At 43.6% G+C, this 72,089-nt stretch overlaps 1 protein-coding gene across 1 annotated transcript; it reads right to left on the reverse strand.

Annotated features, from left to right (window-relative positions):
* Positions 1 to 21,975: 21,975 nt before the first annotated feature.
* Positions 21,976 to 38,170, reverse strand: SLC34A2 (solute carrier family 34 member 2). Its single transcript, XM_060011777.1, has 12 exons — positions 38,059 to 38,170; positions 37,821 to 37,955; positions 36,646 to 36,774; positions 35,033 to 35,176; positions 33,497 to 33,608; positions 30,578 to 30,773; positions 29,695 to 29,790; positions 29,139 to 29,259; positions 27,809 to 27,976; positions 26,274 to 26,390; positions 26,046 to 26,170; positions 21,976 to 24,474 (listed from the first exon to the last, which is right to left on the reverse strand). The coding sequence occupies exons 1-12, from the start codon at positions 38,168 to 38,170 to the stop codon at positions 23,797 to 23,799; spliced, it is 2,133 nt and encodes a 710-aa protein (XP_059867760.1). The 3' UTR covers positions 21,976 to 23,796.
* Positions 38,171 to 72,089: the final 33,919 nt, after the last annotated feature.

Raw genomic sequence — 72,089 nt, forward strand, 5'->3', positions numbered from 1 at the left:
TTTTTTTATTACAATTGAACTAAACTTTGTTCCCAATGATTTTTCAGTCTTTAAAAGAGAGTGGGTGGACGTTGAGACCATGTGATCTGAGCTAAAATCCTGGCTTTTACGCTTCTCAGAGATCTGCCTGGGGCAAGAGAATTAACTTCTTTGTGTCTCAGTTTTTACATCTGTAAAATGAGAATCAGAATATCTGCTTCTCAGGCTGTGGCAAGGATTAAATGAGAAAACAAAGATTGTGCATCTGTCTGAGTATCTAACATATAGTAAAAACTTAGAAGACGTTAATCCTCTTTTCCCGTTCTCTTAGTTCAACAGCAAGTCTGTTGTGGTTTCTGTATTATAAATGTGGAGTCCTTCCTAAGTGTTTTATTTACAATTTCAAGTTCACTGACTCTCTCAGATTACAGTGAGATCTTATTTCAGTTAATAATTCACTGCAATAGAATATGAATACATTTTGAAAGCTGTAAAATACTGTACTGTAATTACCAGCTTTTATCCTGAACATTACCAGGATAATGTTCTTCACATTCAGGAGTATGAGAAAAGTGAGCGGAGGAGGTAAATTACTCAAGTGATGGAAATCACATGGCCTCCCCGTACAAAGGTTAGCCTGGCGTGTTGGTATGTCAGCTGCACTGAGTTCTGAATTGGGGATTTGGATGTAACCTCAATGGTTTGCATCATTTTTTCTTTCCATTGCATTGGATAAATCAAATCAATTTGAAAAGTCAGTCAACTCATATTTGATGAAATCATAAACAGCGAGAAGTCCCCCCACTTACAGGCAGGGCTATAGTTCTAGAAATGTTCTTCCCAATCCTTTGTTTGATATGCTAAGCAACCTGTTCCGATAGCTCCCCTTGTTCCCAGACCAGGGCTTGAGATGCCTGCTCTTCTTTAACTGTCTTCATGCCTGTTCCACAGAGATTAAAATCACAAGGGGAAAACCATTCGATGGGGAAAGAATAGTCTCTTCAACAGTTGGTACTGGAGCAACTGAATTTCCACACGCAGAGGAATTAAGCTCAACTCCTACCTCACATTATATGGAAAATCTAACTCGAAATGGATACATGACCTAAATGTAACAGCTAAAACTGTAAAACTCTGAGTAGAAAACTGGAGTAAATCTTCATAAATTTAGATTTGGCAATAGATTTTTAGATGTGATACCAGGCCAAGAGCAAAAACAACAACGAAAACAGATAAATTGGATTTTATCAAAATTAAAAACTTTTGTGCATCCAAGGCCATCGTCAGGAAAGTGAAAAGACAGGCTATGAATGGGAGAAAATATTTGCAAATCATACATCTGATAAGATTTTGTATCCAGATTATATAAAGAACCCTTACAACTCAACAAAAAGACAAACAGCTCAATTTTTAAAATGGGCAAAAATAAATAAATAAATAAAAATAAAAAATGGGCAAAGGACTTGAACAGACATTTTTCCAAAGAAGATATACAAAGAGCCCACAAAGCACATGAAAAGATGTGCTTGGTCGTTAGGGAAATGCAAATTGAAGCCACAATGAGCTACCACTTTACACCCACTAGAATTTAAAAAAAAATGGAAAATAACACATGTAGATGAGGATGTGGGAAGAATTGGAACCCTCACACATTGTTGGTGGGAATGTAAAATAGTTCAGCTGCTGTAGAGAGCAGTTTCATAATTCCTCAAAATTTAAACATAGAATCAACGTATGATCCCACAATTCCACCCATTAGTATATATCCTGAAAAATTGAAAGCAGGGACTCAAATGAGTAAATGTACAAGCATGTTCGTAGCAGCAGGACTTAACAATAATCAATAGGTGGAACCAGTCCAAATGTACATCAAGAAATGAGTGGAGGGGGCTTCCCTGGTGGCGCAGTGGTTGGGAGTCTGCCTGCCGATGCAGGGGACTTGGGTTCGTGCCCCGGTCCTGGAGGATCCCACATGCCGCGGAGCGGCTGGGCCCGTGAGCCACAACTACTGAGCCTGCGAGTCCGGAGCCTGTGCTCTGCTACGGGAGAGGCCACGACAGTGAGAGGCCCGTGCACCGCGATGACGAGTGACCCCCGCTCGCCGCAACTGGAGAAAGCCCGCGCGCAGAAACGAAGACCCAACACAGCCAAAAATAAATAAATTAATTAATTAATTTATATATATATAAAAAAGAAATGAGTGGATAAGCAAATTGTGGTATATAAAATGTGGCATATAAAATGGAGAATTATTCAGCCATTAAAAGGTACTGATACATGCTACAATGAGGATGAACTATGAAAGCATTATGCTTTGTGAAAAAAAGTCAGAAACAACAAAGTCCCATATTATATGATCCATTTATATGAAATAATCCAGAATAGATAAATCGACAGAGGCAGAACATAGATGGGTGGTAGCCAGGGACTGGGGGAGGGATAAGGCGTTTTACTTTGGAGTGATGGAAATGTTTTGGAACTAGACAGAGGTGGTGGGTGCACAACATTCTGAATGTGCTAAATGCTACTGATTTGTTCATCTTAAAATGGTTAATTTTGTGTTATAGGAATTTTGCCTCAATAAATTATTATTTTTTAAAATCATGAGAGGTCCAAAGCCATTCTTCAACAAACAAACAATCCAGCAGGAGTAGATAGGTGAGCCCACTCTCTAGGGGACGAGGGTATTTCTCTTGGTCTATAAAAATAAGGATGACAGTAGTTCCTGCTTCACAGAGCTGGTGGGGGAATGAATGAGTTAGTCCTTGTAAAGTACTGAGGACAGAACCGTGAGCATGGGAAATACTCCATACATGTTTTCTATCATCATTATTAATAATTCTTGCTTAAGGAACCCACTAGAAAGCTTCCTCAAAAGTCCTAACACAAAAATTTCTTCCTGTTAAGATTATAAAAAATCAACAACTCTGCATTTGAAGAAAAGGTGGGAGAGAACTAACCTGAGTGTTAACTAGCATCAGTGGAAACTACTGTCAGGTACTTTGCAGACACTACCACATTCATCCTTCCATCTTCTGGGTGGGTATACAGCAGCTGGGGAAACTGAGGCTCAAAGAGATTAAACAACTTGACCAATACCTCACCGATGGTCAGTGGTAGATCCAGAATTCAAACCCAGTCTGGCATTTACCCAAATGTATAAGCTTCCTTCTGAGCCAAGCCGGTTGGAGGGGGACCCGGGTGAAGGAGGAAGAGGAAGAAAGAACCACGGGGCAAAGGGAAAACCCTCTTGGGGTGTGGGGCGGGGGGAGGGGCAGTGGGCTGCACACCCTGCCGACTGGTATTCCCAGCACCGCTGACTTTCTAATTGGCCTTGGCAACATCCTCGATTCCTTTCACGATGCATTAATTTGCAAGCACCAGACTGGGACCAGCGTGATGTTGTCTCACTTCGCTACGTTCACTTGCTGATTTGAAAGGAGTTCTAAAATATTGGGCAGGACAGATGCATGGGAAATCTGAGACCTCTCCCTGTCCTCTACTTCCACCTCGCCCCTGCCCCACGCCCACCGCAACACCTGGCGGCTTCTGCTCGTGCTGAGTGTGCGGAGTCAAGACAGATGTGTCTGCCCGGATCACCTCTTCATAGGATGATGTCTCGTTCCTGCCCTCAGCCCCGCCCTCCTCCTCCTCCGCACCAACACCCCAATGGATCCAGAGTTGCCTGGATAATCGGCAATATAAAGCTGACCTCAGCTAATCAGCACCCGCTTTAGTTGCTTAGGACCAGGACCAACCAAGAGGGAGGCAGGGGCATTGCTCCCTCGCTGAGCTGGGGGTGGGAGAAACTACAGATCACACTTTAATAATGAAACGTACCAGCCTGCTAGGCAGCCTGTGGCTGCTCAGGGTTGATGGCAAATCCCTATCCCTGGGCAGTCCGGGTGCCTGGGACACAGACACTCATCTCCTCCTGGCACTGCCCTCACCGATGTCACTGTAGCCCTAAGCCTCCCCTGGGCTCTCCCTCTTCCTTCTACCCCCTCGGGTCTCAGAGTACCTGGAAGGCTGCACTGGAGCTTGCTTGCGTAGTACCCATGGCTGGAGAGTGTGGTTCTCTGTAGAGGATCACTCAACTAGAGGAAAACAAAGCAAGTTGTAAACCCCCCTTTGGAACTAGGGCACAGAATTTAAGGGAGCACTTGTACGACCCTGAGAGTTAGCGCCTCCTTCAATTTGCACCCCACGTGCTTCTCTCGCCTCACCCCAGCCTCGTCCCAGTTGATCCCTGCAGGGCTTGGTCATCTCACACAGAGAGCAGCTATGAGTCTCAGGGACTCCATGAACCCTGTCCAGGAGGCTGGTGACTAACACCAGAAGGCCAATTTATTCATGTATAGAGTTTGGGTTTTTTTTTTTTTTTTTTTTTTGCGGTACGCGGGCCTTTCCCTGCTGTGGCCTCTCCCGCTGCGGAGCACAGGCTCCGGACGCACAGGCTCAGCGGCCATGGCTCACGGGCCCAGCCGCTCCGCGGCATGTGGGATCTTCCCGGAACGGGGCACGAACCCGTGTCCCCTGCATCGGCAGGCAGACTCTCAACCACTGTGCCACCAGGGAGGCCCTAGAGTTTGGGTTTTTAAGGTAGCCATAGATTACAGAATGGGAGAGGGATATAAGAATAATGCCAAATCCTTATTGAACTTCTAGGTACCATGCAGTATAGGAAATGCTTGACACTCGGTAGCTTACATAATCCTCACAGCAACCCTGTGAGACAGATCGGTATATGAATACATCATCCCCATGTGACAGATGAAGAAACAGAGACCTATAAGATTAAGGAATTTGCTTAGGATCTTGACGCTACCTACATGGAGGAACCCAGATGTAACCAGCAGTGAGATGGTTTGGAGACCATTACAAAGCACTGAAGTGAGAGATGAAGAAGGTATGAACTTCAGGGGCAGTGGAAGGCAGAGGGGGCACAGGATTTGATCCGTATCGCAAAGGGGAAATTGTCAGGCTACTGAGCCTGGCTGTGGAAGGCGAAGCAGAGGAGGGAACTGAAGACAGCTCCCAGGTTTGTGGCTTTCACGACTAGGTGGGTGCATGACAATTCTAACAGCCACAGCTTTTGGGGACAGTAGAAGCTGACCTCAGAAACAAAGTGCTCATTTCTGCTGAAATAAATAGTTCCATGTGATTTATGTGAAAGCCCCAGTTAGCGAATGAAGGGATGAGAAACGGGAGGTGTGAGAGGTGTTTCTACAGATTTAACAGGCAGCCTCTTGGACCTTCCATCTTGAGCTACTCTAAATAATTCTGAGATCTTCTTAGGCTGTAAATGGAAACATGTGACTCCTCAGGGTTTCACCCTATCTCAAGTCCAAATTCCTCAGAGCACGCATGCCCTTCTTTATCTTTATCTGAGCCAGCTTATCTACGCTTCCAAGCTCATCTCTCACACGCTTCCACTTATAGCCCAACCTGCTACCCTGCAGGCAATTCCTCGAAAATGTTCTAATGTCCTGTTCTGCTCCTAGCCTTTGTCTCCCTTTTCTAAGAAAGCACCTCTTTTAGCTCCTCCTCCCTTCCTCAAGTCCTTTCAACTGTCTGATGACAGGTAGCTCCAGCTTCCTTGCAGTGTTCAGATGTCACCCCTCTGGGGAGCCTTCCGCCTCCCCCTGCCCCAGCCCTAAGGCATCGGGTCCTCTCACCTACTCTATGCTTCTCCAAATCAACAAAATTGCGTGTATTTAAGCCTCTCGAGAAGCAACATAATTAAGAATATCCAAGAATATCTGTATTTCCCTACCTAAGTGTGGTATTTATGCCCCAGCAGGCACATGAAAATTTGTTAGGTGGACTTGGATTTTTACAGCTATGCATTTGTTTTAATGTTCATAAGAAGAAAAAATAGGACTCACACATCAAAACCATGATTTCACAAATATTGATGCTTAGGAAGAAAAAGTGGGTGGCAACGTTAATGAAATCAATGTAGAAGTTGCAGGGAGATGGAGCAAGTGTTCTAAAGGAGAGATGCTAATTCCTGAGGCTTGCAGCGATCCATCGCATTTTAATCCTTAGAACCACCCTGTGAAACAGATGTCTTCAAATTTCTGAGATAGCAGCCCACGGAGGCCAAATAACTTGCCTCGGGTCACAGGTCTTAAGGAAGGTTAGAATTTGCTCTGAGATTGGCTTGATTCCTCCTGTCCTAGCAAAACTCACATGCTGGCTTTGTCTAAGTGTCAGTTTCTCTCCCTGGGCAGCTGAAGTGCCTTGAAAGCAGGAATGTGCCTTCACTGTGTGTAAGGCCCACGTCCAGGGCATCCCGATGCACAGCAGAAGTTACTAAGGTTCTGTGGAAAGCACCGAGGGCTGCAGGAGTGACTGCTGGGCACCATGCGCAAAGCATTTTCACAAGCATTTGCATTTAATTCTCCCAACCCTCTCGCAAAGAAAAGGTGATTGCTCCCTTTGCTGGCTTCACAGGAGAGAGTACTGATGATCAGAGTCTTGCCTTCAAGCTAAGAGAGGGGCAGAGTGGGATCAAACTCACCAAGCTGCCTCAGAGCTGCAGGGGACAGTCTCATGAGGCGGGAGGGTGGGAGGTGGAGAGGGGTAGTACCCTGCAGACCTGAGGCAGGTGATATTTAACCCCCAGTACATTTTTCCTTTCCAGGCTTAGAGGTCAGCAGGCCCAAGCCACAGGAACTTCCTGCCCTGGCAGTACACACAGTCACTTGGGAGGTTTCTTTGGAGTCCCAGGAACAACCCCCTGGTTACTTAGATATTAGGAGATGAAGACTTGTTCTTGAGCAAGGAGAGACTCCAGGGTCAAATCCAGTTTCCCAGTTGACACACTTCCTAAGAGTCATTCAAGTTTTTCTTTTCTTTATTATATATTTTTCCTAGTGACCAAATAAGTTCAAAAAATTGGGAAAAGGCCAAAAAATATAAATACAAGCATTTCTGTTTTCTTATATATTCATATATAATGAATATATATAACTATAAATAAATATATAATACATATAATTTTCTTTATAAATGTCTCTTACAACCCAGAAATGACTGTTAGCGTTTCTGTGAGTGTAGGAAAAAGGAGAAGGAGGAAGGAAGGAAGGAAGGAAGGAAGGAAAAGAAGGAAGGAAGGGAGGGAGGAAGGGAGGAAGGAAGGAAGGAAGGAAGGAAGGGAGGGAGGGAGGGAGGGAGGAAGGAAGGGAGGAAGGAAGGAAAAGAAGGAAGGAAGGGAGGGAGGGAGGAAGGAAGGAAGGAAGGAAGAAGGGAGGGAGGGAGACAGGGAGAGAAAAAGAGAAAGCTTGACAAACTGTATGAAAAAGCATCTTGGGACTTCCCTGGCAGCCCAGTGGTTAAGAATCCATGCTTCCACTGCAGGGGTCATGGGTTTGATCCCTGGTCTGGGAACTAAGATCACTCATGCCACATACCCAAAAAGGAAAAAGCATCTTAATTTTTGCCCTTTGCTGAGGGCAGAGTCTCTCCAAGTATGATTTGAGAATTACCAGCATCAGAATCACTTGGGATATTTTCTCGAAATGCAGACTCCTGGCCCTCCATCTCCTGAGCTGCAGTGTCTGGGATGGGGCCTGGGGTTCTGCATTTTAACAGGTTCTGTGAAGTTGCAAGCCCTCCAGGAACAAGTGGCCCACAGAAGTCATCCTGGAGACGGCACGATGGGGGGGCTGCTTTAGGTGGAGGAGAACCTCTCCAGGGCTCACGCCACGGCCTGGCCTGGACATCTGCATTTTTGAAGGAAGAGCCCCACCGTCCTGCAGAGCCCAGGGTCACTGTGCCTGCCTTGGCTTTCCTGGGTGCTCACTGATTTGGGGCTTCCTCTGTGGACACCCGAGATGCAGGGAGTTTGGAGGTCCCTGGGCCTGGACAGAGGAGGGGACATTGAAAGGAGGCTGCGATCTGAGAGGAAAGAGCTTGAAGAGCACCAGGGAGCTAGGCCAGGGAACAAGCCAGACAGGTGACCAAATGAGGCTCACAGACTGAGTTGAGATGAAAGTTTTCCTTTTTGCGTTGTGCGCACTGTGACATTTTCAAGGTTTTAGGAAAGCCTGTGACTTTAACAGTCTTGGTGCTTTGCGAGTGGGAAGGAAAGGGTAAAGTTGACAGCAAGTAAGGAAGTAGTAGCATGACCTGGAGCTATGGGCAGGAGACAGAAGGTGCAATTTGGCAGGAAAGGTGACCAGTCACAACCAAAGATGTAAGCACTGCTGGCGATCCATAGAACTTAACAGGAATGAACCAGAATTCCTGTTATCCTGGACTGAGGGTGAATTTTAAAGGAAATGTCTGGAGAATATAGTGACACCTGTGTATCAACACACACACCCCCAAAACACACACACACACACACACACACACACATACACCTTACTTCTCCCTCTCTCCAGGTGGGCCCTTGGAAAGAGGAGGTGAAAAGTAAAGTTGGCCAGCAAAGACTCATTCCTGCCCTAGGCTGGGGCCAGGCACTCATTGAGAATAGTTGGGCCATTAGAAGCCCTAGGGCCCCAGAAGCCCAGTCTGCACACTATCTGGGATTAGAGAACTTTAACCAGGTGGAAAAATTTTATCACACAGCCTGCTTGCCCTCTGGTGTCTTTTACAGCCATCTAATTGCCAGCAAGTTTCAGCTTGACTCACAGGAATTTGAACCCCAATCATGCAGCTCTGAATGTCACACTCAGGTCTGGATGAACAGAGACATATTCCAGGAAGTAGTATTTCCTAAAGAGTCTTGGGGACAGGAGGGTATGCACCTTGGTTCCCACTCTATCCCTTTCCCAACTTGCCTCTCTCTCCTGACATTGCAAACTCATCATATTTTCAACTCCAATTCTAGGGATTTTTTAATTTTCTTGCTGCGGTTTATCTTTTTATGACCATACAGTTTATGCTAAATGGAAAGTTTAGGAAGGTATAATAAAAAAGTTGCCTGTTATCTATGCACTTTTTCTTTAATAAAGGTTACATTGCATATAATTTTGATTTCCCCCTTTTTCCACATATCTTTCTAGGCTTATTTCTGGGTAGCTAATGGCATTGTTGCTATTGTGAATGATATTTCTTTGCACTTTATTCAGAAATGGCTAAAACTTTTGGAATCATGGTAACTAATTGCGGTGGTAACCTGAATCTTTGTCTTGTTTCTGATTTTGATGGGAATGCTTTTGGTGTTTAACTTTTAAGCATGATATTAATTCTTATTTATACCTGTTAGATGTTGGATGTTGAGACAGATGTTCTATATCATGAAAAGAAAGTATGTTTTCTAAATCAAACTTTATATTTAAATAAATCAGAAATGGACATTAGAGTTTATTAAATTTTTTCAAAACTGTCGAGAGGACAGATATTGATGTGAATTTTATGAGAAGTTTTATATTAAACCTTCCTTACATTTCTGACATAACATCATTTGGCATTTTATATACTGCTTGGCTTATTTACTGAAGTTTTGTTTAAAATTTTTGTCTCTATATAAGAAAACATTATCTATTTTTTTTTAACTTTTTGTCTGAATTGCTTTAAAACTGAATTATGACACAACCCATAGTTTCCTCTGTTCCTTGTCCTAGAACGATTTCTTTATCACGGGAATTATTTATTCCTCAAATGTCTTTTTTAAAAAAATGTTCTTTTATAATTATTTAGCCCAGCATTTTTTTGTGGAGGCAATCAACTTTTCTTTCATGGTTATTGCTTTGTTTAGGTTATCTATTTCTTGAGTCAAGTTTGGTAATTTACATTTTACTCAGGAATCATACCCTTCATAAGGATTTTCAAATGTATTAACACTGAGTTGCATCCAGAATATAAAATTGTCTGTATCTGAAATTTTATCCACTACTCAGTACCATGTAGAGATTTAAAATGGCAGGACCTAAGGTTTAGAGGTCCTGGTTTTAAGTGTCCATTCTATTTCTTATTCCTATGATGAGCTTAGTTAGATAAGTTACTTTGACTTCTCTGATCCTGGCTCTTGAAATGTAGAAAATGAAAAATAGAGCTATTAGTATTCTGTCTTTCATAAGGATGCTGGGAGGTGAGCTGGAGAAGGTAAAGTGCTTAGCTAGTGCCTGGTACATGGGAAATAGTTGGTAAATGTGGGCTATTTTATGCATCTAATATTGGGTATTTGAGTTTTCACTTTTTATTATAAGACCTTTTTAATAAGCCTTATATGGAATGTTATCTATTTTATTGTTGTTTTTTAAAATCTAAGACTATTTACTTATCCTTTCTTTTTTCTAATTCAATTTCTTTCTGTTTTACCTTTGTATTTCCTTTCTCTGGGTTTCCTTCAAGCTACTTTGCTTTCTAACTTTTTGAATTTACTGCTTCATTCTGTTACTGTCATTCTTGCCTGTTTAATAATGAAAGCATTTGCTACTTTGAATTTGCTTCTAATTACAGCTTTGTCAGGTCCTATAGGGTTGCTGCATACTATGCTCATTCCTGCTGGTTTCTAAATATCTTACAGTTGCATTTTGGTTTCATATTTGACAAAAGAATTACTTAGGAGAGAATTCGTATATTTTTGTAAGGTTGGGTTTTTCTGTTGATTCTAGTTGTGCTACTAATATTGGTTAGAGAGTGCTCTGAATAATTTGTGCTTTGGGGAATTTATTAAAATTTTTTTTGTTGAACATATATGATTAATTTCAAAATAATCTGTGAGTAATAGAAGAGCTAATGTTTGCAGAAAAAGGAAGCCCAATATTTATCTATTAAATTGATCTTATTGATCATACCATTCAGACTTTTTATATCAGCACTGTCCAATAGGAATATACTGTGAGCAACATATGTGATTTAAATTTTCTAGTAGCTATGATAAAAAAGTTAAGAAAAATAGGATAAATTAATATTAATTAGCATATTTTATTTAGCTTACTACATCTAAAATATTTTAACATGTAGTCAGTATAAAATATATTGAGATATTTTACATTTTTTTTCATACTAGGTCTTTAAAATCCAAGGTGTGTTTTACATTTACAGCATGTCTCAATTCAGATGCTAAACTGTCATCAGTAATTGCTCTGTATTTAGATTCCATAAAATTTACAGTTGAAAAAGTAGATTCACACATTCAAGTTGATCTAAACATTCTTTAAAAATCAGCAATACTGAATCAAGTATCATTTTTAAAATTATATGTAAATTAATTAAAATTAAATAAAATTTAAAAAATTAGTTTCCCAGTTACTGTAAGCACAAATTCCCAATACTTGTGGCTGCTACTTGCTGTACTGGCCAGTGCAGGACTATATCCTTTATTTTATTTATTTTTGACTGCTAGATCTATTAAACAGAGGTGTATTAAAATGTTCAACTACTTTTAAGAAATTTTTGTTAATTTTTTTAGATGTGCTAATGGTATGTATTTTTAAAAATTTTTTATTGAGATACAATTGATATATAACATTCTATTAGTTTCATGTACAATATAATGATTCATTATATGTATATATGACAAAATGATCACCACAATGTCTAGTTAACATCCATCATTGTGTATATTTTTTAAGCATTCTTATCTTTTAGAAATGCATGTTGAAATGTTTATGAATGAAATTATATGATCTTCGAGCTTGGTTTCGAAACAATGTGGGAAGGGAAGAAGTGGGTTGGGGTATAGGTGAAAAAATACTGGCTCTGAGCTGATAATTGTTTAAGCATAGTGAAAGGCATGTTGGAATTCATTATAATTTTCTGTTTACTTATTTTTGTGTGTGTGATATGCGGGCCTCTCACTGTTGTGGCCTCTCCCGTTGCGGAGCACAGGCTCTGGATGTGCAGGCTCAGTGGCCATGGCTCACGGGCCCAGCTGCTCCGAGGCATGTGGGATCTTCCCGGACCGGGGCACAAACCTGTGTCCCTTGCATCGGCAAGCGGACTCTCAACCACTGCGCCACCAGGGAAGCCCCTTCTGTTTACTTTTTTAAGTGATTGAAAATTTTCATTATAAAATAAATTTTTAAAAACAATTTGGATTAAATATTTCCCCTTTATGAATTTTTTCTATCAAAAGTTTCCTGTATTTTGCTTTATGTATTTCAGTGCTATATTATTTTCTGTTTAATTTTATGATCATAACTGAGAAATTAAATAAATATAATGAGTAATATACAGAATGTAACTTTACTTTTTTCCTCCCACTGATCTTTAAAACTTGTTCAATGGAAAGTTCTTTCTTTGCTTCCTCCTAAAACCCCACAATTTTTCTAGTCCTTAATAAAAAGTCTTAACATGAAAACAACCTAAATGTCCATTGAGAGATGAATGGAGAAACATGTGGTATATATATACAATGGAATATTACTCAGCCATATAAAAGAATGAAATAATGCCATTGGCAGCTACATGGATGGACCTAGAGATTACCATACTAAGTGAAGTAAGTCAGACAGAGAAAGACAAATACCATATGATATCACTTATATGTGGAATCTAAAATACGGCACAAATGAACTTATCTACTTTATCTATGAAACAGAAACAGACTCACAGACATAGAGTACAGACTTATGCTTGCCAAGTGGGAGGGAGGTCCACGGAGGGATTGACTGAGAGTTTGGGACTAGCGGATGCAAACTATTATATATAGAATGGATAAGCAACAAGGTCCTACAGTATAGCACAGGGAACTATATTCAATATCTTGTGATAAACCATAATGGAAAAGAATATGAAAAAGAATATATATAACTGAAATCACTTTGCTGTACACCAGACACTAACACAACATTGTAAATCAACAGTACTTCAACTTTTTAAAAAAAAGTCTTAGCTTAGAGAATGAACTTATGGTTACCTGGGGGGAAGGATAGATTGGGAGTTTGGGATTGATATGTACACACTGCTATATTTAAAATAGATAACCAACAAGGACTGTATTATATATAGTAATATAAAAAATTAATTAATTAAAAAAGAGGAAAAAAATAAATTAACCATTAAATGATAAAAAAAGGAAACAAAAGCAAAACTATATGTGAATAAACATGTTTTGATATGTTTGAGCATCAAAAAAAAAGTATACTTCAAAGTGTTGGCACCAGTTATCTAGGAAGGGGCAGGAATGAGTTATTTTCTTCGGTTTTTCCTTTAATGTCTCTGTGTTGTTTGCTTGGGGCACTGACTCTATATTGCTTTTGTAGATAAATGGAAAATTCAATAAGATATTTCTTATCAAAAGCACTCAAAAGAGGAAGGCCTCAAAGTGTTCCAAAAATTTTTGTTAGAAAAAACTATGGGTCATTTCCTCCCCTTTTAAGTGAGCCGTGGTGACCTGTCAACCGTGAAACAAATGAGAACTTGTGAAGTTCTTGAGCTCACTTGCTTTGTCCTCAGGTACTGAACGTTCTTCCCTGTGATGTTGTTGAAATGATTAACCTGTATTAAGAAGGAGGGACTTTCAAACAAAGGTGAACTTCACTGCTGCCTAAACTATACCTAAAAATTTGCTTGAAGTGTTCTGAATATTGAGATTAGAAACGTCCAATCAAAAGATCCCCTATTAGTGCAATTTCATCATGTAACCGATCCACTAGTTAGCATTCCTCTCAGTCCCAGGAGGAACTCAAAGCAGTGCCTCGAATATTGTCCTTGGTCTCTAGGGGTTTATCATGGAGATGAAAAGTCTAAATACGCGTAAAAAACTAGAGAATGCAATGAGACAAAAAATAATCTTTCTGCGCAGTGCCCACTTTCAGTGCTGTAGACATTCAAAGAATGAACAAATGAATAAAGGTTGCCAGATTTGGATAAATGCTACAATGAAAATGTTTGCATAACTAGAAATAAAATACAAAATAAAATTAGAATAAATAAACAAATAAAAAAGTCTTAGGACCACTTAAGTCACAAAACTAACATGGTGGATTAAAGATGGCTGCAAATTCTTTGCAATTCTTCCTATGGAATGGTGGAGTCTATTCCTCTCCCCTTGAATTGGGACTGGCATTGCTTTGAGCAATAGAATGTGGCAGAAGTGATGCTATATAACTTCTGAAGCAAGGCCCTATGTAAGAGATCCAGAGCTGCTTCTTCCCCAGTCTTGGCACATTCCCCTTTTGAACCAGTCATCATGTTTTGCGAAGCCCAAGCCACATGGAGAGGTCACATGAAAGAGAACTATGGCACTCGTTGACAGTCCCAGCTAGACTGGCAGCCAGCAGCTATGTGAGTGAGCCATCTTGGACATCATTCAACTGTCTGTCAGAGGGGACTGCAGTTATTTCTCAGACGCAGCCTTTTTCTCTGCTGCCACCAGCTACTTTTTCTGACATAAGACGCGTCCCCAACTGCGGGACACTCCTCGCTCACTCTCTGAGGGTTCCATCAAAGCCACCTCACCAGACCTGAGTGAGAGAGGAAGCAAGCCAGTCTGGACCAGCGTTCAGACAGAAGCATGTGAGGGGTGTGGAGAGCAGGAGTTAATGGTCACAGCCAACACTCCTCAGCTTCCACCTGGGCCACCAACTACTAGACCTGCTTCTACTCTAACTTCCTGCTCTATCTAAAAAAAGTCCCCTGATAATATTTTCCCTCTACCACACCTAGATTCTTAATACCTTCCTTCCTCAAGGAAGTTATCTGGAGGAGCAAAAATGAGAGTCATAAGAACAAAGAAGGAATAAGATTCCTTTACTGTTTTCAGACAGAATGAGGAGAGCCAGGGGTAGGATCAAGGCAAGGAATGTACACATTCCCTGAGCAAAGCTTCCCTCTTGGTTAATTGGGACTAAAACTCCAGGGGGAAGAAACACGCTTTCCTTTTCACCTCAGCCCTGGGTGTTTGGGGAGCGACTTGCTGCCTTGACTCATGATGTGTCCCACAGATACTTCACTTGAGGACCAGGGCACCTGTGAGGACTAGGGAGCTGGCCTTGGGGGTTTGATAACGCCCCATGGGGGACACCTGTGGCATTTATATCTGCCTGTAGCTGGGTTAATAAATTGGTTTAATTCCAGAGTGGAATGTTAGCAAGATTTTTCCCCCTTTGCAGAGCTAAAAGTCACGCCTTACAATCAGCTTCCTTAGTAATAAAATGGATATTTTCATCTCCATAATTCTATCTTCTGTCTTATTTTTCAATTGATTTCAAATTCTGTAAGGGACAAAAGGGACATTATTTACTGACTCCTAAGACTCCAGTGAAGAATGTAAAACTAAAACCTCAGCACTAACAGGCAGATCTCAGAACCCCTTTGGATCCTATGTAATGAACTTGGACCAAATAAGGAAGCATAATTTTATTTTATTTATTTTTTTGGCTGTGCCAAGTGGCTTGCAGGATCTTAGCTCCCTGACCAGGGATCGAACCTGGGCCCCAGCACTGAGTCCTAACCACTGCACCACCAGGGGGTTTCCTGGGGAAGCATAATTTTATGTCATGGCAGCATAATTTATCCTCTATTCAGAGCCAATAAGTTAGCCTGTACCTGAGGAGGATGATTTATTCTAATATGACACACCAATAACACTGAGCTGAAGCGAATGATTAAATAATGCACCATTGGTGGAACTGTAGGTCTGCCCTACCACTCCAGGCCGGACATAGGAGACATTCTCTGAAGGGATTAAACCAAAACAGACATAGTAAGAAGCGGTGCTTGAAAATGAAGTTCAGGAAAAGCACTGGACTTAAGGAAAAGTCTCCGCTTTGGACAGTTGGGTTCTGTATCAGTTATCTAATGCTGTGTAACAAACAACTCCGAAACTTAGTGCCTTAAAAACAATCATGGGACTTCCCTTGTGCTCCAGTGGGTAAGACTCCATGGTCCCAGTGCAGGGGGCCCAGGTTCGATCCCTGGTTGGGGAACTAGATCCCACATGCTGCATCTAGGAAGTCTGCATGCCGCAACTAAGGCCCGTTGCAGCCTAAATAAATAATAAAATAAATAGTTTTTTTAAAAAAATGAAGGAAATCTTAAAAAAGTAAAAAAAATCATGATTTTATTTGCCCACATTATAGGTCAGCAATTTGGGATGGGCTTTTTGGGCTGCGAAGACAAAATAAATTCTCATGTAAGTACGGACTCAAACTTTTTCTTTCTTTTGTATGCTGTCTTGGGTAATCCAAGCAAACTAGAGGGTAAAAAAATCAAATATGAACTCGAGAAAACAGGGTAGCCATCCTAGGAGAGTGGCAAAGCCCAAGGTGACAGCTGTTTGAAAGGCAGACACAATCACTATTCCAGACTGAGTCAAGAGGATAAGAGTTTTTAAAAAAGAAAAGAAAAGAAACCAAAATGTAATCAGAAACTTTGGAACAATAAAGAAAAAATATTTACAGATAAGACAGCACTGATGTGTTATTGAATTATTTTCAATTCAAGAAAGAAAATAATGTTAGTTCACTATTTAGTTCTATAATTTATCATAATCATATAATCACAATACTATAAATATTGATTATTGGTTTGGAAAATGAGCAGCAGTGAAGGGATGGTGTGAAAGCTAAATCTCATATACCAAAAAACAGGAATAGATGCATTAAGAAAAAGCCCTTATAATCATATGATGGTTATGGAGCAATATTCCAGAAGAAAGCACTATAAGAATTGGAAAGGGTAGCCTCTGGGGAACCAAACAGGAATATGTGGAGGGATGGGGCAAATGACAATGTCGACAGTTATAAATTCTCTCCAACTATTGGATTTTTAACAAAAATAATGTAAAAATCCTTGTAAAACAATGCCCACTACCATGTCCTTGATTGGGATTAGAAAGTGAGTCAGTCAGAGGACAATACAACAGTTTCCTAAAGGCTAAGTGTTCTTTGCATCCTGTCTCCCCCCTCCCCCACCTGCTTATAGCCCTGTCCCTCAACTGACCCAGGTCCATTTGGAGACTCATCACATGACACTAGTCTAGCTCATCCTAATAATGAATCCAAGGCCAGTTCTGGCCTCTGTGGCTTGGGTTTGATAGTAACTTTCTTAACTTGGTATGACACTTTGGAAATACTCAAGAAAAATGCAAACAAGTGTGGGAAGTGTGTCTTGTACAACTGCCATGCGTGTTAGTCCAGTACACTTTTGAGGCATAACTATATGCCAAGCACTTGGAGTAAACCAACCCCAGGGCTAAAAGTTTATATACATTGCCTCATTTTAATAACCATAGGAAGCCAAGGGTTTCTGTCCCATATTCCAGAAGAAGAAACTGACATTGAGAAAGTCTAGCAGGTTTACTAGTAAATGACACAACCAGAGATGGAACACAACTCTTCAAATGATCCCAACCTCCAATTCAGCATCACTCTGTGGTGCTGACCCAGCCCTCTGCACATGCTTCAGCTGCCCTAGAGAGTTCCTATCAATTTATAGTCTTCTTGCTCACATTCCTTAATTTAAGTCAACTTTTCCTTAACACTTTGATTGGCATGGGGTGGTGGGCAGGGCCAGCTTCTTGAGCATGCAGTCACACAGCAGGGCCTCATTCCTGGCTGAAATGCTCTGTTGTTGGGGTCCTGAAATTCTTGACAATTTTATCTTTTAAGTTAGTTTTGCAAGTTAAGTCCAATAGGGCAATGGAACATGCGTGTGAGCAGAGGCAAACGGGCATGGTGTGTGCCCACAGTTCTTTGCCACCCCACTCATTTGCATAGAGCATTTGCAATGCCTCATGAGTACAGAACTCCAGTAGACCCACAACAAGTGGGAGTACAGCAAGACTCAAACTACAGGTGTGTTACATCTACAACTGATCAAGCAGGGGCCCCCAAGAGATCATGCTTTCCATTCAAACCAGAATTTTGTCCAAATACAACAAAAGAAATAACTGACAAGCCCTATCACATCCTTCCTCACTCATGTTACTTTCCTGCATTAGCAATCCACTCAAGGCTGAAAATGTTGATGCAGAAGGAAAGGACATCCAGGAGTTCTTCTCCCTTCCATTGCTTCCTTACTCATCAGTAAGGTAAGGAATGTCAGTAGAATATGCACAAACAAGAAAAGAAATTTTAAAAATTGAGTGAGTTTTGTGCAGTGTCCCTGCTGGTGGGAGCAAAATATGTGAATGAGCCACAACATATGAGTTGTGTACTTCCAGCAATACTGCATTTGAATTAAAAAGTTCTTGCTTGGGGCTTCCCTGGTGGCGGAGTGGTTGAGAGTCCGCCTGCCAATGCAGGGGACACGGGTTCGTGCCCCGGTCCGGGAAAATCCCACATGCCACGGAGCGGTTGGGCCCGTGAGCCATGGCCACTGAGCCTGCGCATCTGGAGCCTGTGCTCCACAACGGGAGAGGCCACAACAGTGAGAGGCCCACGTACCGCAAAAAAAAAAGTTCTTGCTTGTATTTAAATCTGGCACCACACAATATAAAGAGGAACCAGAAAAATTCATGCTACGATCAGAAATAAATGAAAAAGAAATGAAGGAAACAATAGCAGAGATCAATAAAACTAAAAGCTGGTTCTTTGAGAAGATAAACAAAATTGATAAACCATTAGCCAGACTCATCAAGAAAAAAAGGGAGAAGACTCAAATCAACAGAATTAGAAATGAAAAAGGAGAAGTAACAACTGACACTACAGAAGTACAAAGAATCATGAGGGATTACTACAAGCAACTATATGCCGATAAAATGGACAATCTGGAAGAAATGGACAAATTCTTAGAAAAGCACAACCTTCCGAGACGGAACCAGGAAGAAACAGAAAATATAAACAGACCAATCACAAGCACTGAAATTGAAACTGTGATTAAAAATCTTCCAACAAACAAGAGCCCAGGACCAGATGGCTTCACAGGCAAATTCTATCAAACATTTAGAGAAGAGCTAACACCTATACTTCACAAACTCTTCCAAAATATAGCAGAGGGAGGAACACTCCCAAATTCATTCTATGAGGCCACATTCACCCTGATACCAAAACCAGACAAAGATGTCACAAAAAAAGAAAAGTACAGACCAATATCACTGATGAACATAGATGCAAAAATCCTCATCAAAATACTAGCAAACAGAATCCAATAGCACATTAGAAAGATCATACACCATGATCAAGTGGGGTTTATCCAAGGAATGCAAGGATTCTTCAATATACGCAATTCAATCAATGTGATACACCATATTAACAAATGCAGGATAAAAACCATATGATAATCTCCATAGATGCAGAAAAAGCTGTCTACAAAATTCAACACTCATTTATTAAAATAACTCTCCAGAAAGTAGGCATAGAGGGAACTTTCCTCAACATAATAAAGACCATATATGACAAACCCACAGCCAACATCATTCTCAAGGGTGAAAAACTGAAATCATTTCCTCTAAAATCAGGAACAAGACAAGGATCCCCACTCTCACCACTATTATTCAACATAGTTTCAGAAGTTTTAGCCACAGCAATCAGAGATGAAAAAGAAATAAGAGGAATCCAAATTGGAAAAGAAGAAGTAAAGCTGTCACTGTTTGCAAATGACATGATACTATATAAAGAGAATCCTAAAGATGCTACCAGAAAACTACTAGAGCTAATCAATGAATCTGGTAAAGTAGCAGGATACAAAATTAATGCACAGAAATCTCTTGCATTCCTAAACACTAATGATGAAAAATCTGAAAGAGAAATTAAGGAAACACTCCCATTTACCACTGCAACAAAAAGAATAAAATACCTAGGAATAAACTACCTAAGGAGACAAAAGACCTGTATGCAGAACACTATAACACACTGATGAAAGAAATGAAAGATGATACAAACAGATGGAGAGATATACCATGTTCTTGGATTGGAAGAATCAACATTGTGAAAATGACTGTAGTACCCAAAGCAATCTACAGACTCAACGCAATCCTTATCAAACTACCAATGGCATTTTTCACAGAACTAGAACAAAAAATTTCACAATTTGTATGGAAACACAAAAGACCCCGAATAGCCAAAGCAATCTTGAGAAAGAAAAACAGAGCTGGAGGAATCAGGTTCCCTGACTTCATACCATACTACAAAGCTACAGTAATCAAGACAGTATGATACTGGCACAAAAACAGAAATAGAAATATAGATAAATGGAACAGGATAGAAAGCCCAGCAATAAACCCATGTACATATGGTCACCTTATCTTTGATAAGGGAGGCAAGAATGTACAGTGGAGAAAAGACAGCCTCTTCAATAAGTGGTGCTGGGAAAACTGGACAGCTACATGTAAAAGAATGAAATTAGAACACTTCCTAACACCATACACAAAAATAAACTCAGATTAAAGACCTAAATGTAAGGCCAGACACTATAAAACTCTTAGAGGATAACATAGGCAGAACACTCTATGACATAAATCACAGTAAGACCCTTTTTGACCCACCGCCTAGAGAAATGGAAATAAATATAAACAAATGGGACCTAACGAAACTTAAAGCTTTTGCACAGCAAAGGAAACCATAAACATGATGAAAACACAACCTTCAGAATGGAAGAAAATATTTGTATGAAGCAACTGACAAAGGATTAATCTCCAAAATATAAAAGCAGCTCATGCGGCTCAATACCAAAAAAACAAACAACCCAATCCAAAAATGGGTGGACGATCTAAATAGACATTTCTCCAAAGAAGATATACAGATTGCCAACAAACACATGAAAGAATGCTCAACATCATTAATCATTAGAGAAATGCAAATCAAAACTACAATGAGGGGCTTCCCTGGTGGCGCAGTGATTGAGACTCCGCCTGCCAATGCAGGGGACACGAGTTTGTGCCCCGGTCCGGGAATATCCCACATGCCGCGGAGCGGCTGGGCCCGTGAGCCATGGCCGCTGAGCCTGTGCTCCGCAACGGGAGAGGCCACAACAGTGAGAGGCCCACGTACCGCAAAAAACAAAAACAAAACAAACGAACAAACAAAACTACAATGAGGTATCACTTCACACCAGTCAGAATGGCCATCATCAAAAAATCTACAAACAATAAATGTTGGAGGGGGTGTGGAGAAAAGGGAACCCTCTTGCGCTGTTGGTGGGAATGTAAATTGATACAGCCACTCTGGAGAACAGTATGGAGGTTCCTTAAAAAACTAAAAATAGAACTACCATACGACCCAGCAATACCACTACTGGGCATATACCCTGAGAAAACCATAATTCAGAAAGAGTCATGTACCACAATGTTCATTGCAGCTCTATTTACCATAGCCAGGACATGGAAGCAACCTAAGTGTCCATCGACAGATGAATGCATAAAGAAGATGTGGCATATATATACAATGGAATATTACTCAGCTATGAAAATGAACAAAATTGAGTTATTTGTAGTGAGGCGTATGGACTTAGAGTCTGTCATACAGAGTGAAATAAGTCAGAAAGAGAAAAACAAATACTGTATGCTAATACATATATATGGAATCTAAAAAAAAAGAAAAAATGGTTCTGATCAACCTAGACGCAGATGTAGAGAATGGACTTGAGGACACAGGGAGGGGGAAGGGAAAGCTGGGACGACATGAGAGCATGGACATATCTACACTACCAAATATAAAATAGCTAGTGGGAAGCAGCCGCATAGCACAGGGAGGACAGCTGGGTGCTTTGTGCCACCTAGAGGGGTGGAGTAGGGAGGGAGGGAGGGAGATGCAAGAGGGAGGGGATATGGGGATATATGTATACGTATAGCTGATTCACTTTGTTATACAGCAGAAACCAACACAACATTGTAAAGCAATTATACTCCAATAAAGATCTTAAAGAAAAAAAATTCATGCTAATAATTTCTAAATTTCAACTTAGTATAGCATCAAATAGCAATTTTTTAAAAAGACAAATCAAGAGAGAAACCGTGGAAGAAAGGAAAGCTTGATATTTTTAGTACTTATGACGGCACTTTTCCCACTTTTTGAACGAGGGGCTCCACAAATTATATAGCTGCAGCTGTTGGTCAGTAGTGATATTAAATGCGAAAGACCTCAAATTTTTAGGAAATAGATCCAGGAGGCTCTCATTTCCCTGTAATTGAAAGCAACCTGCTCCTTTTGGGTTTGATTATCATTTTTTATTTTTCATTTCCCACAACCAGTAAAAAAAAAAAAAAAAAAAAATCAACGCAGGTAAAAGGATCCAATTTTTAAAAATCATCAGAGTACAAAGAAGGCCACAGCCCTGCCCAGGTTTAACTTACATATTTACAGGTTGTGTGACATGGGTGTGGCTGCAGAAGCAGTTTAAAAAGCAGGATTAGGAAATGTACAAAGTTGGTCTTTCTTAGTAGAAGCCAGCCTTGTTTCCAAATGAGAGCGCTTCAGGACACAAATCACAGAACTATTTACTATATAACTTATGAAAAATGCTATACATTGCATGAGTATAAATATAGAGTATCAATGGCTCTGTTTGGGAATCCGTATCTACACAGGGAAGGTCAGGGGAAGGCTCAGTTTGGTACTACAACCTATGAGAGTGATGGAGAAGCTAGGATCTGGGAGCACGTCTGCACTGACCCCTTTTCCCAGACTTGGTTGAAGCTCACTCAGTCTCTGGGGAGACCTGGGGTTGTTGAGGATGAGAAGCAAGGGAAAGAGGAGGTGTACATACCACAGGGGCTTCTTGAAGGCACAGAGAGGGCATCTGGGACCAGAAGGAGCACACTTCTTGGTCCCACAGACACACAAGGACCCCACTGCCACTTGATGACGTGCCCTGGTTTCTGCCCTCAGTTTTGAGCTTTGCAGGCATGGAGAGAGGGCAGAAAATTAAAGTTCTTCTATCTATGGGAGTATGGGAGAATGCTGGGAAAGAGGTCCTGGCTTAGATGGGTGGACAGGTGGGTGGATGTATGGACAGAAGTTGACCACCGAAAGCTGACCCAGACAGTCATCTTGCACAGGACAGAGAGAGGCACAGAGCTGTTCCATGCTCAGGTGCTTCCTATGATTCAAGGGGGCACAGTGGAGGGGACTCAGAACCTGCATATCTTATTCCGAAAGACTCAGCAGGGATGATTTTTATCAGCACTAAGCTTTAGCCAGAAAGTCTGCCAATTTGGTTTCTAAATTAGCCAGGTTCAGAAGCACCCGAGGCCTTTGTGGCAGAAGAAACATCTCCCCCAAACGTTCCCCATTTCCCAGCTCTCATCCTCCATCTGCCAGCTCAGGGATAGGACCACTCTCTTCTTATGACTGGAGCGCCGGGTGAGCCAAAGCTCTCTGAGACCCTCTCTGTAGCTCAGATGTGGCTCCCATCCTGGAAACTTGAGGGCACAGCAGGTAAACTATTGGGACTAAACCTCCCTGCCCGGGTGAGAAAACCCTGACAGGGGACGTGGGGAGCACTGAGAAGGGGGAAAGGCCCACATCTATGGTCTTCACCCAAGTCCCCGACAATTACACCATTTCCCCTGAATCGGGCTGCTCTGGGACACATGGGGCTACTGCTCTTGGTTGAAGCTGGTCTTTGGTAAAACAGAGAAGTCTGAGCTGGATCATAATAAAGAAAAGTGTACGTGTATATGTGCCTTTGACAAAGAAGCTGCCATCAATTCCTCCCTTGGGGCTTTTCCTTTGCAAGGGGATGGTCTGAAAAAAAGTCCTACTGACCAACCCAGCTGTGTGTGGCAGCGGGTGTGACCACCTCTCTGGCCAGGTTTCACTATCTAATTCTCTTTCAGTGTTGTTCTGCGCCTTTCCAGGCCTGGAAGACCCAGGGAGCATGGGGCTGAGATGAAACTACTGTGCGGGCTGATACGCTGGGCCAGGGAATGAGAGTCGGGACGGATGTCATTTCTCAACGGGGAACAAATCCTCCCGAGGTGGAGGAAGAGGTGGAGGTGGGGTCCTCCTCCGGCCTCCAGGCAGCTCCTACCTACAAGGCTGTGATGCTGGAAATGGTTTTGGTGCCCGAGGCATCCACCTCGGACTTGGGGACCCTGTCCTGGGCCTCTTTGTCCATGGCCATGTTAGCAAAAGCCTCGGGAGACTTAATGGGGACGTCCTGCACCTCCTGCAGGTCTTCACAGCACTTGCTGCAGCGGCAGCACTTCCTGCAGCAGCAGTACTTGCTGCCGCGGCAGTACGTGCTGTCGCGGCAGCACTTGCTGCAGCGGCAGCAGTTGGGGCAGCCACACAGCATACAGCAGACACGGCAGCAGAGGCTCTGGCAGGAGCTGGTGAACATGGTGATGAGCTTGTCCCAGGGCTTCAGCGAGTGCATCCACAGCGGCAGGAAGTTCCAGTTATGGAGCTTTTGGGGCAGGACGCGCGGGCAGCGGGACTGCAGGAGCCCGACCGCCACCACCAGAAAGACCACAAAGATGATGGGCGCTCCCACACCCACCAGCACTGGCCAGCCCACCAGCGAGAGGCCAAACACTGCCAGAGGGATCAGGAAGAAGAAGGTGACCAGGTAGAAGACGGCAAACCAGCGGTACTTAGCTGAGATGCTGCCCAGCCACTTGGCCAGGCGGATGGGCAGGCGGGTGAACGGGATTGGGTACCACAGCAAGATGCCTGAGATGTTGAAGAAAAAGTGGCACAGGGCAATCTGAAACGCAAGAGGTTGGACAGGTGAACGGGTCTGCTGCACAGTGGGGTCGGGGAGAAGAGGGCGTCATCTAGCAGCGGAGGCCTGAGTCTTCCTCGTCTTCATAGCTCAGCCCAGAGTGGGACCCATATTACCTGAGGTCCTACTATGTGTCTGGTGGGGGCGTAAGGGAGGGAGGGCGAGGGAGGGCAAGGGAGGTGACAGGCTGAATCACAGCTCAGTTTTCAGGGCCTGAAGTCCTTTAGGCCAAATCTAACAATGAACTTCATGAATGTGCCCGCTGCCACCCAGTGCCTTGACACTGCTGCTTCCAGCTGAGCAGTTAAGAGCTGGTGGGGCAGAAGGAAAGGTGTGCAAGATAGCTGGCTTTCTTGGCTCAGTGGCCCTATTTCAGGGAGGGGAGAGACAAGGAAAGACGGCTACAGTTAATAAAGATAATAGCAGCAGCAGCTGATGTTTATAGAGCGCTTACTATGGGGGAGGTGACAATTCCAAGCACTTTTATGGACTACTTCAATCCTCAAAAAATACCCTGAGTTGGCAACATTATCTCCATTTCATGTAGGAGGAAACTGAAGCACCAAGAGGTCAAGCTATTTTCCTAGAGTCACACATGTGGGAGATGAGATTCAAACCCAGGTAGCCTGTCTCCAGAGGCCATGCACTTTGCACTTTGCTAGGTGTGCCCACCAGGTACCAAGCATGATGCTAAGGGCTTCGGACCAGCCCTGTAGGATACATTAGCCACGATCCATTGAGATGTGGCATAAGCATAAAATACACACTGGATTTCAAAGACTTCGTCCAAAAAGGAATGTAAAATATCACCATATTTTTAGATCAATTACATGTTGAAATGATAATGGGTTCAATCAAACACATTATTAAAATTAATCTCCCTGTTCCTTTTTTACCTTTCGAAACTGTGGCTACTAAAAAATTTCAGATTCCGTGGGTGGTTCACATATTCTATACTCACTCTATATTTCTATCAACAGCATGGCTTTAGACAGTGCCTCATCAGATCCTTATAATAATCCTAATGAGCTAGGGATTATGGTTCCCGTTTTTCAGACGAGGGAATTGATGCTCAAACGTTAGGTCACCTAAGGGCACTTCATGTGTAAATGGTGGCACAGTGATTCAAACACCAAAGGTCATCTTGCCCAAGGGCATCTAGTTGATCCAGGCAAGGCAGGTCCCCCTGATTCTTCTCAATGCCAGGCTCAAGACACAGGTGACCTCCCAGCGCCCAGTCAGAGTCCACCAAGAGGAGGGCAAGGAGATGGGAAGTGGTATCTATGCTTCCTGAATACCCATTCCACCTCTAGTAAAATGGCCACCCCACCTTTGTCTAAACAACCACTGGTGATGGGAGTCTGACTACCACTCTAAAGAGTAGATGGCTTTGTTCTCAAATCTGTCTCTCCACGGCTTCTCCACATCACCGTTTTGGACATAACAGAGAAAAGCCTGGCTTGGTTTCTTGGTTAAACACCATCTGCTTACAAGACCATGGATAGGGTTGGATCCCACCCACAGAGCCCCTGCCCCATGCAGCATTTCCTGACCTGGAGCGAGCTCTTCAAAGTACTGCCTGGGCTAGCTAAGGCGGCCAAAATGGCGGTGGTGGTGGTACCGATGTTGGCGCCCAGCGTGAGTGGATACGCCCTCTCAATGGATATCACACCGATACCTGGCGGGGGGGGGGGGTGAAAATACAAAGCCCACAGCATTAATCCCAGAGGATGACAGAAGATGGTAATGCTGGCCAGATGGAGACCCAGGGAGAAACTCACCGATCAGAGGGGTCATAGCAGACGTGAACACAGAGCTGCTCTGAACGATGAAGGTCATTCCCGCCCCCACAAGGATGGCCAGGTAGCCAGTCACCCAGGCAAAGGGGAAAGGGAAATCTGGAATGCAGAGGATAAGAGATGCGTCACAATCCTTCTGGGGAAGGCATGGGTTGGAGGCCCAGCTGGCATCTCCACAGGACCCAGGGGGCACGGCTTGGCCAGAGGTTGAGGTTGTGTAAAATCCTCCCCACCCCATACCAAGTTGTGTAAAATCCTCCCCACCCCATACCAAGTCTGAAATTGCAGATTGGATTTTCAGCATCCTTTCACCTTGCATATTCAGATGGTAGAACCAAGGATGTGGGTACATGTTATGAAGACAAAAATACATTTCACTGGAGTTCTAAATGCTGAACCCATCTGTTATGGACAGAATGTTTGTGTCGTTCCCCCCTCCCGCAATTCATATGTTGAAACCCTGACCCCCTAATGTGATTGTATTAGGAAGTGAGGTCTTTGGGAGGTGATTAGGTCATGAGGTTGGAGTCCTCATGAGTGGATTAGTACCCTTATAGAAGGCTGAGCTTGCTTCCTCTTCACTCTCTCTTCCATGTGAGGACACACTGAGGAGGCGGCCATCTGTAAACCAGGAAGTGGGTCCTCACCAGAACCCAACTGTGTTGGCACCCTGACCATGGACCTCCCAGTCTCCAGGACTGTGAAAAACTAAATTTCTGTTGTTTAAGCCACCCAGCCTACAAGAATTTGCTACAGCAGCTGAATAACGACAAAGCACTTGGAGCATTCAGACCTCTATCTTTCCTCCTGTCCTGGTCTCCCAAAGCTGCATACCCTCCACCTTTGTTTCCACCTAAAAGAGCAGTGAGGATATGAAGCAGCTTGGAAGCCCTATAGACCCCATCCTCGGCACCACCAGCACAGGATCAGGCCCCGCACGGCCGGCAAGCATCCAGGGCACGGGTACTCAGCTCACCCTCATGACAACCCTGAGAAGTAGATATCCTCGGCCCCATTTCACAGGGAGAGTTTACAGGGTATATTTTCATTGGCCAGGATGCCATTCTCAGCAATGGAGTCTGACTGCCTGCCTCAAAATGCTGACGTATTTATCCAGAACCACATTTTCTTCCCAAGAGTCGAAGGGAAGTAGGGACCATAGTGGACTTCTGTTAACCTTTTCCTAAGGTATCCTGACAGACCCAGTAAAGTCCTGGGCAAACAAGGAAACTGCCAGGAAGGAAGGCCTATCTCACAGCTCTCTGGATATGAACTGGCTCTCTCTCAGGACCTTGCAAACATCTGATGGAAGCTTGTGCCTTCTTCCCAGGCTCCACCCAAGACACTAAGGAAGATTCAAGGGTGAGTGGCATCTTAACTTCCGCAACTTATCAAAGCCCAGAGAGAAACTCCATGCAGAGGCCACTGCTAGAGGAGAATCAAAAGGAGCACCCCTGGAGGGACCACAGTGACACACTATCCCCTAGAAGGTCCAGAATGGGGGGCAGTGTGCTTACCAGTGTTGATGGTCTTCTTGATGACAACAGCTACCTGCCCCCTGAGCACAGAGCCCAAGAGCTTGACAATTAGGACCAGGCAGCTACAGAGGACCAGCAGGGAGACTACCAGCAGAATGGTGCCCACGACAACATCTGGGAGGTTGAAATTCACGAAGATGTGCTGGCCTGGAGAGACCACAGAATGCCCTCGTTAGGAGGGCATGGAACCCTTGACAGCCACAGATTGCTACTTATTCCCCAGCATCCTTCCGTCTCAGAGTAACAGAATCCTGGTTGTCAGCTTGACACACAGCAAGGCAGCCCAGAATAAAGACCACACTTTCCAGCCTCCCTTGCAGCTAAGTGTAGCCCTGAGGCTATGTTCTGGCCGATGGGATCTCATGAGGGTGAAGATGTAGTGAAATCCAGGGGCAGACCCAGGTTTCCAGCCCCATTCTTCTGCCACTAAATCCCATGTTGTGTTTTACTCATGATAATGAGGATGCCTACCACAAAGTATTTGAGGAGCAAGGTCAGGTAGGATGGGCAAGTCAGAGTGGGAGCTATTGTTAATTATCAAACTCTGTGTGTTTTTTAAAAATCCCTGTGTGTCCCCATGATGATTCCAGAAAAACATGCTTATATCAATGGATGTATAGAACCTAGAACATGGGAGGTGATACGTTCACTTGATTCTGTGAGGTAAAGCACACCTGGAGTATTAAGTTATATGGCTCAGAATTAATGTGGGGTGCACGGAGAGGAGGAGAAGCAGAGATACGCAAATGGGTATATAAGGAATAAATAATTAGAAGAACTAATGTCAGGGCCGTAAAAGAGTCCAGAGGCAACAGTATAGCTTCTTAAAGAACTGGAGCATCATGCAAGCACACTGCTTTGTTCAGTGCTATAGCCCTGCTATATGGGGCCTGCTGTACCATAGGGACTCCTGACTTGAGGGTGAATGTGTTCTGTGTGTGCCCCACATCTCCTTCAAATCAGGCTGTCATCTCCCTAGAGGTACTGCCAAAGGGATACTGAAGCACATAGAAGGACCACACTGGTATCTGTTGAGGAGTTCTGAATCCGTCTGGAACTGCCAGAGGAACTGAATACCAAGTCCTAGTTCTGCCCCTTACGGGGGGACCTTGGGCCTGTCCCCTGTCCCTAAGCCTTAGTTTCCTCTGCTGTGAAAGCTCACAGCTCATTGGCCAGTGTAGGACTGGTGTTCAATGAATCTCACTGCCCTTCTTTCCTTCACTTACTGGGGCTCCGCACAGAGAGGCAACACCTATCATCACCCCAGACAGCCTGTCCTGGCAGCTGACGCTCTGTGAGTTTCACTCACACTTGGCAATGTTCTCCTGGTGGGTCACGTTCTTGATGGTCCAGGTGTGCAAGCCATCCGTCCAACAGAGGGAGGGAGAGGTGCAGTTGTCAGGCGAGGGGACGGTGACATTCCTCTCAGTCTGGGTGGCAAACATGAGAAATGCTATGTATAGTCCATAACACTCATTTCTGGTGGGGAATGGCAGGAAATGCGAGGCGTCAGGGGAGACCCATAACAATTCGTGCACCGTAAGTATGATGAATTGCTTCCATGGGTCCCTCCATAAATGCAAGCAAGGAGGCAGCCAGAGGTAAGCCAGGAGACATGAGAATAACAAGCCAGGAATAATGGGTCCATGATGTGGGCTGGTTCTGTCTGTCCTACTGTATAATGTCTGTCCATCCCATCTAGCATTCAAGGACTTAAGGATTCTCACTGGCTAGTTTTGATTTTTCAGGAATCCCTGATTTTTCTTTCCCCTTACCTTTTATATGCCCAATCTAAATGCAAGATCTTGCTTTATCAAGTACAGATGCAAGCGTTCACCCACCCAGCAATATTCTCAGAAACTTACCATGCTGGTAAAAGTTTTACACCAAATCTTGATCATACTCTTGTTTTTGGCTGTTTCATCATTCATTGCAATTTGGTTGATAACTTTTTTATCCAGCTGAGGAAAGCAATGGACAGAAGAGAGTCAGCACGTTCTCAGAACTGATGTGGGACAGATGTTAAGCTGTTAAAAGGGGCTGAGGATGTGAACCGGACTGTGAGGGTGTGAACTGCACTGAAGGCGTGAGCTGCGACTCACTCTATCTGCACTCTCAGGGCAGAGCACAGCACCCAGATGTCAGTGGGTGTTCAATAAATGAATGATTGTATGAACAATGAACCCGTATCTAAGAAGCATGCAGTAGATATTCATCAGATGACTGAATGACAGAAGAAAAACAGAAGGTAAGAGTGAGAGGGCAAGGTCCAAACTGGCTCCTTCTCCCCAAGGCAACATCCACAAAGCCTCCTTTCATTTATTTCAATAATATGGACAGACCCTAGTGAGCAGAGGGGTGAGATGGAAGGAAAGGCAGTAAACTCTTCCTCTTTGGCTGGGAGCAGGGTGCTACTTGAATCAGTGAGCTCACGGGTGCTGAGGCCAGTAGTGGGAACAAAGCACCCAGGTGTCCAGTAGAGAGTCCTTGAGTCTAGAGAAGCGCTCACCCCCGCCACCTGCCCCCATCCTAATAAAGATGATACACTTGTTGAAATCAAGGCGATAATAAAGGCCAATGACTCCATCTCATTGGGTGTCCCTGAAGTTCTGCCTCCCTTGGCTTTTTTCAGAGGCAGCCAAAGGGCAGTTTTTACAGACCCTCATCCATCTCTTCCACCCCAGCCCGGTGAGGGGGGAGCAAGGGAGGGTGTTGGGGCCTTTCCCTCTCTGCAGGAAGGCGAGTTACCTGGATAATGAGCTTCGTGAAGGGATCTGTGATAACTTTCAGAAGCTCCGGGGCATCCTCTCCATTCTTGAAGTTGAAGGATTCCACTACCAGGTTGGTCAGGCGCTCCAGGTAATGGGTGGCAGCCTCCAGAGGCAGAAGCACCAACACAGAGAGCCAGTTGAAGAAGTCATGGACGGTGGCCCCTGCAAAGGCCCTGCAGGAGGCGAACCCCATCCCGAGCCAGATTAGTCAACAAGCGACTGGGCACCATCTAGGCAGGTCATCACTTGTATCACTGGCCAGGTGCCACCTATCTGAGTGCATAGAGGTGTACAGTCTCACTTTTGTTCTCACAGCAATCCCCAAAGTGAGTGGTATGAAGATCCCCATTCAACAGATGAGGAAACTGAAGGCCAGCGAGCACGCAGGAATTGAAGACCACTGCAGAAGCACTGGGTCCAGGACCCTTGTCTCCCACTGTCCGGCAGAACCTTTCCCACCAGATCAGACAGTACACAGTTTGCTCTGCTTGGGGAAAAGGGAACTAGATGTGTTTTGGCTGCAATTATTAGTTCATGGAGCACTGTTTGAGAAAACTTCATCAAGACCAGTTTCAAATCATGCATATGGAAGACGACCTTCATTTTGGAAAGGCGGGGGCCAGTATGAAGGTTATCAGAGCCTTCTACACAACTGAATTCTTAACTGTAAGATCTTGAGACTTTGATCAAATATTTGAACAGTCTCTACAGAAAACAAAGCTAATATATACTACAATTTGCATCTACCGGAGAAGGTTCACTGATTCCCTCTGAATTCCATCTTACCTATCTCCAGATTAAAAAAAAACTCTATAGTTTTTTTTCCCCTCAATGAAAAAATGTTCCTTTTAAAAAACTCTGCATGTCAAGAAATACCCAAAACAAATAGAAGATGGGACATGAAGGGACAGAAGCTATTAAACATGTAGGGGGAAATGCTTAACCTCACCAGTAATAAAAGAAATTTGCAATTTATTTATTTGCACGTACAAATTTTCACATACCATTTTAACTAATATTTTACAATATTTTACAAAGTTAACTTATTCTTCCTGGAGAGGGTGATTTAAGACATTTTCATACACTGCTGATGCAAAGTGATACAAATATTTCTTTGTAGTTTGGCAAAATGTTTAAAGAGCCTTATAGGTGTGTTTGATACAGTAATCTATCCAGGAAGAAATTACCAGAAAAGAATAATACACATTTCCAAAGATGTTACTGAAAGCAATCTATTTAAATATCCCAAACAGGGGGTGAGCTAAGCCAATTATATTCCTATGCGCAGGCACTTCCATAGATCGTATATTTATACATCCAGAGGTAAAAATTAGCGTAACAGTGAAAAGAACCCAAAATTTCCAATAAGAAAACCTGGATCGAGTCCCAGCTATGCCCCTCAGTGAAGTTACTTAACCTCTTTGTGTTCCTATATTAATAAAATGGGGCAGAGAAAAGTCTGCTTAGCTCCTTGAGAAGATCAAATTAGCAAACACCCTGGGTAATGTGTATTATTATTTAGACCTCAGAACATTTCTTCAGGGTCCAGACTTTAGCCATGGTTGAGGGAAAATGAATGTCTTTGAGGACATCCACTGCCACCCATGGATGAGGGATGGTGTTAGCTGACCCCCAGCCAACCAGTCATTTGTCTGATGCCACAGATGTCTGATGCCACAGTTGAAGTATAGTTGGTGTACAATATTATATTAGCTACAGGTGTTCAATACAGTGATTCACAATATTTAAAGGTTATACTCCATTTATAGCTCTTATAAAATATTGGCTATATTCCCCACAATACGTCCTTCCAGGTTCTTTTATATCTAATAGTTTGTGCCTCTTACTCCCCTACTCCTATCTTGCCCCTCTCCCTTCCCTTTCCCCACTGGTAACCACTAGTTTGTTCTCATATCTGTGAATCTGCTTCTTTTTTGTTATATTCACTGGTTTGTTGTATTTTTTAGATTTCACATATAAGTGATATCATATAGTATTTGTCTTTCTTTGTCTGACTTATTTCACTTAGCAAAATGCCCTCCAAGTCCATCCATGTTGCTGCAAATGACAAAATCTCTTTCTTTTTTTGTGGCTGAGAAGTATTCCATTGTGTGTGTGTGTGTGTGTGTGTGTGTGAGTGTGCGTGTGCACATCACTCTTCCACTCATGTCTTGATGGACACTTAGGTTGCTTCCATATCTTGGTAAATAATGATGATATGACCATTTGGGGCACATATTTTTTCAATTTAGAGTGTCTGGTTTTTTTGGATGGGGACTGCTTCTCTATTTTAACAAGCTGTGGAAAAAGCCCATCACCAGTTAGAAGAGAGGCTGGGAAATGTGCTTAATTTTCACATGAAACTTTTGGAAGAAAAGGGTTTCCTTTGCCTGTATTTATCCTGCCCCATTTTTAGATCTTACACATTCACAAAGGCTCTATGTTGCCTTTTATTGGCATGTGAGTGAAGAAGAAAAAGTGGCATGGGTTGAGCTGGCCAAAAATGGAAGCTTTAGGAGGTAATAATTATTTCTAAGTGAGACAGTAAATCCTATTCTAACTGGCCTTGTTTTACACCACAGGTCAAGCTTCTAGGAGGACTTGTATTCAGGCAGCCCTGACTGTGTGCCAGGCACCTTGATAAGCATTTATCTGTATGATTGTGTTAACTCCTTTAGACAACACGGCAGTGACAGATACTATTACCCCAGCCCTGCATATCAGGGAGCTGAGTTTAATCAACTGATAAGTATGTGATCCCAACCCCAGCCATACTCCACTGTGTCTATTTCTAAAGAGGTCTAGGGATAAGAAACATGCTCTAATGTTAACGGTAGTTAGGACAACCTGGTCAACCCCAACGGGCGGTGGCAAAGGCTGATGCTGAGCCTCCTACCTTCTGAACTCACTCCGGTCTCCTGCCTGCATGAGCGCCACAATGGTGTTGGTGATGGAGGTCCCAATGTTGGCCCCCATGATAATGGGGATGGCAGCCTGCACGTTCAGCACTGGAGGGTGGAAAAGAGTAAGTTATCAAGTTAGTAAGTTGAGGAAGGCAGCTTGGCCATGTTCCTGGTGTGGCCCCAGGCAAGCCGGATCACATTCAGGCTGGCAATCCCCTAAAAAATCAGTTCTTAACCTCCTTAGGGTCTGTACCTCGCTGTGAATCTGACAAAAGCTTGGACAGCTCACTATAGAAAAATGCACATGTACCAAAAAATAAAAAATAAAAAAATTAGTAAAAAATTTTACTTTCTGTAAAATATTGTTCAGTTTCAATTTCTAATTCCTATGGATTAAAAATAAAATCAAACAGTGTGAAATAAAAAAAATTTCAGCACTTAATTACAGGGAATTCACAGTCTCCATAAAGCCCTTTTGTGGACCCCAGTTTAAAAGTTTCTTTCTAAATTCCTCTGTCCTCCCTATTACAGATGCAAGGGTAGCTTAAAAGAGACCAACAAACAATGTGTAAGGACTTGTGTATTTATTATGGCAAATTTATGGCAGTATAATTTCTTTTTCTAACAAAATTAATATATTGCCACATGTTCTAACATATGAAAGAATTTTGAAGAAGTAATGAATAACTTTTTCTAATTTGGCCTCCAAAAGTTCTAGTTAATTTTAGCTAAAATGCTGGTTTGGGCTGAAAATTAACCAGTTCAAACTGTCTACCCCAGAAGGTCTGTCTCAACTTAGCGAGGGCAAATGTTGAACAGGATCAAGTTTGGAACGTCAGCTCCCCAAGCTCAGTTGCCCCAAAGCCAGTGTGTGATGTGATTACATGGTTTTATTCTTAGCCCTGACAGCGGTGATGGAAATGTTCTAAATCTATGTGGTCCAATATGGCAGCCGCTAGCCACATATGACTACCGATCCCTTCAAATATAGCTCTTGCAGCTGAGCAGCTGAATTTAAGGTTAAATAAAATTAAATAGGGGGCTTCCCTGGTGGCGCAGTGGTTGAGAGTCTGCCTGCCGATGCAGGGGACGCGGGTTCGTGCCCCGGTCCGGGAGGATCCCACATGCCGCAGAGCGGCTAGGCCCGTGAGCCATGGCCGCTGAGCCTGCGTGTCTGGAGCCTGTGCTCCGCAACGGGAGAGGCCACAACAGTGAGAGGCCCACGTACCGCAAAAAATAAATAAATAAATGAAATGAAATAGCCACATGTAGCTAGTGGCTGCTGGACAGGATAACACAGTTCTAGAGAATTCAGAATTGAGTCTTCAAGCTTTGGGGCCAATTTTCAGACTCAGCCATGGGAAGGGAAACAGGAGACTGCCTATGATCTAAGCCGAACACATCATAGTTAGACAAGATAAGAAGGTAATGGTGATAAGCCCGGATACATTCAGAGTAAATCCCAGCCTCCCCAGCTGAACAGGGAAATGCCTGAAATGTTATCTGGGCTCATGGGTTCTTGGACTCACATGAGGAGGCCACCATGCTGACAACAATGGACGAGGAGGTACTGGAACTCTGCACCAGGACAGTCACTAGCACCCCGATCACCAGCCCCGCCACAGGGTTGGACATGATGGAGTTGTTGCTGAAGAACTGCCCGGCCACCTTCCCTGAAAAACAAACCCATGGCCACGTGATGGGGGTTAGGTGGGTGCTGAGTAACAGAAGTCTCTGGTCAAGACCAGCTGGCCATAGGTACCAGCCTCCAGACTTTTATCTTGGGCATCTTGCTTCCTCGGGCTTCTCTGCTGCCCTGACTCTGCCTCTGTGACCTAGTTCCCCATCCACCCCTGTTCCTCTTGTTCCTTCAACCCTACACCCTCCCATCCTTCAACCACTTTCATCAGCAAGTCCCCTTCTAGTCTTCTCTTTTCATGAACATGGCCTCAACTCTGTACTTGGCCCGATGAGTGCCAGTGCATCTCCTGATGCCCTCATTCTTGTCTCTGGGATATATTCCCAATTCAGAAGATTTACCCAAGTGGATCTTCTCATTCTTTTCTATCTACCCCCTTAGACCCCAGCCCCTAGCCCTAGCCCATAATTGAATTCTGGGAGTGTCATTTTTGAGAATGTGCCTCTGAGACCATCAATCCACCCTCCAGTACATTGGTTAAAAAAGACTGAGGCCCAGAGAATGGAGAGTGGAATGACTTGTCTGAGATAGAGTGCAAGGCCCCTTACTGATGCTGCCTTGGACCAGGGGGACCAGAGTGGCATCCAGCAAGTCGGTCTGCTCCTCACACTTTCCCAGTTCTCCCAGGTCACAAAGATGAGTTCTCAAGAAAGGCACCAAGGGGTGCAGAAACCTATGGTCTTCCATGTCACCAGATCTGAGTTTAAATCCCACTATGCCAATTATGGCTGTGAAACTCAGTGCGGGGCGGTGACCTTCTTGAGCCTTGGCCTATTCCTCTGTAAGTGGGAAGGACTTCTGGGATGGAATGGTTAAGACGATGCCCCTGGAAGTGCCTACTTCAGTAGGCATTCAAAGTGTTGGCTCTTACTGTTGTCACCCATCAGGGATGCACAGGTGACCAAGCGTATGGTCATTGCACTTCCAGGTCCCCTCACCCTCCACAGCCACACTCAGTGGTGGGAGGTGTTTAGGCAACTGCTCTGAATGCAGATCCCCTAGCACAGGACCCCTATCCTTCTCCAGCAAAGGGCCAGCTTTGACTTTTAGCAGTGGCTTTAGCCTAAGAACACTCTTATTCAATAATCCCCTCAGGTGGGGAAGCCCAAAGACAGCAGGGATCCCTCAGATAAACCTTTAGGTCAAACAGCTTCCTGTCCAGTGTTCCTAGACAAACACATGGAGCTGATCGCTTGGCCTTGGCTCTAGCCCTGGCTCTGGCCTAAGCCACTTCAGCCAGCCAGTCATAGCTCTTTCGTGGGCCTCAGTTTTCCTTTCTGTAAAATGGGGGCATGACTTCACAAGATGATCTGAGGTGGCTTCCAGTCCTAAAATACTCCAGGAGGCTGCAGCTGGAGGGGGCCTGCTGAGCTGTGACTTTCCAAACCAAATTCAATGAGAACACCACCCCCAACCCAGACCTTTGACCTCTTCCATCCATACCTCCAACCAGCTGGAAGGCACTGCTGAGGACATCCAAGGAGCACACGAAGAAGTAGAGAAATGCCAGAAGTAAAATAAATTTCCCAATCCCTTGGAAGACACAGAGAATCTTCCCTTTGGTGTCTCTCTCTGGGGGAGGGGAAAAGGCATGGAGGCGTTTAGTGTCCGAAACACTGAGAAGTTTGACAATGAGCTCGGAACTCCCCCACCTTCCCTCCCAGCCAGGCAGCTGTCATCCTATGGATCACAAGACCTAGAGATGGGACGTGTCCACGGCTGCAGTTTTCAAAGCAATTACCACTGTACTCCATTTAATTGAAACCTGTGGTGAAATGTCTCTAAAGCATTTGGCTCTGGGAGGAGGGGCCCGTGGGCCCTGGGGCACACACAGGCCAAGCCGGGCAAGGCTTGTGCTGGGCTGAACCCGGGTCACTGCTGAGCCGTTAAGAGCACTTGCCCCTTGGTAAGCGTGGGGTCAGAGATGATGGCTGTCCTAAGCACCTTCAGAACTGCACAGAATACTTTCTACAAAGTGGCCGCGAGGCAGCCATCAGACTCCATCTGGGACGGCTTGGGCCCTCATACATCCCGGGAGGCTACCTCCTTGGTGGCTGTTTTCGACGCTCACTGTTCAAGTGGTTCTCACTTCCTCCCAGCTCCTTTACCCTCCCAGCTGTCTGATCCGCACAGACCTCACACCCTGCCTGGAAAAGAAGTACAGCATTTGCCTGCACCCCAGCTGTTCTGTCTGTAGAGTCTGTCTTCTGCAAGCCTTCCCTGATGCCCACATTTAGGTGAGGGGACTCCTCTCCCCCAACCCCCGGGGCTCTCAGAGGCAGGGCCTCATCTATTTACTGCTGCATCTGCAGCACTGAACAGTACCTGGGACCTGGTTCAGCACAAAATAGATTATAAAGATCAGCGCAGGGTCTGGCCTGGTTATAACCCTGGTGCCGGCCCACATTTGTTGAATGAACGAATGAAAGAACAAAAACATCCCCCGGTCATCACAGGATGCTTGACTCTTAAGCTGGGTGGCATCCCCTAGCCAGGACTTTTGCTCAAACAATGGAAGGGAGAGGCCGACACGAAGGAGGGGACGCTGTGAGGCTGGTAACCTCAATCCCTTGCCGACGGGCAGCCCCCTCCCGCCTGCCCCGGCTGGCCTCGTTTACCTGACCACTTGATCCCCGTGTCCTGAAGCTCGGGCAGGTTCCAGGGGTCTTCCACCACTGTGGGCTCCTCTATCAGTGCCATGGTAGAATAAGAGGGCAGAAGTTCAATCTTGGTGACAGGGGTGTCGGTGTCATCTGCCCAAACAAGCAGGGAAGACGATGAGGAATGAGACACCAAGCCTGGGTCTCCTGGTGTCCTCCCAGGGGGCCAGCCCAGGGCTGGAGGGATGGCACGTACTTTTGCCGGTCTCCTTGCCTTTTGCGGGTGTGGTGGACTGCTGACCGGCGACCCCTTCGATGTACTTATCCGAGTTAGGCTGGGCATTTTCCAACTCAGGCCAAGGAGCCATGGTCTGTGGATGGGAAAACAGCTTACAGAAGTAGCCACTGAAAGGAGGCACACTCAGTTTCTGTGACAAGAAGGGCCAGTGGTTGCAACAATTTCGGGGAGTTAAGGGATTTCGTCCTTATACCTTCTAAGTATGGACCCTTAAGCACCATATTTCACACCTCCGCAGGCCTCCCTCAATCGCTCACCCAGGCTGTCACTAAGTCAAACCGCTGTTTCCAAGTTTTCCAAAGCCACAAATCTATATACATCAGTTGATCTTCCTTTGATTGCTCTAACGTCTGTCTTGGCCTCTGTCTTGACTCTCTCCGTTAGTCTGAAAGGGAACACGAACCCATTCATCTTCATCAACTTGTGGTACCACCAAGTCCTCACAACACTCCTATGGGCTCCCCACCTGCTGCTCATTAAGGGACAAGTTCAACTGCAGATCTGCGCCAAACCTCATCCAGTGGACTTAATGTCTATGTATACACTGATACACATTCTACCTGCTTTACCTGCTACTGGGTCTTCTATGAGAAGCATGACACATTACATCTGGTTCAAATCCCACAGGAGCCACTTCTCAGTGGGTGTGTGTTTAGGCAAGTCCCTTTATGCCTCTGAGCCATCTATAAAATGGGGACAATTCTTCATGCTTTGCAGGGTTATGAGATTAATAGTGATGCCTAGAAAGTGCCCGGTAAATAGTAGCAATGATTACTATGCCATGCTGCCTGGATTAACGACCCTTTGTCAGAACTACATTCTTCCCAGCCTTTGATAGAGACTTCCTCATAACCCATTTTCTCAACAAAGCCTTTCTCAGTTCCATGGAGAGGAAGCCTGGCCCCCGACAAGCCGGGACGTCCACTACTCACAGTCCTTGTCCTGACACACCAGACAATGCGGCCCAAAGGACTGGAACGAACAATTCACAGGAAAGGAAGTACAAGTGGCTAAAATACTTATTACAGAATAGGCGTTCAGCCTCATCAGCGACCCGAGATATGCAAACCAAAACAGTGAGATAACTTTCAACTATCAGATTAGCAAAAAATAAATAAAAATTCAAGTATAATATGTCACTCTGGAGAAGATGCAGTGAATTAAGCACAGCTGAAGCTCTGGAAAGCAGCTGGCGAAATGCCTCAAATGCCCTACATTTTTCAAACATCTCTGACTCGATAATTTCACTTCTAGGAATTAAGAATCTAGGAAAAATGGATAACTAATAAGAACCTGCTGTATAAAAAAAAAAAAAAAAGATTCTAGGAACATTTTTTTTTCCTCAGAAAATCAAAACGACCTGCTTTGCTCTGATCGCCTCTTGGGAGAGGGTTTCCCAGAACCTTTGTCTATTCGTTTCCTTTCCTATTTTTCTTCAATAGACCTATTTCCTGCCTACCAGAATGTAAGCCCTTCCAAGAGAGGGGGCTTTGTCTTACTCATAACTGCATCCTCAGCGTCTACAGCTCTGCCTGGGACATTGACAGTGCCCAATAAATATTGGTTGATGAATGAATGTGATGCAGGCCAAAATGCACTATAACTTACAGAGTGAAAAATAAAAACAGGAAACTATTGTATTAACTATGGTACATCCATACAGCATAATAGCATGCCATTAAAAATGTTATAAAGAACCAGCAAAACAAACCAAAAAAACCCAGGAAAATGTTTTAGATGAATGGTGAATAAAAGGCACATTTATGTCCCATTCACAGTATGATCTCAGTAAGGAACCAGCAATGTTCCATGGGGTTCAGAGTGGGTGATAGGATTATCTGTGATTATTTTCTTCTATCTGAACTTTCCATATTCTTTTAAGAGATGCAGCCCAACCCCCAAACCCACAAAGGTAAAATGGTTCAGGACACCTGTATTGTGACTGTCACTCATACTGACAAAGCTAGAAGTTAAAAGAAGCTGATTCTGTGAGTCCCCATCATGAGAGGATTTCGTGAATTTGTTTGGCCCAGGGAAATTTTCGACTTCCCCCATGCAGCTGCAGCGCGTGGCACGCACTTCTGCGATCACAGGGAACATCCCGCAGTCACTGGCTTCCAGGAAGGCACAGGCCAGGTCTTTCCTTTCAGCTTAAGAAGCACCCAGCACAGGGCCTGACACACAACAGGCCTCGTGCACTTTCTGAGCAGTATGCTGGGACCTGCCTCGCCAGCAAAAGCCAATACTTATTGAGCCAGGCTGTGCCCCACCTCCCTGCCACCCGTGCGGGGAGGTGTTTTTATTCTCCCATTATACAGATGAAGAAACTCAAGCACAAGGAGACTTATAACTTGCCCAAGGTCCCACATGGTAGCGCCTTGGACACAGGTCAGTTTGAATCCAGAGTCTCCTGCAGCCACTCAAGCATGTGTCCTACTGGTGTGACTCACCTGGCACTCCATCACACATTACTGCAATACCTTTCAATTGATTTCTGAGAACAACAACTATCACTTTAATGAGTACCAAAGAGGTGCCAGGGGCTGTGCTGGTGCTTGACGTATATTATGTCATTTAGTCTTCAGGCAAGAAAGGGGTCGTGAGCATCGCCATTCACAAATGGGAAAAAACTGGAGCTCCAAGACGTTTAAGCAACTTGTTCAAAGTCACCCAGTAGGTGAGTGACAGAGCCAGTTTTTAAACACAACTCCACCTGTCAGTGAGGCTATGGGCCATATCCCCAATATCTTTGGCTGTGACAGACATATCTTCCTGGAGCACTGCTTTAACCCACACAATTGGGGCAAAGGGAATGTTAAATAATGTGACCACTGGATGATTTACATTTGACGAATCCCATGAAGGGTTATTGTGATGATCAAGTGTGTCATGTTTTAAAAGCTCTCAGAACAGTGACTGACATACTGTAAACCTTGTGTGATTATCAAGGATCATGCTAAAATGAGCATGGACATATTATAGTACAAAATGCAAGATGTATCATTAAAAATTAAAGGAAAGAAAACAGAACACAAAAAACTGCTTTGAGCTTGCAACTGGCTGTTCTGGGCTTACTCACAGACCCCCAAGGATTTAAATATCTGCCTCGCTGCTCTTGGGGGCATTCTGAAGGAAAAATTTGGAAATTGCGACCTTCTACCATCTTTCTCTCTCTTATAATCTTAATTCACCCTAGAGTTGTTCTCCTATCATTTATGCACACTTATACTGCCTTCTCAACTAGAATTGAAGTTTTAGAGGGCAGAAACCCTGTTAGGATTTTCCTCCCAGCATTCCGCAGACTACACATAGTAGGTACTGTACATTTGTGAATGGAGGAGTCAACATTTAGGGTTTGCTGAGGGAAACCCTAGAAGGTCTGCTGTGTCCTAGACCCACATTGATCATGACCAGGAAACAAATCAAGCCTGAATCTTACTGATGAGCGCTGTTCCTCATTACCATATGCAAGTTGGCTTGGCCAAGATCTGCTGGATGGAGCAACTGTATCAAGAAGCTGCAACCAGGATGTCACAGCAGTGCCACCTGGGAAATTCTCATCAGCAGTAAGGTGCTATTATTTAAACTGTTTCCGGTGACTGGATTTCTGACCGATCAGAATCATTTTCTTTCAAGAAGTGAACAAAGCGTCTAGCGAACTCAGAAACAGACACGTCTATGGTCTGACATCCAAGTAATTCACAATAATACAAGCAACAGAATGGGCAGACACCCATTTCCACTGAACTGGACAGAAAGGAGTAGAATATGGCTGTAAGGGATCCCACAAGCTAGGGTACCTTGAATGCTTCCTCTGTGCAAGGCCTGTGCTGGCTTCCTTCCCTTCCAGGTCCTGGGTCCTCATTTACTATTAATCAGCGTCACCAAGAAGCAAAGGCAACTTTCTAATGAAATTCTCTACTCTTCCTTCCTGGAAATCTTGCTTCCCCTACTCCAAGGTCAGCCATTTGTCAGAAGCCCAAATCCCCTTTACAAATTTTCCCTGAGGAAGCAATCATTTCTCCTCATCCAGTTCAGAAGGCCCTCCTTATCCTTGGCTTCTGCATCTACGGATTCAACCAGCCACAGATGGAAAACATTCAGGGGAAAAAACATATTCCAGAAAGTTCCAAAAAGCAAGAGCTGAATTTCCAGCACACAGGCAACTATTTCCATAGTGTTTACGTTTTATTTACAACTATTTACATAGCATTTACACTGTATTAGGTATTATAAATAATCTGTCTAGAGATGAGTTAAAGTATATGAGAGGATCGCATTGGTTATGTGCGAATATTATACCATTTTATACACGGGACTCTGGGAAAGTCCTGGAATCAATTCCCACAGGCACCGAGGAACCACTGTTCTTCATTTCCTGGTACATTCATCTACTCCACCATCACTCACTGGGCATTCACCGTGCTAGTCGCCTGCAGGTAAGGAGAGGAGGTGCAGGTCCACACACCGAAGCACTGTCCCCCAGAGGGGCAGGCAACCAGGAGTCATCTAACCCAGCCCAGGACATTCTGAGGCAGCTGCCCCCCGCTCGCCGGCTCCCAGCCCTCCCCCACCCCGCACCTCCGCACCACCACGCCCCCCCCCCCCCCCCCCCACGCCCCGGCTCAAGTTGCTCTTCTCAGGACCTGGAAAGTGGGGAAATGCAGGCCACCTGGCACCCAACCATTGCATTAGGCAGCATGGCTGTGGAGCCCCATTCCTCCGGACTCCCCAGCCAGCAAAGCCCCAGCGCTCCAAGTAGGCTCACCCCGCAGATTTGGAGGAAAGGAGGGCTTGGAGCAAACGGCCCATGATTAGTCCCGAGACCAGGTGGCTGTTCAGTTCGCTGATACCCTAGCGCTTGTCACATAGCACCGGCAGAGAGAGAACCATGCAGTAGGTGAGGGCCTTGCAGAGCCCTGCCACTCACTGTGTGTGACCCTGAGCCTCGGTTTCATCATCTCAAAAATGCGGAGAATACTCACTGAGCTGTTGTGAGGCTAACTGATTAATGAGTGTGGGTGAGGTCCCGAGCAGAGTGCCAGGCAGAGTGAACACTCAGAACTTTGTGAAATGAATTGCATCACAAACAATGAACAGCCTCAACTCCACTTTGCCCCAGAGCATAAGCTCTTCATCTCAGTGCACAGCTGAGTGGACCTCGGTAAATATTTGTGCTGACAAATGAATCCAAAACACCTAAGAAGAAAGGATCTAACGTTTGTTTTGCCATGGGGAGTGTCCTATGTGATCTGTGACCTCATTAAATCTTATAATAAGGAAGTCTTCTTTCCAGTTTACAAAGAAACCGAGGCACAGAAAAATTTTAAAAGTCCCACAGTGAGACTTCCCTGGTGGTCCAGTGGTTAAGTCTCCGTGCTCCCAATGAAGAGGGTGCAGGTTCGATCCCTGCTGAGGGAACTAAGGACTCACATGCCCCACGGTGCGGCCGAAAAAAAAAAAAAAGTCCACAGTTACCTAGGGTTAGTCAGGATTTCAACCCAGGACTGCTGGTTCCAAAGCCGGAGAGGCTTTCGATAGAACTCTCAGCCAGGTGCCAAGACAGGAAGGAGCAGTTATGCTCTGGGCCGCATCAAAGCAGCAAGGCGCCGCAGGTCCAGGCTCAATGGGGGCTCTGAAGGTGTCTGAGATAGCTGGCTGGGCTCACACCTCTGCAGGGGTCACTCTTGCCTAGTCATTCAGACAGCTGGAAATGCCAGCTAAGATGCTCTAACGGCAGGCTGCTGATTCCCTACAAAGGCTCAGGCATGCCAGAGGCGTGGATTCGGCATATGCCAAGACTTTTAGTAGGCACTGGCCAGACAGAAGATGTAGCCTGAATCTGAGGCCACTGCTCCCAGGGGTGTGGCAGACACTAGCCTGTCTGGAACCCGATTCCCTTGGGAAGGGGTTTGGGGGCCCGAGGGGTCCTTGGAGCCTGTGTTCCCCTCCAAAGGTTTTCTCCCATCCCTATTCCTCCGATTCAGCTGTTCCCTCTCCCCGCCTTCCCCCAAGGTTGTACTCTAGCACTCTCCTGCTACCTGCCAAAAGGAGAGAAGGGTAAAGTCATCCCTTTTGGCAGTTTGGTACTAATACCCAGAAGAGTGTTTTCTATTGCCCAGGCACAAGATTAGTGACTATGACTGCACATCTGCTCCCTTGCCCCCGCCCCAAGCTCCTCCCTATAATTGAGCTGGCTGTACTGATAACTCTTTGGGCTCAATTTCCTGCATCCACTTGTGTACCCAATGCCAAGAGGGCCTCTTGTAGGCCAAGGAAAATAAACTGCTCAGCCTTCTCAGACCTGGGCAGCAGGGAAATGTAGGGCACCTGGAAGTCACCCAACCCCTATGCTCTGCATTGTTTGAGCCTCTCCAACCAGGATCTGTTCTGGGGCCACCTGCGATCAGAACAGCAGCAGCTCAAGGCCATCTGAAGAAGTGGGGAGAGGAGGAAGGAGGCGCGGGGCATCCTCCTGCTGAGAGACCTCAATACGCAGGCATTTTCCCACCGGGCTGTGGCCTCCACAAGCACAGGGAGAATGACCTTGAGCTCCCAGCACGCAGGGCAGTGCAGACAGTGTCTGCCAGCCAAATACTTACTGAGTGATTTGTGTCAGGCACTGCAGTAAGCCCTGTTCACAAATTAACCTGTTGAATCTCACAAGCACTTGATGTATTCCTGTCAATTTGCTTGAAGTAGTTATACCTTAGTACCAATGTTATCCCCATTCTACAGAAAAGGAAACCAAGGCACAAAGAAATGAATTCCTTCAAATCACACTAAGCCTTCAGAGACAACTCAAGCTTGGGTATTCTGACTCCAATGTTCTCAATGTGCTCAAGAAATATTATCTTTTACTTTGAAAGAATGACCAAGACTTCAAAAATTCCCAAGAGGGCAGTGGTTACTTTCCTTCAGCTTCCTCTAGCCATCACAAAGCAAAATAATCCCCAGAGAACATGGTGGTGCAGGACGGAGGCATGTGAGACAGAGAATCAATTGGCTCAGTTTTACCTTGATGAAAGGCTTTAGACTCTTGAAGATATGCACTAATAGGATTTTAAAAAGATGATTACGCTACTGCTTTAAACTAAGGCCCTCTTACCAAACCACACCCTCCTTCATAGTGTGCTTCCAATCTGTATTTATGATATTTTAAAATAAATCCTGCAATTAACTTATAACCATATCAATTATTTTGTAATTTGGGGGGGGCAGGGGTTTCAAAGGGCTAATTTATAAAAGATAAGCATCTATAAACATCTTGCAATCTTTTTGCAGCCTTCTTTCTGTACTGTTTTGCATTTTTAAATTCACTGGGATGAATTAATTCTCTGGGATGCCCCGACTACTCCCAGCTGATACTGCCTTTCTGTCCCCAGGGTGGAGTTGGGGGGAAGGCGGGAGGAAGGCGGTGTGGAAGGTAGCTAAAAATTAAAATTTTATTCTAAATCACTGATCCTGAGATGTTTTCTTCATTAAAGTGAATTCAGGCCACATTTATGTCTGACTCACGTCTAACAGCAATAACCCAGACATCCATCCTCCCACCACTGGGGACTTGTTTCAGTGAAACAGTTGAGTGACTTAGGGTGGATTTTGGAGGGGGCAGTTTAACACCCAAACCTTTACAAAGCATGCAGTTCCCAAAGTTACAAAAATAGAGAAAGAGATCATTATCAGCTAGTTGGCCTGGCAGGGGCGAGAGATTCAAAGACACTTAACAATATGAAACAATGGTTACTGCCATGAGGCACAACTTTTTCAAGAACACTCAACTGACAACAGGTTAAAGAATTCCAGCACAGGAGCCAGGAAGGGAAAAAGTCAAACAGGGCTGGAGCAAGCAGAGCTAACACAAATCCCACAAGCCACCTCCGTGAAACCAGCAAGTTTGAGAAAGTTGCTTCTCATTAAGGGAAAAGGAGAGACTCTCTTCACCTCAGTACCAGCTACCCAGGGCATCTGAAGACTGAATTAACTCCACTCCACATGCCTCCCTTTCTGACCTGGAGATGCTTGAGCTCCCCCACACAGCCACACCTTACACACAGCTCCCCAGCCCACCAGCCTGGTACCTTGACTCCGAAAACACTGAAAAACTGTGGGCTCTGTTTTCCAGACAAGCGGAAGGTTGTCTGATGCTGCCTGCCCCGATGGGACCAGCAAACCAGGACTGTATCTTGCAAGTCACTTTAGATAAATAACCCTGCAAACTAGAACAGTAGCACGTGGAAGTCACACTGGGGGAGGCATGGCATCACTGGACAGCCACCCAAACCTGGAATTTTCAGCGAAGGAAAGACAGAAGAAAAGACAGACCATTCTGTTCCTCTTCTTGTAAAGAGGGAGAAACTGAGGTCCAGGGGCACACAGGGACCTCCCTCAGATCACACAGCTAGTTAATGACCAAAAAGAGAGTCCACTAGTCCTGATTCTACGGGGTAGGAATCCCCAAGTATGCCACTACTAAGAGTGTAGTCATAGGAGCTGAAATAATAACAACAGCGGCAACAGTAAGTAGAAACAGTAAGAAGAAAAAGAAAAATCTGAAAATTTGGGGGAGGTTATGTTTTTCTCTTCCAAGCCCAAAGCCAGAGAAGTTCCTTGAGGTCAGGATAGAGGGAGATCTAAAAGAATTAAGTAAATTAAAAGTGAATTAAGGTTCTTTCAAGAGCCAGAAGGGAGGAGGAAGTGCCCTGACCCCAGCGGCGGTACTCACCAGCACTCTGCGCAGGTAATGGACCCGAGCAGGCACCCAGGTGGAGCGCGGCGCGCTGATATATATCAGGAAGGTGTTGCGCAAAAAGGCCGGCGGCAGCTGCAGTCATCACGCCCCTCGCACATTCCAGGACCGCCTGCGGCCGCCGCCGGGGCACATCTTACCCGCCGGCTTAATGAGCCCATCGTGACCTCGCCCGCTGCAACGAGGAAAGAGGCGGCCGGGCTGCAGGGTGAAAGCTCAGACGGCCCCCCGCTCCCGAAAGGCGGCCAATGTCCCCGCGCCCAGAGCCCCCGGCTGCTGCACGCCCGCCCCGCCCCGTCGCAGGCCGCCCGAGATCCCAGCCAAGGCGGTTTAGGGGGTCTCCCTGTCCCCGGCTTCCTCCTCCCCAAGAACCTGAACCTTCTAGTTTAGCTCCTCTAAGGCTGAAGAGGTCAGAGACGTTGAGACATAGATAGAAGCCAACTGGAAACTCAGGGACAAATCTTTCCAAACAAAGCCAGGATTGTTCACCTTATCAGGCTCCGGGATGCTTTCTGCCCTAGTAGCTTGGAGTCAGTAGTCAGACACTTGGCCAGCTGGAGCCCTGGGTCTGTGACAGGTCGGTGCTGGCTTAACCAGGCTGAGAAAGGCGAGGAGGGCTGATCTCACCGCCAGAACGTCCTGCCTGCCTGTCCCGGCTTTGGCAAACCGTGGCCCTTATTTCACCTTCCGCGGTGCCCTGTATTCCCTGTGTGACCACACATATTTCTCCATACTGGCTTTGAGAAGACCTGTCCCAGGGAGAGCCCATCATGACACTTATCAAAGCAGCAGCTCATTTATGTGCGGAGCAAACACTTCCTCCAGGGCCCACACAATGCCTTCCTTGGGGTAAGAGTGGTTCCCTTTCCAGCTGAGGTTAGAGTGGGTAGTGAGCATGACATAGGATTACTCAGGATTTGCTGAGCCGGGATCAAACTTGGGTTTTATTCCAATACCCAGGCACTCTCCCGCTGCCAACTGGTCTTGATTTTACATCCGAGGAAAGGGAGGCTTAGCACGTTTATGAGTTGCCCAGTAGCCCACAACAAATAGTGGAAGTGCCCCATTGGAACTAGGTTGGTTTCATTGCAAAACCAAGAGTTCTCCCCACCATAAGGGGAAAAAAGTCAGGAGTGCTGCTTCCAGGAATCCACAGAGCAAGGCTCTCCCTGAGGCTGAGAAGTCAGTGGTTACACACACTAACTCTGGGGTCAAACTGCCTGAGACCAGTTTCCTGTTCTGCCCCTTGCTTTTTCCCTGCCTTCATTTGCTTGTCTATAAAATGGAAATAATGAACCCTCTCTGTGAAAATGAGCTAAAATATTTATAGCACATAGAACAGTATTTGGCACAGGAAGAGTCCTCAGTACACGTTAACTGTTAAAAGTTTCACTGGGAACCTGTCGTGTTGGGAGATGAGCGGGAAGCTTTGATTAGACTCATCTAGAACCTTGGGACTCTGAGGTCATTCTCCACAGACTCAAATACTGGTCACATCAGTCCAAGGGCTGAGACATATTGCTTGGAGAGTGGGCACTAGAAATCAAATCAGGTCAGCCTGTTCTTATTAGAGGGATAATGATTTTGCCAGTGGGCGCTGGTCTTAAAAGCCGGCCCTTGGAGACAGTGAGCGAGCAGCACCTTACCAGGCAGTGAGTTCTAAAGCAGAGTCCACCAGTGATAGGCGCTGGCAGGTGCTCACTGGGCTCAGCTCCGCCTCCAGCCCTAGGCAGGCTGCAGATTCATCTGGGGCTGTGGGGGGCGGGGGGGGGGGTGTCCCTTAATTCCCTTCCCAATTAGGGCAGGCCTTAATTGGACATTCATCCCGCTGAGCCTCCCCCAGTAACTGTGGGCTTTATATGGGGTATGGATCTGTGTTCACATTGCCTTCATATCACTCCCAAAAAGGAGCTGACAGACGGGAATTTCAAAAACTTGGAGAAGGTCTCAGGTCTCCCTTTTATGTTCCAGTTGAAAAGGCAAAATGCTGTTTCAATCAGGAGGCTTTTTTTTTTTTTTAATGGGAAGGGATTTCATTTATAGATCAGGGATGATATCTGTTTGACTCTAGTTTGGGATTGTCGGGTTTTGTGTTACTTTGTACAGTGAAGAGAAAGGGTGGGTGGCGTATGTGCATATAACTCTAGAATCTGTCCCTTTAGCGGAACATATTTTCCTATCTGCATTCCAAATCTGATACTATCACCATTTAGCATTTTAAAGTACAGCCCATGTTTACCCGTAAACTTATAAACTACTTTCCTTCAGCATAACCTTGTTTGCCTGCTGTTGTCCTATAAAGGAGAATTGACTGAATGCCACGATATTATGAAGGTGGATCTGAGGCCCACCTAGAGATCACATAGCGTCTTGCCCAAAGCTACAACACTCTGAGCTAATATGTGTCCACATCCCTTACTGAGTCTCTGGGGCCAGATGTATTTCAGAATTTAGGAATTTACATTTTTAGAAAGATGCAGATACTCTAATGGGACCTGGGCAGCATCCTGTAATCAAACTTGTTGATATTTTTACTGTAAAAATGTATAAATATTGGTAGTAAGTGGAATAAATTTGATTTTATACATCAGGCTAGGGCATTAAATGGGTTTTGAAACTGCAGATTAGAGATCATGACTGTTTTGTTTTTTTTTTTTTGGCCACAGCCAAGTATTTTACATTTATTTATAATATTTTACATATGTAGGGTAATTTACATTACCTATACATGTGTTCCATTTATCTATGCTTTTATTATAAACATTTTAATTTTTTTTTAATTTTTTATTTTTTTTGTTGCACCGCACAGTTTGTAGGATCTCAGTTCCCCGACCAGCGATCAAACCCATGCCCCCTGCAGGGGAAACATAGAGTCCTAACTACTGGACCAAGAGGGAATTCCCCATAAGCATTTTTAAACTGCAGAAAAGTGGAAATATTTTTACACTGAACACCTATATACATACTACCTAGATTTAGTAATAAATATTTTACTGTACTACTTGCTTTCACTACATATCTGTCCATCTATCAATTCTTCTATTAGTCCACTATTTTGGCTTAATTTTTCATCAGTTTACTTCAGCTATAAATTCTTCAGCATGCATATTATTAACCAGAGTTCAGTATTTCTTTCTGGTTTATTTTCTAGGTAAAATTTACGTAAATGAATGTGAATTGTACATTTTGACAAATACGTATGCTTGTGAAACTCAAACTCCTATCAAGATATAGAGTATTTCTACTATCCTAGGAAATCCCCTCATACCTCTTCCCAATCAATAAATCTAAACTCTCCCTCCCCAAAACACATGACACTTACAACTGTTTTCCACCAGAGATTAGTTTTTCCTGTTCTCAAACTCCAAAAAAAGGGAGTTGTAGAATATGTGCTCTCTTGTGAAAGACTTGACTCATTCAGCCTAATGTGGTGTGTATTAGTAGCTTTTTTACTTTTTAAATTGAGGTATAATTGACATATGACATTATATTAGTTTCAGGTGTACAACACAATGATTCACTATTTGCATAAAAAGTGAAATGATCACTACAATGAGTCTGGCTAACATCCATCCCCATACATAGTTACAAGATTTTTTTCTTATGATGAGGACTTTTAAGGTCCTTTACTGAGTGCTTGCTGTGTGCAATTACTGTTGTAAACATTTTACATATACAAAGTCATTAATCCTTATAATATTATGAGCTAGATATAAAGGCTGGGAAACGGGGCCCCAGAGAAGTCAAACAACTTACCCTAATGTTATAGGACTAGTAGGTGGCAGAATTAAGATCTTAACCCAGTTAACCAATTTCAATCACAGAATCAGCAAAGTTTTTTGCTACTTTCTTACCTCATTTTCCTTATACTATACGGATATTTGGTTGCCCAGAGGACTTGTGTGATGAAAGGGATGAAATAAGACAGAGAACCCAGAAACACACATGGATACTTGCCTTACAACAATATCACTGCAGAGCAGTAGGGTAAAGGAAATCTGCAATAAATGGATATCCAAATGGGAACAAATGAAATACTCTCCACCTATACACCCACACCCTGCCTCCGCCACACAAGAATTTATCTAGAGGTAAAAGGCAAAACAATAGGACTTCTAGAAGACAAAATAGGCAATTAGTCATGACCTCAAGGTAGGAAAAGACTTCTTCAGTAGAATACAGGATGCATTAACCATAAAGAAAAAGATATTTTGAGAGAGTGAAAAAGGCCAACCAGAGCCAAGGGAAAGATTTGGAACACATATAACTGACTAAAAGCTTATTCCAAAATATGTAAAGAATGCCTGTATATCAAGAAAAAAGAATCCAACTGAAAAATGATCATGAATTCCCTGGCAGTCCAGTGGTTAGGACTCCATGCGTCCACTGCAGGGGGCGCAGGTTCGATCCCTGGTCAGGGAACTAAGATCCTGCAAGCCGCGTGGCACAGCCAAAAAAAAAAGAAAAATGGTAAAGACTACAACAGGGACTTCACAGATAAAGATAGCTAATAAACACATTAAAGGTTTATTTATCACATTGAGGGGAATGCAAGTTGAACCACGGTGAGATTTAAACCCAGTGTATATATGTCTACTCCCAGGCCTCTGCCCAAGAGAAAGGTGCACCTATGTTCACCAAAATGCATACATAAAATAGCCCACAAAATGGCTTGGATGTCCATTTCCATTCATAGAATGGAATATTAACTGTGAAACACTCCTACAATGAAATACTATTAGGAAATCGACATTTTTGTAGTCAAAAGTTGTCAAATAATATGCCTCAATGAAAATGAACAATTTATTTATTGTTCCATGGAACTAAATGGATAAGTCTCATCTCACAAACATAATGTTAAGTTAAAGAACTAAAGGTTCAGGACTTCCCTGGTGGCGCAGTGGTTAAGAATCCGCCTGCCAATGCAGGGGACACGGGTTCGAGCCCTGGTCCGGGAAGATCCCACATGCTGCGGAACAACTAAGCTCGTGCGCCACAACTACTGAGCCTGCGCTCTAGAGCCCACGATCCACAACTACTGAGCCCACGTGCCACAACTACTGAAGCTCACATGCCTAGAGCCCGTGCCCCACAACAAGAGAAGCCACTGCAATGAGAAGCCCGCGCACCACAACAAAGAGTAGCCCCCGCTCACCGCAACTAGAGAAAGCCCGTGCGCAGCAACGAACGCCCAACGCAGCCATAAATAAATAAATAAATTTATTTATTTAAAAAAAAAAAAAAAGAACTAAAGGTTCATACTGTTTGATTCTACTTATAGAAAAGTCCCAAACCAGCCAATACTAAATCTTAGTGTTCAATAATGCACGCGTAAGTGGTAAAACTCTGAAGAAAAGAAGCAAAGACTGGGAATTCCCTGGCAGTCCAGTGGTTAGGACTTGGTCCTTCCACTGCAGGGGGCATGGGTTTAATCCCTGGTCAGGGAACTAAGATCCCACAAGCTGCGCAGCACTGCCAAAAAAGGTCAGGTAAAGGTCACTTTGGTGGGAAGGAGGGAGTAAGAGGGAAGGAACATTAGGGGATTTCTGAGGTGTTGACAATCTTCTTGGTTGTAGCTGTTTGTTTTGTGATTAAATTCTTGAGTTATACTAATCCTGTGTATCTTTTTCTATGAATATGTCACAATTAAAAATTTCATTGGTGTTAGGGAGGAAAGCAGGGAAGAGGGTACATTCTGAGTTATGTCACTGAGTTGAATCCTTTTTTTTTTTTTTTTTTGCGGTACGCGGGCCTCTCACCGCTGTGGCCTCTCCCTCTCCCGCGGAGCACAGGCTCCGGACGCGCAGGCGCAGCGGCCATGGCTCATGGGCCCAGCCGCTCCGCGGCATGTGGGATCCTCCCGGACCGGGGCACGAACCTGCGTCCGCTGCATCGGCAGGCGGACTCCCAACCACTGCGCCACCAGAGAAGCCCAATCCTTTTAAAACCAGTAAGTTTGAGCCCCTTACTGGCTATGTCACATAAATGTTTAGTCATCAGCAGAGCTAGTACTTTTATGTGGCTTGCTCTGTCCAGGATGCTTAACCAATTGTCGGTTCGTCAGTTGGCCCCATACACAGAGGGCAGGGAAAGACCAAAGAGGCAGCCACTTCAAATTGATAGGTGGCAGGTTTAATAAGCTAGGGAACTCACATCTGAGGCTTGTCTTGGGCAGCTGCAGGACAAGTAGATTTCTGCAGCCACCCTCCAGAATCTTAAAAGTTTATATGGAAGCCTTAAATGGGCTCAGTCCCATATACCACCCAGATGGTCTCAACAACACTTTACTCTCCCAAGGCTGTGTCCTTGGAACAGTTCCCACCGTGGGAACAGTTGGCAGAATGTACATTCCAAGGACAGGGGAGGGGGTGAGGAGCCTCCAATTGCCTGGGTCCAGCTCGTGGGTCAAATGGCGGTCACGTCCTCTCTATTACCTCCTCTAACACCAATTATGTGATAAACTTTTAAAACAGAACACACAGACTTTCCTGCCGGGAGCAAACTGAATATAACAACCTCCTCATGGCTTATTGACTTATGATCATTTTACGAAATCCAATGACAATTCCATAACTCCTTAAGCACTTCAGAGCTGTTTTTATATCCTAAATAGGTCCAGACTGCTACTGCGCTTTAAAATTTTTCCTGTGTGCATACGTGTATCTGTGTGTATATATCTGTATGTATGTGTATATATATATATACGCACACATATATATACTTTTTAAAAATTTTTAAATAAATTTATTTACTTATCTTTTTATTGTTGGCTGCGTTGGGTCTTCCTTGCTGTGCATGGGCTTTCTCTAGTTGCGACAGCTTCTCTTGTTGAGGAGCACAGGCTCTAGGCACGTGGGCTTCCTTAGTTGTGGCACATGGGCTCAGTAGTTGTGGCTTGCAGGCTCTAGAGCATAGGCTGAGTAGATGTGGCGCACGGGCTTAGTTGCTCCACGGCATGTGGGATCTTCCCGAACCAGGGCTTGAACCCATGTCCCCTGCATTGGCAGGTGGATTCGTAAATACTGTGCCTGCCACCAGGGAAGTCCCTATATATACTTTTTTGGTAATTTTTCTGCTTCTTCCTTTGCAGCATGGTGTTGGCAATTAGGCCATTCACAGGCACTTTCTGAGTTATCAGTATAACTACATGTAGCAGTAACCTCGCTACTTTATCATCATCATCATCCAACATTATTACATTGCTATTTCTAACCTGTTGTGGAATAAGAAAATAGGTCACCGCATCTATTTATCTGTTCCACTAACAGTCAATGAAACCGTGTGTCAAGCAAGAGTGAGTAAGCCTGAAAGTTCTATTCACATTCATCTTTTGCTACCTAGACTTAACAACATTTACTTAGGATAATCAGAAAACTTTCCCTTACATATTGATACTTACTGGGCTGGGTTCTAAATAGTAGAGGCCAAAAAAATAAATAAATAGTTGAGGCCGTTGGCACTAAACTCCCATTTTATTTTATTTTATTTCTTTTTTAACATCTTTATTAGAATGTAATTGCTTTACAATGGTGTGTTAGTTACTGCTTTATAACAAAGTGAATCAGTTATACATATACATATATCCCCATATCTCTTCCCTCTTGCGTCTCCCTCCCTCCCACCCTCCTTATCCCACCCATCAAGGTGGTCACAAAGCACCAAGCTGATCTCCCTGTGCTATGCGGCTGCTTCCCACTAGCTATCTATTTTACATTTGGTACTGTATATATGTCCATGCCACTCTCTCACTTTGTCCCAATTTACCCTTCCCCCTCCCTGTGTCCTCAAGGCCATTCTCTAGTAGGTCTGCGTCTTTATTCCTGTCTTGCCCCTAGGTTCTTCGTGACCATTTTTTTTTTTTTTTTTAGATTCCATATATATGTGTTAGCATACGGTATTTGTTTTTCTCTTTCTGACTTACTTCACTCTGTATGACAGACTCTAGGTCCATCCACCTCATTACAAATAACTCCGTTTTGTTCCTTTTTATGGCTGAGTAATATTCCATTGTATATATGTGCCACATCTTCTTTATGCATTCATCTGTTGATGGACACTTAGGTTGCTTCCATGTCCTGGCTATTGTAAATAGAGCTGCAATGAATATTGTCGTATATGACTCTTTCTTAATTATGGTTTTCTCAGGGTGTATGCCCAGTAGTGGGATTGCTGGGTCATATGGTAGTTCTATTTGTAGTTTTTTAAGGAACCTCCATACTGTTCTCCAGAGTGGCTGTATCAAGTTACATTCCCACCAACAGTGCAAGAGGGTTCCCTTTTCTCCACACCCTCTCCAACATTTCTTGTTTGTAGATTTTTTGATGATGGCCATTCTGACTGATGTGAGGTGATACCTCATTGTAGTTTTGATTTGCATTTCTCTAATGATTAATGATGTTGAGCATTCTTTCATGTGTTTGTTGGCAATCTGTATATCTTCTTTGGATAAATGTCTATTTAGGTCTTCTGCCCATTTTTGGATTGGGTTGTTTGATTTTTGATATTCAGCTGCATGAGCCCCGTATAAATTTTGGAGATTAATCCTTTGTCAGTTGCTTCATTTGCAAGTATTTTCTCCTGTTCTGAGGGTTGTCTTTTCGTCTTGTTTATGGTTTCCTTTGCTGTGCAAAAGCTTTGAAGTTTCATTAGGTCCCATTTGTTTATTTTTGTTTTTATTTCCATTTCTGTAGGAGGTGGATCAAAAGCATCTTGCTGTGATTTATGTCATAGAGTGTTCTGCCTATGTTATCCTCTAAGAGTTTTATAGTGTCTGGCCTTACATTTAGGTCTTTAATCCATTTTGAGTTTATTTTTGTGTATGGTGTTAGGGAGTGTTCTAATTTCATTCTTTCACATGTAGCTGTCCAGTATTCCCAACACCACTTATTGAAGAGGCTGTCTTTTCTCCACTGTATATTCTTGCCTTCTTCATCAAAGATAAGGTGACCATATGTGTGTGGGTTTATCTCTGGGCTTTCTATCCTGTTCCATTGATCTATATTTCTGTTTTTGTGCCAGTACCATACTGTCTTGATTACTGTAGCTTTGTAGTATAGTATGAAGTCAGGGAGCCTGATTCCTCCAGCTCCATTTTTCTTTCTCAAGATTGCTTTGGCTATTCGGGGTCTTTTGTGTTTCCATACAAATTGTGAAATATTTTGTTCTAGTTCTGCGAAAAGTGCCAGTGGTAGTTTGATAGGGATTGCATTGAATCTGTAGATTGCTTTGGGTACTACAGTCATTTTCACAATGTTGATTCTTCCAATCCAAGAACATGGTATATCTCTCCATCTATTTGTATCATCTTTAATTTCTTTCATCAGTGTCTTATAATTTTCTGCATACAGGTCTTTTGTCTCCTTAGGTAGGTTTATTCCTAGGTATTTTATTCTTTTCTTGCAATGGTAAAATGGGAGTGTTTCCTTAATTTCTCTTTCAGATTTTTCATCATTAGTGTATAGGAATGCAAGATTTCTGTGCATTAATTTTGTAACCTGCTACTTTACCAAATTCATTGATTAGCTCTAGTAGTTGTCTAGTAGCATCTTTAAGATTCTCTATGTATAGTATCATGTCATCTGCAAACAGTGACAGTTTTACTTCTTCTTTTCCAATTTGGATTCCTTTTTCATCTCTGATTGCTGTGGCTAAAACTTCCAAAACTATGTTGAATAATAGTGGTGAGAGTGGGTAACTTTGTCTTGTTCCTGACCTTAGTGGAAATGGTTTCATTTTTTCACCATTGAGAATGATGTTGGCTGTGGGTTTGTCATATATGGCCTTTATTATGTTGAGGAAAGTTCCCTCTATGCCTACTTTCTGGAGGGTTTTTATCATAAATGGGTGTTGAATTTTGTCGAAAGCTTTCTCTGCATCTATGGAGATGATCATATGTTTTTTCTCCTTCAATTTGTTAATATAGTGTATCACATTGATTGATTTGCGTATATTGAAGAATCCTTGCATTCCTGGGATAAACCCCACTTGATCATGGTTTATGATCCTTTTAATGTGCTGTTGGATCTGTTTGCTAGTAGTTTGTTTAGGATTTTTGCATCTATGTTCATCAGTGATATTGGCCTGTAGTTTTCCTTTCTTGTGACATCTTTGTCTGGTTTTGGTATCAGGGTTGGTATCAGGGTATGGTGGCCTCGTAGAATGAGTTTGGGAGTGTTCCTCCCTCTGCTATATTTTAGAAGAGTTTGAGCAGGATAGGTGTTAGTTCTTCTCTAAATGTTTGATAGAATTCGCCTGTGAAGCCATCTGGTCTTGGGCTTTTGTTTGCTGGAAGATTTCAGTGCTTGTGATTGGTCTGTTCATATTTTCTATTTCTTCCTGGTTCAGTCTCAGAAGGTTGTGCATTTCTAAGAATTTGTCCATTTCTTCCAGGTTGTCCATTTTATTGGCATAGAGTTGCTTGTAGTAGTCTCTCACGATCCTTTGTTTTTCTGCAGTGTCAGTTGTTACTTCTCCATTTTCATTTCTAATCTATTGATTTGAGTCTTCTCCCTTTTTTTCTTGATGAGTCTGGCTAATGGTTTATCAATTTTGTTTATCTTCTCAAAGAACCAGCTTTTAGTTTTATTGATCTTTGCTATCGTTTCCTTCATTTCTTTTTCATTTATTTCTGATCTGATCTTTATGATTTCTTTCCTTCTGCTAACTTTGGGGACTAAACTCTCATTTTCAAAGGACATACCATATCAGGAATAAGTCTAACAAGTTGGTGCCAATCTGGACAAGTAGGTATGTGTATACACACACACACACACACACACACACACACACACACACTCTTAGCCTCACAGCCTGAGTGGTGGCCAGGAGACCAGTGTGGAGATGGAGAAAGAGGTGGCTTTCCTGACATTCTGGCTTTCTTTCTGCTTCCATCACTCATTCCTACCCCAGGGCCTTTGCTCTTGCCATCCCCTTTGCTGGGAACACTCTCCCAGATTTTCACAAGGACACTCCATTTTATCATTCAGGTCTCAGAGACCTTCTCTGTTTCTATGAGCATTTCCTTGGTCCACAACCATTGTCACCCTATTTTTACTTCCTTCACAGATTATTGTATGGCTTCTTTTTTCAACAGTAGACCTCCAAAGAGATAGCTTTTTCCTGGCTGAGGGATTAGAATTGGGGTCCAAATTTCTCCTTAAATATTTCACTTTTGACTTAAACATTTTTTAATGAAGAGGATTTAAAGTTTAGAATAGGGAATTCCCTGGTCCAGTAGTTAGGACTCCATGCTTTCAATGCCAGTGCCCGGGTTCAATCCCTGGTTGGGGAACTAATAGCCCACAAGCCACGTGGCACAGCCAAAAAAAAAGAGTTTAGAATATATAATTTTTGATCACATTTGAACTTTAGCCTGAACGCCATCCAGGAGGCTTTCATCTCCCTTCTATTCTCCGTTGATTCTGGGACCAAGAGGCCTGGTTGGAGATGCCAAAGGAAGAGATGTGAGTGATTCCCAAGCACCCCACCCACACACACAGAAAGATCTCCTAACAGGCCTTTAGGGCATCTCATATTCCCATCATGTGTAACTACACCCTTCAGAAAATGAAAGGTATAGAACCCAATGTGGTGGAGCTATGGAAAAGAAAAGGGGAGCATATGTATTATCTTAGGAGACAATGCTGACAGTGTGACAGTAGGGCTTAAAAATGGTCTTCGGGACTTCCCTGATGGCGCAGTGGTTAAGAATCTGCCTACCAATGCAGGGGACATGGGTTTGAGCCCTGCTCTGGGAAGATCCCGCATGCTGCGGAGCAAGTAAGCCCATGCGCCACAACTACTGAGCCTGAGCGCCAGAGCCCATGAGCCACAACTACTGAGCCCATGTGCCACAACTACTGAAGCCCGTGCGCCTAGAGCCTGTGCTCTGCAACAAGAGAAGCCACCGCAATGAGAAGCCTGCGCACCGTAAAAATAGCCCCTGCTTGCCGCAACTAGAGAAAGCCTGTGCACAGCAACGAAGACCCAACACAGCCAAAAATAAATAAATAAATAAAATTTAAAAAATGGTCTTCTAGGTATCCCTTGGTGGTCCAGTGGTTAGGACTCCATACTTCCACTGCAGGGAGCATGGGTTCAATCCCTGGACCCGCAAGCTGTGTGGCACGACCAGAAATAGATAAATAAATTAATTAATTTTTAAAAAATGGCCTCCTACTCTGCTTTAGCTCCTAGGCCTCATGACCTTTCCCCAAAGCATTATGTATTTAGATGTTCCTAAAGACAATGCTTATGGTGACAAATAATTGGAAACCATTTAAATGAATGTATAATGATTTCAAACTTCACAACCTTTTTCACATCGACATCTATTATAATGCTATAATATAGTCTAGATGCTGTATTTACATACATAACAAAATCCTTATATCCAGCCAACTGTGAGCCATCGGGGTACTACTGAAAAAGCAGAGAATAGCTACGGAGAGAAAAAGATTGGAAGACATATACCAGCTTTAGTAGAGATCATCTGAGGATTTAATAATTTATTCTTATGGAGATATATATCCATATGGATATATATATATACTAATTTTGAAATTAGAAATAAAAATTTCATTTTTATCCATCATCCATCCATTTATTCTGTCACTCATTGACATGGACAAGTCATCTAATCTGAACCTCTGTTTTCTTACCTGTTAAATGGGGGCAACATTTAGACCTGCCTTACCTAACTCATAGATGATGAAAATTTAGTAAGATAACATAAGGAAAGGCTTTGTAACTCTAAAGAGTTACACAAATGTATGATAGTTGGACTGTTTCAACATCATATACATGTACACAAATATTGTTATGTTCAATAGGTAGAAAACGGGGAGTCCCTCTACATCTCCAATAATCTCTACCAAACGTGTACTTGTGCGTTGACAAGGATTGGAAGTGCATTTGGAACATTTTTATCAGTTACATGCCCTTGGCTTTACCTGAAAAGCTGCTGAAATGCATAAAAAATTATAATAACACAAACTCTAGCCCTTTGGGCACCTATTCTCATGCAACCCAACCCGAGGTTATGTTAAGGGGAAGCCTGGCCTGTGCCAAAACGATGCTGTCCTATCTCTTCCTTCTGAAATGCATCCTGCTTTCACCCACCCTGTTACCTACCTCACACTTTACCAGCTAACAGAGAAAGGCTTTCAGAGTTTTTTGCCCATAAGTAGTGTCCTCTCCCACTGTTTCCTTCTTGAAAGATTTATTTCCTAGAAATCCAGCAGCCTCCCCAAATGTCCCTGCTTTCCCGCAAACCCCTCCCACCCCAATGTCCCTGCCTTTGGAGGAGGAAGACACACCAGGGGTAAGATATCTTATCTTTAAACGGTGCTGCTGTTTTTAGAGGTCATCATCAGTCCCGCTTAGTTGTTAAGGACACAGATAAAGTGCCTGAGCACACAGTGGGACAGGAGTCACTCCCTCAGGGGCAGGCCCCAGGCAGGGATAAGACAGGTGTGTTCTGTGCTAGTCTGGACAGGGAAGGCCCAGGCTGGGGCTCGGCTCCAGATGCTGCATGGCACTGGTACTGCCAGATCTCTGGACTTTCCTGGAGAGGCCAGTTTTTCATGTGAAATTTACCACTAAAAATGAAAAAGATAATACTAACAAAATTGGGCAGGTCAAACAAAGCAGGTTTATGGACTGCCAATTCACTGTTCATCCTGATGCCAGAATGTGTTCTCAGGTGTTCAGACCTTGGCCCAGTGCCCTTTCCAACAGTCATGTATACGGCTTGTCTTCTGGGCCTCCAGGTGCTTCTTCCTGCTGGTTTCCTAATCCACTCAGTGGGGCTAGTGTTCTTGAAAGTGGCAGAAAGAGGCTCCCGAGAGGCGACAGTGACACTCTTGCCCGGGAGACAGCTGTGCCATGAGAGATGGGCACCCAGGAGCCAGACTCTCATTTCTCTTCCTTGGCTCAGTGCCCTGCCCTCTGAGCCACCAGGCCTGGGAAAACCAAGGCACTCAGACTGATAGGAGAACCAACCCCTGGCCTTGCCCTGTTCATCCCAAATTCCCCAACATTAGGAAGCTGCCAGTGACTGAAACAAGAAAAGAAGGGGATGGCAAATATGCCTGTTTGACTCGCAGCTGTCCAAACTGGGCCTGGAGAGACGGCAGCTGCATTCTGAGCCTGTCTGCTCGGGCACCAACCCCAGAGGGCAGTGCACAAGCAGCTTGGCGCTGTCCTGGCCGCAGCCGTTGCGAGAAAAAGGTCTAAAGTGGATTGTACCATAAAAGCCTGAAAAAGTGGCTCCCAAAATAACACCTGAACAAAACCACTTAGAACTTTTGTATCCATTAGGAGCTTCTTCAGGGCCTGTGACAGTGTTGATAATTTTAGAATTGCTCAGCCAGGCCCACTGACAGGGTATCTAACCCCTCCGATGCAGCCAGAATTCAGGAAATGTCTACATAGTTGTGAGAAAGCATTAGACTTCAAAGGATCAGGTTTAAATGGGGAATGGTTAAAGGCACAGAAGACAGACTGACATAACTGTAGGCTGTTCTCAACTTTGCTTAAATATGTGTATAAATATGCAGAGAAAAATTCTGGAAAGCAATGCATAAAAATGTTCAGAGTAGCTATCTCTGAGAGTGGGAATGAGTGAGTTTATTTTCTATCTCTTTGTATACTGCTCCAAAAAGGATTTAAGGAAACCTACAAATAGATAACGGAAAATTGATTCAGAAATAAGGGGGAAAGAAGGGGCAAAGAGAAATGTGGGGAAGTAAGACTGAGGCAGGAGAAAAGGCAGGTGCTATGTATTAAGTGGAACCATATGAAATTGCCATTTTTGCAAATCAAAGATCTTCCCCAATCTCATGGGGTTCAACTTAACACAAAATGCAGATCTATACTCGCTGGAGCGAAGGCAACTTTGGCTCTTAGTTTCCTAGTCACCAACTAGAAGGGGAAAAGAACACTAGTTAAAAACCTATGGCGGGACTTCCCTGGTGGCGCAGTGGGTAAGAATCCTCCTGCCAATGCAGGGGACACGGGTTTGAGCCCTGGTCTGGGAAGATCCCACATGCCACGGAGCAACTAAACCCGTACACCACAACTACTGAGCCTGCGCTCTAGAGCCCAGAAACCACAAGTACTGAGCCCTCGTGCCACAACTACTGAGCCTGCGTGCCACAACTACTGAAGCCCGTGTGCCTTGAGTCCATGCTCCGCAACAAGAGAAGCCATCACAATGAGAAGCCTGCGCACCGCAACGAAGAGTAGCCCCTGCTCGCCACAACTAGAGAAAGCCTGCACACAGCAATGAGGGCCCAATGTAGCCAAAAATAAATAAATAAACAAACAAACAAACAAACAAAAAAACCTACGGCATTCATCAGGTAAAAGCAAACTAGATGCGCAAGACTTTCCTTCTATAGTTTCCAAGACCGTATTTTCCTTTTGTAACCAGAGATTTTTAAAGTAAATGCTTTTTAAAGAAATTGGTGCTGGACCTGAGGCCTCCATCCCTGAGTTCTCAGATTTGGGGCAATGTCACTCCATCTCTCAACAAGAAGATAATGTCTACTCAACCCACTCCAAAGGTGGTTTTGAGTATTCAAATAAAATGATGTTCAATAAGATTCAAATAAGATGTCAAATTAATCAAGAAGCCTTGCAGAATTGGCAATGGCACCACTTATTAAGTGCTTGCAATAGTCAGATACTGTGCTGGTGCCTGGTAACAAATAAGCCCTAGGGAATTATAGTCACAGATGTAACAGACTCACACCTTATGAAACTGGTGAATGTAAAGTGCCTTGCATGTCTGACACACAGGATATCAACCACAGTAATGATTGTTAGTATTAATACTTCTAAGAGATTTGGATGCTTTGCTTGAGTAATAACTAACAGGTCCTAAGTTTGCAGAACTTTGCATATTTTATAAGTTGTTTAGTAAATTAATGAATATCAAGTATTATCACAGTGCCCAATGCATAGTAGGGACTCAGGGAAAAGCTATTATTCCATTTATTTCTTGTTAAAGGTCTGTTACAAATAGAAGCAAAGTCCAGATCTCAAACTCCGGCCTCTCTTGCTCTCAAACCCTTCTTACCACACTATACACACATTCTGAACACATAGTAGGTACAATATATAATTATCAATTTAGTGAGTCAGGCCTCAGTACCCTGAGCTTTCTTTTTTACCTTGAATCCATTTTTTAAGTTGTAAATGTTCCCTTTAAATTCCCTGCTACCCTCTTTTGTTTCAGCTATTTATCATAACCAATTTCTCCTCCCACCTCTCCTAGGGGGACAAATTATTCTGAATTTTATTTTCCTCTGGAATTTGAGGTCTCCTCTGACACTTCTCTCTGGCCAACAGAGAGATTGGGACCTTCCCACAGCAGTCAGTCAAGAAGCCTTTACGGAGCACCTACTATGTGTCAGGCTCTATATGAAGGCCTAATCCCTGCGCTCACAGAGCTTACAGCAGTGGATTGTCATGAAGACTAACTTAAATGATGCATGTACAGTGCCAAATACAAAGCTTGGCACACAGTAGGACTCCATTGTGCCTCTTATCCTTAGTTCTGGGTGGGGAGCCTCTTTGTTCCAAGCCCCAAATCTAGTCCTCGTGCATTATCTCGTTTCATACTCACAGTGACTCAATTATTAATTGTTTATGCACTAGAGAAGAAAAATCCAGTTTGCCTAACTCCAAAGCTTATGCTTCTGTCCAGGGCCTGGCACAAGGGGAAGCATGAAGCACTTAAAGTACAAAACTCAAGGAGGGACTCACGCTCATGTTCAAGTGCAGACATTTCCATTCTCTCCAGGACCCCAAAAGTTTATTGATACCTGCATCGTCTTCCACCTGGTAAGATTCTAGCTTGGAGGTTTTCTGTGAAATTAACATGTTCTTTCTCTACCCCTAGACTTACTTTCCTTCTTCCTTCCTTCTTTCCTTCCTCCCTCCCTCCCTTTCTTCCTTCCTTCCTTTCTTTCTTTCTCTTTCCCTTCTTCCCCTTCTTCCTCTCCTTCTCCTCCTCCTTCTCCTTCCCCTTCTCCTTCTTCCTTTTCTCTTCTTTTCTTTTTTTTTCTTTGCCTCAACCCAGCTCAGAGTTGGCCTCTGTCCTGCTCCAAAACCATAGCAAGGAGGCCTATCCGTACCTGGTTTTCTGGCAGCACAAATCTCTGAGCCAGTGGTTTCTGAAGAGAAAGGCTGCTCCATGCGCTGGGCTAACTTGAATTTAAATCACAGGGCAGCAGTCTAACAGCAGGACCAGACACAGCTCCAACAGCCAGGATGTTTCATACTTTCCAAGGTATTAAAGCAAGAGTCAGGCCAGCTGGCAGGAGAGACCAGAGAACTCACAATAGCTCCTCGTCATTTAAACAGTAGTTCCTACAGTGTGGTTCCCAGACTAGCAGCATCCACAACACTGGGACCTTTTCGGCAATGCAGCTTCTCAGCCCCACCCCAGATTTTCTGATGGGAAAGTCAGGAGATGTGGCTCAACAGTCATACAGGTGATTCTGGTATGCACATAATTTGGAGAACGGCTAGCTTGTAAGATAGAGCCCAAAGTCTGCTATAGCAGAACCTCCATGGCTCTGCCTACACCTCCAGCCTCATCTCATCTCTCCCCTTGTCACCTCCTCCGGAAAGCTCTCCCAGGGACGGGCAAACACTGTGCCTTACTAGTCTTTGTGTCCCTGGTGCCTAGAATAGGATCTGGTTCTCAGTGAATATCTGTTGAATAATAAAATCAAAGCAGACATGAGAAAGTGGGGCTCAGGGTATAGTTTCCACAGAAGTGCAACAACTCCCCGAACCCAAACTCTGGCTGATAGCCAATGCCACGGCCAGGTGAGTCTTCAGTGAAAAAGCTCAGATGTAACAGAAGGTCTCAGAATAATGAACTGACCCGCTTATTTCCTCCTAAAAGCAGCAGCCACTACTCAGCTTCACCTGATTGTTGCTATTGGGAGTGAGGACCAGTGTTGCTATGTCTCTCACGTCTCAGAAACCAGAAATTAAATTTTAGCTAAAATTTTAGAATTTTTGAGGTTGGTTCAAATTTTTAAAAAAAAGCAAAACCCTTCAAAAACTTAACTGGAGGAGCCAAACAGAATACATCTCAGGCCAAATGCAGCATACTAGCTGCTGGCTAGCTCACAACCTCTGCCTGAGGTACCTCTCACTACCTCTCACTGTTAAGTTCTTTCTAGAACTTAAGTTCTTAATGACAATAGAATATACACTGCATGAGGGCAGACATTTTTCTCTTACTCATTGCTGTGTCCCCCAAACCTGGAGGGGTGCCTGGCTCAGAGTAGAACTAAATTGACATTTGTGGAATGAATAAATGACAGAGAGGACAGCCCTATGCCATCAATGTCATGGCCTGTCTCTGTGCCAGTTCCCCTTTTATCAGAACCTGGCTCATCTCAGGAAGGAAGGCCCCCAAGGGCCCACCTGATGGCAGACATCACATTCCTGCCCCGACTCTCCAAAACACCAGTGCCTTCCCACTACTAATGACGATGTGGTTGCCCCTGGCTCTCTCCCATCACAGAATGCAGAAGGTGAGGAGGGGCTCCTTGCCCCTGTGATGTGTCCATGTTTGCACTGGGCAATCCCAGAGGATTTTATCCTGGGAACAGCCGCTAGTTACCAGGAACAATAAAGCCTCTTTGTCCTTATAGGAACTCAGTAAAATTGAGATCTTTTCCCTCCCTTGCTAGAGGCTTTATAACCCCTGAGAAAGGGCAAGGAGGTTTGCCATTTTTAACTGCTACCGTTGGCTGTTATTTCATCCTTTCTGATCTGCTGGAGGTGGGACCCTTGAATGTAACTCAGAAAAAAGCTGTGGGCAGCCACAGTGGAGCAACCAAAATCTAGTCTCATCTTGTTTCAGGAAGTGAGCCTCTTCTAATTTGGGGTCACTGCACAAGTCACGTAGTCCCAGCCCTTAATGGTAATCCGGCCAAATTTCAATTCTTTCCAGAAACTTCCAAAGTAACCCCTTCTGATCCATGCACTGTGGTGCCTACTGAGCCCTCTCACAGGGAACCTGTCAAAGCACTTTCCTCTCTCCCAGGAATTTAAGGCACCATCCTGTGTATAACTCCATGGAAACCTTTGTTCAGATAAAATTGCAGCACTGCAATCATCTCAACAATTTACAGCTAACACAGAAGCACAGAATGTTTAAGTTGGAACAAACCTTAGAAATCATCCATTCCAGTGATTTTTTTTTTCTGTGCAAATAGATAAAAGAGATAAAAGCAGAATTGCATGATCTGATCCCCCAGCCTCCCATGCTCTTTCCTCCTCCCAATCTCCCTTCAGCCCTAATAACCTGGCGGGTAGGGGAGACAGGGGAGCATTTGGGAGGCAGCTCTGTGAAACCCCTGGGATTTCCAAGTTGCAGTTTGAAAACCTGAATCAGTCCTCATATTCAGAAAAAAAGAAGAAAAGAAACACACACATTTATTGAAGATTTCTATTACAAAAGGAATCTACAGTTGCGGGAAAATTGTGAAATTTCAAAAAAAGGAGGGAAGTTACTATCAATGAATAGTCACTATGCAGTTTGGGTACATTTCCTTCCGGTTTTTTTATTTTCCTGCACACAGAGGGGTTTTGTTTGTTTGTTTTTGTTTTTTGCCTGGAGCTGTGTGCCACCAGATTGAGGGCACCTTTTCCCAACTCACACGAAAAAGTGAGGCAGGACTAGGGCCTGTGTTGGAGGTCCACAAACCTCCTGCATGCCAGGCTCATTCCACAGATCTGGCTTCATTCTGTTTGTAACCACAATCACCCTTTTTGGTGACCTCACTATTTACCACGGATGAGCATAAGCGGCAGATTCAGGGCCTTAGGGAGAGATTTTGATAGGAAAGCAGATACTAAGCCCCAAGTGAGACCAGAGCTAACGCCACCACATGGACATCCAAGCATTCAGCCACAGGTCGGGGGAGGAAGGCGGGCAGCGTTCCAGGCTGCAGACCACCGGAGGGCTTTCTCATTTTCTGTTGAGCAAGGGAGCAGGGATCCCTAATCCCCTACCTCACCCTCAGCTGATGATACTGTTTTTAATCTTTTTTTTTTTTTTCCTTGCCGTATGCGGGCCTCTCACCGTTGTGGCCTCTCCCATTGAGGAGCACAGGCTCCGGACGCACAGGCCCAGCGGCCATGGCTCACGGGCCCAGCCGCTCCGCGGCATGTGGGATCCTCCCGGACCGGGGCACGAACCCGCGTCCCCTGCATCGGCAGGCGGACTCTCAACCACTGCACCACCAGGGAAGCCCATGTTTTTAATCTTGATGAGAAAATGGAGGCCCTCAGAACAGACCTTCCCATGCCTGCATCAAATTAACTCATCTCCCTGAATTTTGTACCCATATACTCTGCATTCCTTCTTTGTCCATGGCTGAGCTCTCCTGGCTCCTATCCCAGACAACCTTTACTAGATCCTCTCCCCTGTCACCTGCTCCAGGACAACTTTCCTGAAAGTGCCCCGAGCCCCACCTGCCTCATTTAGTTCTTTCCTCAGTGGGGATTTTTCCCATTGGGACACACGTGGGAATCTTTCCCATTGGCATACAACTTGCTGGGTTTTCTGCCATCTTTCGAAACCATCCTCCTCCTTGACCTCACATCCCCCTCTTAGCTACCATCCCATTTCTCTTGCTCCTCTTTTAGCAAAATTCCTTGAGTCATCCACATTCTGTCTTTACTTCTTTCCTCCAACCCATTCTCTCTCGAACCCATTCTAGCGAGGCTTTGGCCCCCAGTATGCCACTAAAAGAGCTTTATCAAGATCACCATCACCTTTCATGTTGTTAATCCCATGTTCAGTTCTTAGTCATCTTAACCTTGTGATAGCATTTTTGAGGCACATGAACCCTGTCTCTGACTCGAATGTTTGATTTCTTAGCTTCTTTCTTAATGTTCCTCCTACATCATGACCAGTCATTCCTTCTCATGAGTCGCTTGTTGGAGTCCTTTCCTGACCTTTACATGTCAAAGTGTCCCAGGGATCAGTCCTCAGTTCTCTTCCACTCAGCCCTTAGATCAATGACCTTCAAACTTTTGACCATGACTCACAGTAAGAAATACATTTTATATCCTGACCCAGTTTGTGCATGTACGCAAACACAACTGAAATAAAATATTTCACAAAACAATGACCAACCTTACTATGTACAACAAACTGTGAAATTTTTTATTATCTATTTTCTTCTTTTAGAAATGCTGGTCAGGACCACCGTTAGGTCACAGGTCATGCCCTTGTCATTAAATGCCTTTAAATGCCATCTCTATACTGACAACTCCCAAATACATTATCTCCCCGCTGGACCTACCTGACCTTCAGACATGAATTTCCAACTGACTCTCAACAGTTCCCATTATAGGCATATCTCGCCAGGCTTTCAAACTTGACCTGACCTAAACTGCACTCCTGACTCCCCCAGCCTTACTCATCTCAGTAATGGGTCACTCAATTGCTCAGATCAAAAACTTCACAGCATAAAATTTAAAAAGATATAATACCTATCCTTCCCAAATTATTTTTAAAAACTGAAGAGGAAGGAATGTTTCCAAACTCATTCTATGAGGCCAGCATTACCCTGATACCAAAATTAGACAAAGACACCACAAAAAAAAAAAGAAAGAAAATTGCATGCCAATATCCCTGATAAAAATAGATGCAAAAATCCTCAACAAAATATTAGCAAACTGAATTCAACAACACATTAAAAGGATTATACACCATGAGCACATGGGATTTATTCCAGGGGTGTAAGGATGATTCAATATTCACAAATCAACATGATGCATCACATTAACAAAACAAAGGATAAAAATCATATCATCTCAATATATGCAGAAAAAGCATTTGACAAAGTTCAGCATCCACTGATGATAAAAACTCTCAATAAAGTGAGTATAGAGGGAACACACCTCAACATAATAAAGGCCATTTATGACAAACCCACAGGTAACATCATACTCAATGGTGAAAAGCTGGAAGCTTTTCCTCTGAGATCAGGAACAATACAAGGATGCCCAGCTCACCACTTTTATGCAACATAGTATTGGAAGTCCTAGCTACAGCAATCAAACAAGAAAAATAAATAAAAGGCATTCAAATTGGAAGGGAAGAAGCAAAACTATCACTATTTGCAGATGATATGATACTATATATAGAAAACCCTAAAGACTCCACCAAAAAACTATTAGACCTAATAAGTGAATTCAGTAAAGTTGCAGGATACAAAATTAATATACACACCTTGCTGTACATCTGAAACTAACACAACATTGTTAATCAACTATACTCTAAAATAAAATAAAAATTAATATACAGAAATATGTTGCATTTCTATACACAGATAATAAACTATCAGAAAGAGAAATTAAGAAAACAATAGCAGTTACAATTGCATTAAAAACAATAAAATACCTAGGAATAAATTTAACCAAGGAGTAAAAGGCCTGTACTCTTAAAACTGTAAGACACCGATGAAAGAAATTGAAGACAACATAAATAAGTGAAAAGATATTCCAAACTCATGTTAAAATGTTTATACTACCCAAAATAATCTACAGATTCAAAGTAATCTCTGTAAAAATACCCATGGCATTTTCCAGAAAACTAGATCAAATAATTCTAAAATTTGTATGTAAACACAAAAGACCCCAAATAGCAAAAGCAATCTTGAAAAAGAATAACAAAGCTGGGACCATTACACTCCCTGATTCCAACCTATACTACAAAGATACAGTAATCAAAACAGCATAGTACTGGCACAAAATTAGACACATAGATCAATAGAACAGAATAGAGAGCCCAGAAGTAAACTTACACTTATATGGTCAATTAATCTATGACAAAGGAGCCAAGAATATACAATGGGGAAAAAAACAGTCTCTTCAATAAATGATGCTGGGAAAACTAGACAGCCACATGTAAAGAATGAAATTAGACCACCTTCTTATACCATATACAAAAAGAAACTCAAAATGGATTAAAGACTTAAATATCAAAACCTGAAACCATAAGACCTTTAGAAGACAACATAGGCAGTAAGCTCTTTGACACTGGTCTTAGCTGTATCTTTTTGGATCTGTCTCCTCAGGCAAGGGCAACAAAAGCAAAAATAAACAAATTGGACTACATCAAACTAAAAAGCTTTTTGCACAGCAAGGAAACCATCAATAAAATGAAAAGGCAATCCACTGAATGGGAGAAGATATTTGCAAATGACATGTCCAATAAGGGAGATAATATCCAAAATATGTAAAGAACTCATACAGATCAATATATTAAAAAACAAACAAACAAACAAAAAACCTCCAAGGCAATCACTTCTCACCCCTTCTGTTACCGTGCTAGCCTGCCCATCTTCTTCTCTCACTGGATTATTTCTAGTGTCTTAATGGGCTTTATGGGTCTGCTCCAATCCCTCTACAGCCTATTCTCCAATACAACGGCCAAAGAAATCTTTGACATGAACTATATCACGTCCTTTCCTACTCGAGCCTTCCCGTGTCTCCCCGTCCCACTTACAACACAATCTAAAGTCTTCCCAGAAAGAAAGAAAACTACAGGCCAATATCTCTGTTGAATATAGATGCAAAAATCCTCAACAAAATACTAGCAAACAGAATCCAACAGCACATTAAATGGATCATACATTATGATCAAGTGGGGTTTACCCCAGAAATGTAAGGATTCTTCATTATATGCAAATCAATCTTCATTGTATGCAAATCTCTTCATTATATGCAAATCAATCAACGTGATACACCATATTAACAAATTGAAGGAGAAAAACTATATGATCGTTTCAATAGATGCAGAGAAAGCTTTCGACAAAATTCAACACCCATTTATGATAAAAACCCTGCAGAAAGTAGGCATAGAGGGAACTTACCTCAACATAATAAAGGCCATATATGACAAACCACAGCCAACATCGTCCTCAATGGGGAAAAACTGAAACCATTTTCACTAAGGTCAGGAAAAAGACAAGGTTGCCCACTCTAACCACTATTATTCAACATAGTTTTGGAAGCTTTAGCCACAGCAATCAGAGATGAAAAAGGAATCCAAATTGGAAAAGAAGAAGTAAAACTGTCACTGTTTGCAGACGACATGATACTATACATAGAGAATCCTAAAGATGCTACTAGACAACTACTAGAGCTAATCAATGAATTTGGTAAAGTAGCAGGATACAAAATTAATGCACAGAAATCTCTTGCATTCCTATACACTAATGATGAAAAACCTGAAAGAGAAATTAAGGAAACACTCCCATTTTACCATTGCAAGAAAAGAATAAAATACCTAGGAATAAACCTACCTAAGGAGACAAAAGACCTGTATGCAGAAAATTATAAGACACTGATGAAAGAAATTAAAGATGATACAAATAGATGGAGAGATATACCATGTTCTTGGATTGGAAGAATCAACATTGTGAAAATGACTGTAGTACCCAAAGCAATCTACAGATTCAATGCAATCCCTATCAAACTACCACTGGCACTTTTCGCAGAACTAGAACAAAATATTTCACAATTTGTATGGAAACACAAAAGACCCCGAATAGCCAAAGCAATCTTGAGAAAGAAAAATGGAGCTGGAGGAATCAGGCTCCCTGACTTCATACTATACTACAAAGCTACAGTAATCAAGACAGTATGGTACTGGCACAAAAACAGAAATATAGATCAATGGAACAGGATAGAAAGCCCAGAGATAAACCCACACACATATGGTCACCTTATCTTTGATGAAGAAGGCAAGAATATACAGTGGAGAAAAGACAGCCTCTTCAATAAGTGGTGTTGGGAATACTGGACAGCTACATGTGAAAGAATGAAATTAGAACACTCCCTAACACCATACACAAAAATAAACTCAAAATGGATTAAAGACCTAAATGTAAGGCCAGACACTATAAAACTCTTAGAGGATAACATAGGCAGAACACTCTATGACATAAATCACAGCAAGATGCTTTTGATCCACCTCCTACAGAAATGGAAATAAAAACAAAAATAAACAAATGGGACCTAATGAAACTTCAAAGCTTTTGCACAGCAAAGGAAACCATAAACAAGACGAAAAGACAACCCTCAGAACGGGATAAAATACTTGCAAATGAAGCAACTGACAAAGGATTAATCTCCAAAATTTATACAGGGTTCATGTAGCTGAATATCAAAAAAACAAACAACCCAATCC

This window comes from Delphinus delphis, chromosome 5, assembly GCF_949987515.2.
Source record: "Delphinus delphis chromosome 5, mDelDel1.2, whole genome shotgun sequence".
In the NCBI taxonomy this organism is placed as follows: Eukaryota; Metazoa; Chordata; class Mammalia; order Artiodactyla; family Delphinidae; genus Delphinus; species Delphinus delphis.

Coding starts and splice junctions, on each gene's coding strand:
- SLC34A2 (XM_060011777.1), bottom strand. CDS start 38,170: ATGGCTCCTTGGCCTGAGTTGGAAAATGCCCAGCCTAACTCGGATAAG. Junction 30,774..33,496: donor GACCGGAGTGAGTTCAGAAG/GTAGGAGGCTCA, acceptor CGCCTCCTGCAG/GGCCTTTGCAGGGGCCACCG. Junction 26,391..27,808: donor CAAGAAGACCATCAACACTG/GTAAGCACACTG, acceptor TCTGCATTCCAG/ATTTCCCTTTCCCCTTTGCC.